Source organism: Calliphora vicina, chromosome 3, assembly GCF_958450345.1.
Source record: "Calliphora vicina chromosome 3, idCalVici1.1, whole genome shotgun sequence".
In the NCBI taxonomy this organism is placed as follows: domain Eukaryota; kingdom Metazoa; phylum Arthropoda; class Insecta; order Diptera; family Calliphoridae; genus Calliphora; species Calliphora vicina.
Window position 1 is genome coordinate 56,087,010 of NC_088782.1, and position 72,089 is coordinate 56,159,098.

The following is a 72,089-nucleotide window of genomic DNA, read 5'->3' on the forward strand; positions in this document are numbered from 1 at the left end:
TAAAAATCGTATTTTTTACAATTTTGCCCATAGGGTCCACATTTCCTTCAGGGCTGGCAAAATACTTTGGGGATAAATAGGGAACATATCAAGGTTTCCATAGCTGCTTTTAGTCAAATTCCGATGGGCGTAGGGGCGACATATTCGAAAAATAGGACATGTTTTTTATAGCAAAATGTTCTCCGTAAAAATGAATTGCAGAAAAACATAAAATTGTTATATGTCCTTAAAGAAATTTTGTTTTTAATAAAAAAAGAGTTAAGTCAACTTTTCGCGTAAAAAAATTCGAAAAAGTACATTTTGTTCTCAAATCTTTTTTTATATTTTTGGTAATTTAGTTGTCTAATTTACCAAAATAAATCTAGTACAGTCTGTCCAAAAGTACGACCTATCATTTTAAAAAAGCAGAACAAGGTATGACAAAATGTTTAAATTTCAATTTTCACACCTAGACCGAGCGCTTTCAAAAATTATAAAAATCTTTGAGATCTGATAGGAAAAAAATTGTTGTCGAAGGTACTCAACTTTGAGCCTGCATTTGGAGCATTTGTGGGTCCCATTTTAAGAAGTTATGCTCAAATACTCCTTGGCTACGGCCATGTTAAATTTTATCTGAGAAAAGAGAAAATAATTATTAATTTTTACAATAGTGTATTTTTACTTATTCTAACTTTTTGTATTAAAATTAAAATATTCATAAAAATTGGACTTAGCACGTTTGCACACTAAGCTAACGATTTTATATTAAATATCTGTGGATAAATGAAACACGGAAACATTTTTTAATTGGATTTTTTATACCCTACACCACCATAGAGGGGAGGATATTATGCGTTCGTGCTGATGTTTGTACCGATGGACCTAGAATCACTTTGTAAGTAGAGTCAACGAAGTCCGTTCGTCCGTCCTTCTGTCCGTCTGGCTGGCTAGTTGTCCATATAAACTTGTGAGCAAAGTACAGGCCGTAATTTCAAAGGTATTTCGATAAAATTAAGCACATGTTGTATCTTCGGCCCAAGAACGAAGCCAATTGAAAATGATAAAAATCTATCCATTATTTTATCTATCCCCCATACAAATGTCCTCTCAAAATAGACTTTATTGGCTATAAATGCTTGATTTATATAGATATCCACACAAATTGTTCCACAAATAAGATTTATACACAAATAAAGTATACCTACAAATTTTGAACGGATCGATTTCTAATTGTCCATAGCTTCTATGTAAGTCTCACTTCCGCAAATTACTTTATCGGGAATACAACTCTTGAAAATATTGGTAGCCAGAAAGAATTCGATATAAGTTTACTATAGAAAGAAATCACGCGACTCTCGAATCACGGCGATCGGTCCATAATTGGTCATAGCTCCCATACAGGGACACCTCCCGAAAATCACTATAACGAGCCTAAATCTCATTAAAATGTTGGCATCTAAATAAAATTTAACAGAAAGAAGTTTCATATAGAAAGAAATCGAGCGACTTAATTTCATTGGTAATAGCTCGAAAATCACTCACGAAAATAAATTATTGAAATTTAAAGAGAAAAGGGTTTTTGCTACTCAGAGTAGGGTATCATATGGTCGGCCTTGACGGAATACTGTCGCAATTGTGTAAATTTTTATATAACGTGAGAAGGGTATATATAAGTTTGTCATTCCGTTTGTAATTTAAACAATATAATTTTCGGATCCTATAAAGTATATATATTCTGGATCCTTATAGATAGCGGAGTCGTTTAAGCCATGTCCGTCTGTCTGTCTGTCTGTTGAAATCAATTTTCTGAAGACCCCAGATATTTTCGGGATCCAAATCTTCAATAATTCTGTCAGACATGCTTTCGAGAAGTTTCCTATTTAAAATCAGCAAAATCGGTCCACAAATGGCTGAGATATGAGGAAGCCATGTCCGTCTGTCTGTATGTCCGTCTGTCTGTTGAAATAAATTTTCTGAAGACCCCAGATATCTTCGTGATCCAAATCTTCAATAATTCTGTCAGACATGCTTTCGAGAAGTTTCCTAATTAAAAACAGCAAAGTCGGTCCACAAATCGCTGAAAAAATTCGGGATAACCTTGATTTTTGACCTATTTTTTTACCTATATCTGGATTACTAAGTCATTAATATAGACAATATGGATATCTAATGATAGATATTTCAAAGACCATTGCAACGACGTATAAGATAATAGTAAGTTGGACCTACAATGGGTCAAAATCGGAAAAAAATATTTTTTAAACCGAATTTTTTTTTTCACCAAAAATTTAAAAAACAAAAATATTTTTTTTAAAATTTAAAAATATATAATTCGAAAAATTTTGTTTTTCCAAAAAATTAAAAAAACTTCGATAAAAAATATTTAAAATTTGTATTTTAAAGTATAATTTGGTGAACGGTATTAAGATTCGACACAGCCGAATATAGCTCTCTTACTTGTTTAAATTACACTTGATCTAAAACTCGAAACTTCAAAAAAATATGCAATCTCTAATCATTATTCGTTTTTGCACCAATTTTTAGCTTTTGGTTTCTAAGTGGCGTAGAACAATTTTAGACCTTTAGAGCTACGAAAATTTAAAAATTCCAATACATGAGCCACCCTAATCCATATCTATATTTAACTGAGACTTTAAGAAAATCTATAAAAAGTTTAGCCAAAAAAATTTATTGCGAATTTTATCCAATTTTCATTATACAAACCTTATGCAGCATTATTTAAAACAGAATTTTGAAAAAATAAATATTCCCAAACAATATTTACCTAAATAAATACATACAAACGTATAAATAAATAAATTTAATGCCAGCCATCAAAATAACAGTCATCTATCTTAATGCACTTATTGTTAGACACTTTAAGTAAATTTTATTTTGTGATTTTACAAATTTGTTGTAATTATTGTTAAATTTTCTTCCTTTCTTGCTTGTTTTTTTTTTTGTCCAAAAACCAACAAAATATAAATCTTCAAAATTGTTATTTAGACATGACATGTGTTAAAGGGGAAAAACAAATTATAATTGGTGTTAACAAAAATAATATTTACTTAAAGTACCAAGTAAGAGGGTACCAGCAGATGATTATTAGTGGTGGTACGGGTAGTTATTGTGATTGCAATAGTGATTACTATAATAGTGGTAGTAGTATCTAATAGTAGTAGTAATAGTGTTTGTCTGCGCTGCATTACCCCCTTATAGTGGCAAGAAAATGTGTGGTCGATAAATCTCTTGTTTGTTGATTCATTCCATCGCATTTCATTTGCTGGTCAATTACCATTGGAGAAAAGTTTCATTATAATAAGTCATGTCTGTTTATTTTTACAATGATTTAACTATTTTAATATTTTTATTGCATAATTACAATTTGTGGTACATACTCGTTTTGTTTTTTCTTCTATTTTTTGAAAGCAAACAAACAAAGATAATAATAATAAAAAAAATCACTGAAAGAAAGACCGACAGACAGGCTGGCAAAGATGCAGTAATCATAAGTTCAATAAGTGAAAGAATTAAATATGTATTTGAATAAAAGAAAATATAATTTGTGGAGTTGAATTTAACTACAGAGATACTCTACATTAATAACTTGATGTTAATACTTTCTTTATTAGAGAATAAATTCATTTTTTTACAAAAACCAGAGCCACATTATTAACCTTTGTTTAATAAGTCAGCTTATATGTCTAAATGAAATCCAACAACTTTAGATGTAATCTATGTATTAATTTATTGTATGAATGCTCAAAATTTATTCCACATACGTACAGTGTGTCAAAAAAAATATAATTTTTCAATTTATATTTAAAAACATCTCTAGACATTTGGACTTTATTCTTCATTCTTTTAGAACAAAAATTTTAAATTTGAAAAATCAAAATTCAAAATTCAAATGGGCCGATCTTCACAAAAGTTTGTAGAATTATTTAGTTTCATATATCTTATATATAAAAAGGCCACACGTTTTTTTGTGGTACACTATGTAATATGTTATTGTCCACCAATATTGATGAAACATATATGGTTTAAAAGGTTATTTTCTCTAGATATGCACAATATAAAAAGTTGTTTGAAAATTCTGTCCATAAAAGTGGTAAAAAGCGTTTTAAAAGTGGTTATTATAATTACACTGTCAGAACAGAATAGCGACCCTATAATTCTAAAAGGACATGGTGAGAAGATCATTTTTGAATAAACTTATAGTCCAGCTGGTCTTAGTTTATTTTAAAGTGTTTCAAAGTTTTAATTTTTTTTTTAATGACAAAAATGTTGTAAGTTAATATCTGAGAGAATTCTTATTGTCAGAGTTATATTGTGGTATGTTATGGGGATCAATTTTGTTCCTCACTTTATGGGTCAATTTCAGCCTTTAAGAACATTTAAGGACATTTAAGAATTTTACTGCAGAAATATAACTGATATTATAAAAATAAATGTCGACCATTCGTAGGCCCGACATGTCTAAAAAACAAAAAAAAATCGTGCAAAATAGAGAAAAATATATGTATAAATAAACATTGAAGCAAAAAATATAGCTTGCATATTTATGGATGTTTTTGTAGATCTTCGTATGGACTATTTCCAGTTTAAATATCAACATATTCTGATCATATATGGATTTTTGGCGATTTTTTTTTAAAATGGGAAATTTTCCAGCTAAAATTTTTGTAGAATATATTAGTCCTTTTTGAAAGGATTTCTTTGCTTTTCGCCTAAAAAGAGGAGCTACAGGGTCCCCATAAAATTACACAATATAACTCTGACAATAAGAATTCTCTCAGACATTAAATTACAACATTTAAAAAAAAAAAACTTTGACGCATTGTAAAGAAAACTCAGACCAGCTGGACTATAAGTTTATTCTACAAAAATTATCTACTCAACATGCCCTTTCAGGTCGCTATTCTGTTCCAATCAAAAAGTCTCAATTTGTTGGACAGTGTTATTATAAGACAATTATGAATGTTCAAGTAATTTTCTGAGGAGAATCATGTGTGGGGACTTGGGACAAATGTTGCCCGATATTGCATATTGAAAAAAACAACAAAAACAAACAAACCTTCCCAACAGAGAATATTTGTGGACAATTTCAGCCACCTCCATTTGGGTACTACTGTGTTTTCAACACACAGAGGGACGGACGGACATAGCTAGATCGTCATAAGACCTTATTAGGACACTGGATATATACTTTTTGCTTCTACCAATATTTCGATATGTTATAAACGGAATGGCAAAATCAATATAATGCAATAAATATATTTGAATTTGAACTTGAATGATTCAATAAGAAATGAAATGGAAAACAATATAAATGAATTGAGATGAATTTATGCTTTAATGGAAGTACTTCCCAACATATTTTGTCTCATAGACAACATGTTCATTTCATTTTATTTACAGTTACTTGAGTGAAAACCATTCGAATCCTGTCAAAAACGCTTTACTACAGCGGACTTATGGTCATGGATAAGGACCCTAAACACAAGCTGAACATAAATTGGGGACGGCACGGTATGCGGTCTCAACACCCGTTGCATCATTCCGGTCTCAGTTGTGTCAAAACTTCGCTTGTTTTTCGCAACAGATTCTATTCTGTGTTTGCCGTGGTCGATAGTTAATTGTTAGGTGAAGGTGGTTGTCATAGTCAATATGTCTTGAGCTATTGTGATACCACATGATACTGCTGAAATATAAGTCAGATATTTTATGAAGATCATTCCTTTAAACCTTCTCTCCCTATTTTCTATTTTCGTAGCTTCTACAAAAATTATTATATTTACCATAAGTCCAGTTATCTTAGTAATGACCAAATTTGTTGACAATCGAAGGAAGAATACCAAAAAGAATTACGATTAAAATAACTGAATACTTGTTACTCCTACAAATTCGGTTATAATAACTATAGTTGTTATCTCTGTTTACTAGTCATCCAAAATAATGAGGTTATATGTTTTATATTTGGACATAATCGAATTTATGATACTTCAATTATTCCAGGCGACTTAACTCTATTTATCAACTACTCATTCCCAAACCGATTTCTATGTTTGCAAGGTATATTCAAATCTGATGGAACCAATATGGTACAGCTATGTCTGGTAAAGTTATTCCTCAATTTCCTTTGCCCCGGAACCCAAATGTTCCAAATATTCATCCATCTCATTAAGCAGTAGGCAAGATCTGTATTAGTACTCAGAAAAGAAAACTTCAGGGACACAACGAAATATTGAAAGTTAAAATAAACATTCACGGTAGTTGTGGAAACAACACTCGATCCCATTCCGCAACTTCCTACATAATTGTATAATAAGATTGAGATATTTGAAATTTTGATATATCAAAAGTACCAGTGACGCACAGTGCCAAATGAGATAATTAAAAAATTTAAAAGGAATTTGATAAAAAATAACCATAAAAAGATAAAAGACAAAAAAAACGACCCGTGTCTCCCAGTTTTGCATGCACTTCTTTATGGGACCCCAAAGATTTGAAACGTCGGTGTAATTTTTTGTAAAAAAGTGATCACTTTCTCAGGCTCATATCTTGCACACAGTTAGAAATTTTGATTTCAGATAGAAATGGATAGTTGGTAAATAATCTTTTCTTAATAAATTGATCTACCAATAGAATCAAAAAGAATGACAATCCGTTACCTAGTTTTCGAGATACTGTATCTGAAAGCGGACCAAATTACTTAAAATGATCTGTTTTTTTGAGCACTAAAAATCAGTCAACTTTGAAGGGCAATATCTTCAGAACCAAAAATGTGATTAAATAACACATTTGAAATCGAAAATTTCCTGTAAAATATGTTTATTCATTTTTTTTAAACGCTCCACTGTGCGCAATGGTGTCCAATGCTGTAATTTTCGTGAGCAATACGTCATATAATGGACTTACAACGTAGACGAATTTAAATTTAGTAAAAGAAGAAATAATATATCTATCATAGAGAAGGCTAACAAATTATAACCCTACACGAATGAATTGGATACAAATTTTCCGTAACCGATCTTTAGAGTCTGCCTTAGACTCTTGTCAACGGCTCTCTTGCTGGAGTAATGATCAACTGTCGCCTACTTCGACAGTAGCAATATGTTAATTGTTAATCTGTCAGAATAACAGAACTTGATTCCCTTTGTGATACCGTAAAAGGATCACGTTCCGGTGTCCAATCAGACATTTTCTTGTACATGTGTGGTTCGATGCACCAATGAACGAAGACAAACTCCTAATATCAAGCCTAGATAGATCCGTTTGGTTGACTGCAATGAACTATCCAATGTCGCAGTTCCGGATAGAGCAGGGTAAAGAACGTTGAGGTGTTCCACTATTTCTTCATATCTATCATAACATATATATATATTATAGGATTTACCACCGTTATTTAGATGCGAGATATTAAATTTATCGCATGCTTTTGAAAACAACTTTTGGTATTGGTGCAGTCAACAAAGTTGCACAGATATAATTTACTTGGTTCCTTGAATGTGGAAAATGTGTTTGCTACATAAAACTACAACTGGTTACCTACCAACCTGATCGATTGGCTTTTAAATAAAGCTCTCCACTTTTTTAGTACCATCAATATGAATCTGCTGTTGATTATACGATACCTGAATATGCTTTCGATCCAGGTTTTATAACAAATATGCCAGCTAGATCCGCTTATGACAGTGGCCTCTACATTCAGAAGAGTGTCATCCAAATAATCACTGATGGATCAAGATCACAAGACAAGGCCGGTTGTGGTTAAGGTTCGAACAATCGACTTTTTCCTGAAAAAAGTCGAAATCGACTTTTTGGTCGAAAAAAGTCGAACAATCGGTTATGTTATCTCAAAAGTCGAATAGTCGTTAAAAGTCGAAAATAGTCGATAAAATTCGAATAGTCAATAAAAGTCGACTTTTTAGATCGTTAAAAAAAAATATTTAATTGCATTATACTAAAATATTGCAAATTGTAATGTAAATAATAAATAAATGTTTATAAAATAATGCTTTTTTCTACACAAAATTCTTACTACATTCTTCTAACTATTATCGCCTTGATAAATTTCATTTTTATTACTAAACATTACAAAAGGCGCATCAATAAATGTAGAAACCATGTATTTTTTACAAGAAATGGTAAAAAGTTGAAAAAAGTCGAAAATAGTCGGAAAGTCGAAAATATTCGAAATATTGGGCCTGCTGAATTTGGGACTACCAGATTTAAGCATGAAATAATGCATATAAAAGTAGCCGCGGAAAGAATTCAGTATAAAAGGTTTATTAAAGGGTTATCTCACACAAACTTCATAAAATGCCAAGGAAAGATGGGAAAGAGAACTCACTTGCAAAGATAGCAGAAAAATCTGGGCCAATATGGATATGCAGAGAACACGTGTTGCCATAAATCTACATGATCTTATACAGAATTCATAATGACGAGGAAGAGAAGGATTCAACTGAAAATCTTTAATATAACTGTCCGGCATTTGGGAATTCTCAGACACTTCTCGACAAAATCTGTCTATCAAGAGGTGATTTAAGTAAAATCCACTCCTTCATTAAAGCAACAGATTGGCTGTATAGTAATATCGGCCATAAAACATAGGACGAATAGTGCAATAGACACAATTATAACAACGGAACCCCAAGTGTGCTTTGTTTCGGACGGCCTATTTAGGATAACCTTACCTACTAAACTAATACTACTCTAAACCACACTGTAGAGGAACTGCAAAAAAAATGATGATGGACAATGGCCGTTTAAGGAAATTTACTTAACCAAGGCAAGGTTGTTTTGAGCTGAACAAGAGAAAAGAGACATATGTGGACCATTCATTCAATGTGAATGGTGGACATTATTAATTTTTTCCTTAACCTTTTTTTAGTTGCGTTCATTTTTTTTTTGTTTCTTAATATTTATTGCGTCAGCATAATAACCACAATATTGGACAAGTACTTTGGTCATTTACTATAACAATAATAATAACAATAATAAAAAAAAAGTAAAAAAAAAAACAACAATAACTAGGAATAGTTTGGAGTAGAGACATTGTCCGGACATTATAGACACACGTTGTGGGGCAATAAGGCCAGTTTTTCCTTATACAATGTATGCATGTTTACATATGTACACATTTCTGTACAGGTATGAAAATGTTGATACAATGGTACTTTTTCGCGAACTATTTTAAGCTGAATAGTACGTTAGAGCTTTAATTGTATCAAATACTTTAGTTTTGTAACATATTTTTTATGTATCTAATGATGTTCTTTCAGCATATACATTTGCAAGGATTGCGAGTTTGAAATAGTAGAAACCTTCCTTAAAAGTATCCTTTTTGATCATAGTTTCAATTTTCACAACCTGAATATTCGTTTTCAGTCCGAGGCGTTGAATTGCCAATTACATTTTAATCGAGAACTTACCAAAGCCAATTTCGATTTAGAATTCTAATGGCTGGAAGGTTTAAGAAAATAAATTGTCATTTACTGATATCCAAAGATCACCAATACAAGACATATTTACAAATATCTTTGACATCTCTCAACAAGGCTGAATAAATTCCAATTTTCACTTCCGTTGGTACAATTTCCAACACGCATCCCTGATATTACAAGTATACGAATTTATTTGAATGTAAGAAATTTCAGCTCATACATATGTTCGCAATATGTATGTAAGTTTGAGCGTAAGTATGTTTATAGTTTTTCATTTTTTTTTTGAAGTTAATCTAAACCGCAAAAACACTTAAAAACGTTTGCCTTTTTTCTTCTACTACACATTCAGTTGTACAGACATACATATTTTTTTGTTTGTTTCTTTCATTTTGAAAACCAAAAAAAAAAGTGCATAGCAAAAAGAAAAACCGAAAAAAAGTATTATTGATAGATTGCAAGTTGTTGGCCGTTGATTTCCGTCGTGACCTGCGTTATGCAAAATGTGAAAATTCACCTTAAACAACAAACAAACAGAAACAGAAAAAATATATAAAGTTTTTCTTTTCAAAATAAATAAATGAAAAGTTAAATGGTTAAGTCACAAACTACCACACAGACCCAACAAATAAATACTTACTACGATCTATGCAAAATATAAAAAAACAAAAATTGAGAAAAAGAAAAATATTTTAAAATGCGGCATTATACTTTTATCTGGACACACAGAAATGAACACAATGAAAGAGACTAAAATAAAATCTGACAAAATTCTCAATGAATCAATTAATTTTGGATAATTGATCACCGCCCACGGTAAATATTTGAAATGAATGAACATTTAAGCAAACATTTCATTGTTGTGGCAACGTTTAACGTTTGAAGTCATGTATCATCATTAATGTTATTAAGAATAATTGAAAGTAGATTTTGCATAAGGGCTAAGTAAATCGAGATTTGGTGTTAGAATGTGAAACTCCTTTGAATAATATTCACATTTTTTATTTAATATATACCAAATCAGGGGTACCATTGCACGGTGGTAAATTCCGGCCAAAAATGTTTTTTTTTGTTTTTTTATTTTTTATAAAATTTGTATGTAAATTTTTCCTAACACTTCAGTGCCTTCATATCATTATTATTTTGGCGATAAAGTAACTATATGGTTATTTATAGTGCTGTAAAGTCAAAGGTTTTTTCTTGTCATTTTATTATTAGAAAAATGTGATTTTTTTACTTTTGAATCGATTTTTTGCAAATTAGCACATGTTTTTATAACACAGTTAGCAGTTAACCATTCCACGTAGTTATTACGGAGTTCTTGCGTGTTCTTTTTATATAAAAGTGAAGTGATTAGGAACTAGTTTTAAATCAATAGAAACTAAATTTAAAAAAAAAGTTTGAAAGGCCAGAACAAATTAAAAGGTGCTATTAGAGGTTAAGTGTAAATTACATCTAATACTGTAAAGTATCAAGAGTAAGTACTATAAATTTCAGCTGCAATTATCTGCCATTCCAATAACCAGAACAATTTCAGTGCCTTCATATTTTACACATTTTTTTTTTTGTATTTTTTTGGTCAATTTCAAAAATTATGTAAGTTTGAGAGTTATTTACGTCTATGCTGATTTGGCCATACCAAGTATTTGTATGTCGGAATTTTTTTTAATGTATCATTTATGTTATTTTTAATTATAAACCTAATTGAAGCCATTTACAAAAATTACATACTTTTTTCGATACTTTTATAACGTCAATGTTTATTTGGCCAAATCCTGTATGCAATTTCTAATATTTTTTGCGATGGATCAAGTGTGTTGTTCTTAAATGTATATCAAATTTCAGGCATTTACATGAATAACCTAATTTGTTCGATACCTTTAAAACGTCCACGATTGTTTGGCCAAACCCTATATATGTAATCCGAAATTTGAATTACAAAGATTCGAGAGACTAATATTGCTCTCCTCCTCAGTTCTCTTTTAGAATTACAATAAATTATAAATCAATGTAATTACGATCAAACTAAGAGTAAGATAAAGAGAATAGCGAAAATAGACAAAATAATATTGACTGCCTTAACTCATTCATTCAGCTTAATCCGATATATTTGTTTGTATCATTCTATAATTTCTCAGTTTTTACCATATAATAGTGGCAGATCGGATATCTAAACCCTCACGTCCAAGTTCAGTTCAGAAACTTGTTTCGCAAGTTCTTCGAAATGATTATATAGCATTCGTATTTGCCTTCTCAATGATTCCATCTCAGATGTATCTGTGAATACTACACAAACTTCAAACCGTCTATCGGATAATAATATTGTTTTTAAGCGAAACTATTGCGAACTTCAGAAGCTTCCAGTTAAGGAAATATCACATTTCTAACCTTAACTTAAAATACAGAGTCCGTCTTTAATGAATATATCCCTTGACGGGGTGAGTAGATATTTGAGTGTTTGACAGTATGAAGAATGATTCCTAGTGTTGAACAAATTCCCATACTTTCTCTTCTAGTGACAGAACCTCCAACGACAGCAATTCAAAAGCTGACACACCAAATGTTGATTCGCAACATTCGGATACCACATGGCATTAACTAGCAGAAAAATGCACTGTCCAAATCTCCACGAATGACAACGGCCTCTCAGATATTTAATGATCAATGCTGGATGCCCTGGAAGAGTGTGGACCACCGCCTCACGGAACATCTGCTTGTTTAAGCACTGTGTGATCTTAGTGACTGTGGAAATTAATACCGAAAAATCCACGCTGCTGCCAAGTAGCTGGTGGAGAGGAAAATGTCGGGATGACTCTACCCTTTTTCCCAACATAAGGTATAATCAGGCACCTTACTGATAGGTTAAATCCCATTGACAAGTATTTGTTGTTATTATTGTTGTAGTAGCACCAGTGATTGTTGAGTTGACAGCCCTTGGCCGAGTGAACTCGGTTCATTCCGGTGCGTAGAACCGGCTGTCATTGGAATGCCGTCCGGGTCAATCGTCTTGTATAGTTTTGCAGCGTTGATGGCCACTTCAACTTCAGTTGGCGTGTATAGCTGTGGTGTACCCGAGATTGTAAGGTTGTAAAATTTGCGAAGAACATTTCGGAGAACATTGGAGTTTAGAGACAACTACTCAAAAATTAGTAGATTTAAAGAAGGAGTACGTCAGAACGATAATTTTCTATGCGGTTGACTGCACCATATTGCCGACGGACCTCATTGTTGATTACCTATGCGATCTGATGAATGATTATCTCGGAGAAATACAAAATTTCTTCTCTACACGTAACCAGCATCTACCACCATCAAAGTCAATGGAAACACCTAGACGAAGGGCATAAAGCTTAATCTAGGCGTCGTAGTCGATGAGCTTCAAATTCCGATTGCAATTGCACCTAAAAATTTTGGTCTTTTTAGAAATAAGGTTCCCAAAATGCAGCATGGCTACGCCAGTGGAGAAAAATTCAAAAATGCTGCCTTAAAGAATGAGTCAGAACAGTTTCCGGTCAGGGACCTCTTTACAACCTCACATATTTAACTGTTTATCCAACTATTATCATACTGCAATGGATTTGTGAAAAACCCAATTCGACACCAATTCGTCACCTTTGGCCACCTCAGATCATGCCATTGTGATCACACTAAAATGCGAGTTAAAGTAAGTTAATAAAGCTAGACAGCAGCACTTGGGCATGAATAAAAAACGAAAGTACTACCGCTCATGGAATATCACGTCATTCAGATAAAACAGTTCTTCTGGGAAGTCAGCGAATGAATCATCACTCTGTTGAAGTCTCTCTCGAGTCATGTCAGCAAGGACTATCGTGTCTACAAGGAGGATCGCAGAATATCGCTCAATGCTAAAAGGACCTGCATAGGCCGTACCGTCCTCAATTAATGTCATTCTTGTGATCAGTTACCTCATAACACCCAACAGTCAACCATATTTCACATACATATTATTAATATTGACATAATTCCAATGGATTTATGGAATAACCCAGACAATTCCTTGGTTCTGGACTTGACTCTTTCCTGGTTTGCAACTGCATCTTGCAATTCTAAGTCCACTTTCCTTCACTTAACAATTGAAATACGGGTCTCTGCATTTTGTTTTACTTTTGACTGCCATTGGAGTATTGTCTTAGACAATTTCGATAAAGCAATTAGCTATTGAATTGGATACTGCTTGTCAATGCATAACAGTACTATGAATGAAAAGTTCAAAACCGCTCTAAACTACTCTTCGTACTATCGAATTTGATGCTGTTTATGTCAGTACTATGTAAATAAATTACGGTCAGTTACACCAGACTGGAACCCCCTGAAAGTACATATTATTTGAACTTATTTTCTCAAAATTATGTTTTAAATGTTTAGTAAATAAAGTCTGTGCTTCAGTATAAGAAAAACTAACATGTAATTCACAGAAATAGTGAGAAAATAAACAAACTATATAGAAATCCTTTACATTCAGATAGTTCTGCAAATAAATAAAGTTAATGTTTTACATTATAGCTTAATTAATAGTCTGCAATTATACATTTTATTTACTTCAGGATCAAGAAAAAATCAATTTCTTAAACAAGTTCAACTCTATAGAATTTAGTCCGGACTACTTAAATAAATAAATTCATATTTTGTGTATACATTAGGGTGGCCTCAAAAAAGTTGTGGATGTTCCCAACTAAAATAAAAATTTAATTCATTTTAAGATATCTGTTTAGCTGAAAGCCGGGTGAAGGGGGAAAACCCTGGATAAATTGGAAGGTTGTTCAAACTCTCTGAGCCGAAACAAAATCATTTAGATTTTGTACTCAGAATAATTTAACAAACAATATGAAAAGAAAAGGAATGAATAAAACCAAAGGATTAGGAATTTTATTTAATTATTTATTAAATTATTTGGAAGATTGATTCTTACCAATAAGGAACAATAGGAGTAATACAGCGAAGTGAACAGTTCAATGTTTGATTTGTATCTTTTCAAAAAGAAGTATTTATGACTCTTGACGTTTAATTTAGAAGTTAATGACAAGTGGAAGTATACTGCAACACATATCATTCTGCATTAGTATATATTGAGGAAAAATAGAAATTACTGGAAAATGAGGAAAATTGCTAAGTGTTGTTTTTGGCGTAAACATTACGCCTGCCTAAGTTTTCCAATATTTTCACTAATTGGTATTAAAGGATAGAAATATCCTTTTTTAAGGTTCTTATGATTTTTTTTCATATTTCTCTCAAAGAAAACAGGATAAAAATGTCCTTTTTTTAAAGATTTTATGAATTTTTCATATTTCATGTAAAAAATCTTTGAAGGGCTTTTTCAATGCCGTATCTGAATTCTCGTCTAAATCTAAAAATATTCAAAGATTTGATTGTTTGAGAAACATTTTCACAAATTAGTTTTAAGTACTCTGAAATTATACTGTAAAGTATGGGAAAATCGGACAACATTTGTCCCTTGTCGCCAAACAAGGTTCCCTTCAGAAAATTCCTTGAACATTCATAAATGACTTATAATAATTAAAATCGTGATGAAATCGGGCATACACAAGTTTTATATGTATCTAAATCTTTCTACCAAATTTTGTGAAATTTCGCTCCATAACTTATAGCCACATATTGATGGTGGGTATACAATATTCGACACCGCCGAATATAACACTCTTACTTGTTATCATTGGATCCACCACACCAAATACTGACGCCATGGCAGAATATTTGAGAAATGGTGTCTTCAAATAAACTAAGGTTTAAAACTCATGGGCCAGATGACTACATTATCTCGTCCATTAGCTAATCTTTTCAGCACTTCATACCGTGCCGAGTCTGGTAAACTACCAGCTGCATAAATATTTGGAGTTCAACATTTTACTTAACGGCTTTCGTATAGGAGACTTGCTAGCATTCCTGTCGGAAAATTCGTTCTATTCATCGTTTGGACGAAAGTAAAGTGGTAAACTACCATCTGGTTAAATATTTGAGTCCAACAATTTACCTAACAGCTTTATTAGAGGACGCTCTACGAGAGACTTGCTAGCCTTCCTGTCGGAAAAATTGTGTCGTTCTATTCATCGTTTGGACGAAAGTAAAATCGTTCGATAGAATGTGTCATGGTGCACTTTTATCAAAACTTTTTGATTTTGGTGTCGGTAATAAATTCTTTCGATTTATATTGAGCTTTCTCAGAGATCGCTCTATAGATGGGATCTCATCAAATGAGTTCAAGATAAATTCAGGGGTACCGCAAGGTTCCGTTCTAATCTATTCCTTATCTTTCTAAACAACCTTCTACATCAAACTTCCAATCATATATATTCTTTTGCAGATGACAGCAACATTTGCCATTCATATTCACTCCTTACTTCCTTGCTTGTCGAAGCTATTCGAAAAAATGTTCCAAAAGAAAATCATACCATTTTTAAATGAGAAAAATATAATCCCAGTTCATCAATTTGGTTTCCGGGAACGCCAAGGAACAATCGAACAAGTTAATCATATAACCGGAGAGATCAGAAAATCCTTTGAATTAAAGAAATATTGTTCAGCAATATTTTTGGATGTCGCTCAAGCCTTCGATAAAATAAAATGTTTGCTGCCACCATCTACTCATAAACTATTGGAATCTTATCTATCGGACCGTATATTTACAGTTATGTACAACGATTACGTGATAAGATAATATAGGTTTGGAGCAGGAGTACCACAAGGAAGTGTTCTTGGACCTACCCTCTATTTGATTTAAACCTCTGATTTTCCTACGAGCGATGAATTGACTATTTCTACAATTACTGATACCACCGCAAAATTATTATCTCGCATGAAAACCCATATTATAGCATCTAGTATAATAGATGGCTACTTAAAATGTGTGGAAACATGGTTAAACAAATGGAGAATATGTGTAAATGAGTTAAAAAGCAAACATGTTACGTTCACACTAAGGAGGGGATGCTGTCCACCTGTCACACTCAACAATGTTAATATACCTCAGTCCGATTATGTTACATACCATGGTATTCACTTAGATAGAAGACTTACTCGGCGCCGTCATATAGAAACCAAGAGACTTCACATGAAGTTAAAATTTAAAATTTTTTTTTTGTTTTTTTAAATTTTAAAATTTTCTTTTTGTGAAAAAAAAGACAGACAGACGAACATGGCTTAATCGACTCCGCTATCTATAAGGATCCAGAATATATATACTTTATAGGGTCGGAATGAAAAATGTAGAAATTACAAACGGAATGACAAACTTATATATACCCTTCTCACGAAGGTGAAGGGTATAAAAATATTCATTCAGTTATAGATCAAACCGGAGATTGAACATTGAGGCAAAACATAAATGAATCCCTTATGCAGGACCTTGTGACAATCTCTGAATGTCGTCCGTCTGGCTGTCCATATAAACTTTGTGCGCAGAGTACAGGTCGCAATTCTGAAGATATTGGACCATGGATAAGGACCATGTCTATTGAAACTTGCTGAAATCGGTCCATTATTTCACCTAGCCCCCATACAAATGTCCTCTCGAAATTGGACTTTATCGGTCATAAATGTTTAATTTATATATGTATCTACACAAATTTCGTTCCAAATAAGTTCTATATATACAAAATTCATGTCACCAAATTTTGTTACGATCGGTCCATAATTAGTCATAGCTCCCATAGAGACCCGCTTCCGAAAATCACTTTAACGTGAATAAATCGCTTAAAAATATTGGTTTATACACAAAATTCAACATAGTTAACTTTCATATAGACACAAATCACACGACCTAATTTCATGGTGATCGGTCCATAATTGGTCATAGCCCCCATATAAGGCCCACTTCCGAAAATATAAATTATTGAAATTTTAAAAGAAAAATGTTTTTGCTCTTTTGGTTAGTGTAGGGTATTATATGGTCGGGCTTGACCGACCATACTTTCTTACTTGTTTTCAATGTAGGAATGTTCGAATCGAATATCCACAAATAATACTCCCTCTTTCCTCCCTCCCATAACTTATTTTCCTAGTTTCAACACAAAGCTTTGCATGAGTAGGGGTCCAAGAAAAAAAATTTTAATTTCAGTTGGGAACATCGACAATCTTATTTTTCGCCATACAAACGGGCTACCCTAATATACATATGTATATGCATTTGTATCTGTGCAATATATTCACATACATACATAAATATCTTTGTTGTTTTTAACATTTCTAATCATTTCGCTTTCATCACACCATAAAACTCAGCCCTACAACAATCGTGTGCTGGTGTATGGCTGAATGTGGATCTGTATATGAATTGTACCTTATGTCCTGCAATACGTGACTTATAAAATTTTTCAATATGTAAACATAAATTTTTATATTTTCTATGGAAATTGTTTGTTTGTTTAATTTTTTTTTTTCTATATTTATTTTTGTTATTTTGTTTTCAAGAAAGAAATCGAATTTTGGGAGAAACGATGGAAAAAAACAAAACAAACCGAAACACCATAAACATGAAAAGTACAATCAAAAAGACTAAAACAACGAAATTGAAAACACACAAAACATTATATAGTTCGTGACAATTTTTGTGGCAAGAATCATTGTAACAACTGCAACAATTTTTGTTCGCTCTGTCACAAAAAAAGTAACACATTTCATGCAAAAATTGTCAAAGTAAATCATTTATTTATTTTTAAGGTTTTTTTTTTTGTCTTCTTTGTAGAAAACTACTGCGAAAAACAACAACAAAACATTTAGCAAGAAATAATAAAAACAAAGACCACTTAAAGGTAAACAACCGTAGGAACAAAACTTAACTAACCACCCCCTTGTACAATACACTCGAAGGAAAATGTTGGTAATTTCTTTGTTTTTTTGCAAATAAATAAAATTCTAATTGTAAACTTCCTGTTTTCATTTAACTACTTCGATATATTTGAAGAATTGTTTATTTTGGTCGCCTTGACATGCTTTAATTTGGATTTTAAATCACATTTCTATGAAAACAAGTTGGAGTACTATATTCGGCTATGCCGAATCATAAATATCCTCCACCTAAATATGATGAAAATTCTCTAATATCCACATTTAATGTTTGTTATTGAGACTCCGATTATGAGGATAATGAAACGACCGTCATTAAATATTTTAACGAAACTTCTATGTATTTGAGATTTATTTTGCTTGAATTTTATCTCAATAACGTTATTTAAAAGAGTTTTTGGGTATTAACGTGATTACCGGAAATGGACCTAATATGGGTGCTATGGTCAAATATGGACCGATATTCACATAATCCAGTAGTCTGACTTTTGGATGTAATTTATATTTAAAATATTATAGAGGATAATGTGTTTTTCGGAAGTGGTCTTTATATGGGAGCTATAATCAATTATGGGCCGATCTTCGCTACAGCGATTTTAATGTACATGGGAATTGCATGTCGAATTTCAACCCTATAGGGATATATATTTAGTGATTTAAGGAAATGAACTTTATATTATAATTATATATAATTTTTTTAGTAAGGGCCTGATTCAGAAACACGAAAGTAAAACAAATTTCAAATTTTTTCAAAAATTATTTAAAAACTGAGAGATTTTCATACAAAAAATTTAAAAAAATCTATTTTTAGTAAAAAATCAATTTTTGAGTAAAAAATCAATTTTTGAGTAAAAAATCTACTTTCGAGTAAAAAATTTATTTTTGAGTAAAAACAAGTAAGAGTACTATATTCGGCGGTGCCGAATCTTAAATACCCTCCACCTAAATATGATGGTATAAAAGCTGAAATAATATAACAATTGTTAGAAAGACTAGTTTACGCAGAAGATATTTAATTTCAAATGTACAAAAAATTGTATCTAATTCAGCAATTTATAACTGAAACAAATATATATATATATACAAATATATATATATACAAATATATTTAGACAAATTTCAAAATATTTGGTTGTGGGACTTATGTGTTAGCTATGACCTATTATCGTTCGATTGTTATAAAATATTTTAACGTGATTTTTATGTATTTATATGACAGCTGGTGCCAATTATGGGCCAATATTCACAAAATTCAGTATTATGATTTTTGAATACAAATTACTGATCTGTATACTATTTTTATTTAATATATGGATGCTATGACCTATTATGGTCCTAAGTATTTGAGGGCTATTTTTGTAGAATTTCATATAAACAACGCTATTAACAAGAATGGATCTTATGTGGGAGCTATGCCGAATTATGCACCAATATTTAAAAAATCTTGTAGTACGATTCTTGGATACAAATTACTCATCGGTGTAAAATTTTGGTTGAGTGTAGATTTTTATGGATATTTGTGCAGGGTAATGTGTTTTCCTGAAGTAGTTCTTATATGGAGGTTATGACCAATTATGGGCCTATCATCATAAAATTTGGTACATCGATTTTTGTATATATTGAATAAATTTGTTTTGAATTTCAACCTGATAACTATATTTGTAAGAAATTTATGAGGATATTAGTGATTTTCGGAAGTGGACCTTATATGGGAGCTATGGTTAAATATGGACCGATATTCATAAAATCCAGAAGTATGATTACTGGATTCAAATTACTGGATCTGTGAGTAATTTCATTTTGATATCGATATGTTTTTAATACTTTTTAAGGTTAATATCTTTTTTCGGAAATGGGCCTTATAGGGGAGCTATGACCAATTATCGGCCAATCTGCATAAAATTTGGTACAGTGATATCTATATATATGAGTATAATTTTTGTCGAATTTTAGCATGATAAATGTATTTATAAGAGATTTATGAGTACTTAACTGATTTTTGGAAGTGGACCTTATATGGGAGCTATGGTCAAATATGGACCAGTGTTCACAAAATCCAGTAGTATGATTTCTAAATATAAACTATGGATGTGTGTGAAATTTTGTTTTGATATTGATATTTTTTAGATATTTATGTAGGTTATTGTGTTTTTCGGAAGTGGTCCTTATATGGGAGCTATAACCAATTATCGGCCGATTTTCATAGAATTAGGTACAGCAATTTTGGTATATATGGGGATTATTCATGTCGAATTTCAACTTGATAGCGATATTTATAAGACATTTATGCTTATTTAAGAGATTTTCGGAAGTGTACTTTATATGGGGGCTATGGTCAAATATGGGCCGATCCACGAAAAATTTTGTAATATAATTTCTTTTACCACGAAACTTATTTTCGCTGAATTTCATATGGATATTCATATTCTGTAGGCATTTATAGACCATATAACCATATTTCGGGAAGAAATTTGTATGGGGGCTAGGAGAAATCTTGGACCGATTCTTATAATTTTAACCAGAGTTACTCCTTTTATCATAAAAGTAACGAGTGCAAAATTTTATGATATTAGCTGCAATATATTTACAAAAAATGTCCAAAAATATATGAAAATTATCAATTTTTTTTTGAGGTTGTCCCACATTTTCATTCATAACTTTGGTTCCACTGTACCGATTTCGCTGATTTTCAATACCAAACTGCTTAGGAGAACAATAAACATTTTTCTTGCAAGTTTAACCATTTTGTTTGTCTATTTTGGACGTGAGCGTGTTTTACACAGACAGACAGACAGACAGACAGACAGACGGACAGACAGACGGACATGGCTCAATCGACTTAAAATTTCATAAGGATCAATAATATATATACTTTGTTGGGTCGCAGATGAATATTTCTCAATGTTACACACGGAATGACAAACTTATATATACCCTCATTCACCACTTATGGTGGTGGAGGGTATAAAAATCTAAAAAAAACAATTCTTTAGTAAAAGAAATCTGTTTTTTAGTAAAAAATCAATTTTTTTAGTAAAAAAAATCATTGTTTTAGTAAAAAATCAATCTAAAAAAAACAATTTTTTAGTAAAAGAAATCTGTTTTTTAGTAAAAAATCAATTTTTTAGTAAAAAACTCAGTTTTTAGTAAAAAAATCAATTTTTTAGTAAAAATTTAAAAAAAAAAAATTTTCTTACAAAATGTCACATTTAGTTAACTGGAAGTTATTTAAGGATATTCCCTAATGAACATTGTTCAATTAAAATGAACTAATTCATTTAACGCTTGAAAGTCACTGGAAATTGCTGATGAGTTATCGACAGTTTAAAACAGGGACCGAAAATAATAATTATTCTTGAAATTTCTAAGGAAAAAAGCCATCACAGGATAATATCGGAGAGTCAAGTCAAGCATACCATTTTGATTGTTTTCAACTATAATTTCATAAAATAACATGCTTTTTAAATTCTTGATTTTTATTTTTTTTGTCAGAAATAATTGTTATTTTTGATTTTTATTTTTTTTGTCAGGAATATTTGTCGGACTTTGAGTTTTATTTTTTTTGTCAGGAATATTTGTCAAACTTTGAGTTTTATTTTTTTTGTCAGGAATATTTGTCAGACTTTGATTTTTATTTTTTTTGTCAGAAATAATTTTTATTTTTTGATTTTTATTTTTTTTGTCAGATATATTTGTCAGACTTTGATTTTTATTTTTATACCCTTCACTGTGAGTGGCATGGGTATAAGTTTGTCATTCCGTTTGTAATTTCTACATTTTTCATTTGCGACCCCACAAAGTATATATATTCTGGATCGTTATAGATAGCGAAGTCGATATCGCCATGTCCGTCTGTCCGTCTATTCGGCTGTATGTTGAAATCAACTTTCCGTAGCCCCCAAATAACTTACAAACATGATTGATACATCAATATATCGGGAATTCTTCCGGCTCGGTTGCCATTTAAAATCGGCCCACAAATGGCTGAGATAACGGGACAACCTCGATTTTTGGCCTATTTTTGATCTATATCTGGATAACTAAGTCATTAATATAGGCATTATGGATATCTAATGATAGATATTTCAAAGTCCATTGCAACGATGTATGTATATAAGGCTTTGACCTACAATGGGTCAAAATCGGGAAAAATATTTTTTAACCTGAATTTTTTTTTTACCAACAAATTTTTTTTGTCATAAATTTTTTTTTTAACAACAAATTTTTTTTGTCATAAATTTTTTTTTACCAAAAAAATTTGTTTGTCAAAAATTTTTTTTTACCAAAAAAATTTTTTGTCATAATGACTTAGTTTATTATAAACGGAATGACAAACTTATATATACCTTTGCCACTCGTGGTGAAGGGTATAAAAATAAAAATCAAAGTCTGACAAATATATCTGACAAAAAAAATAAAAATCAAAAAATAACAATTATTTCTGACAAAAAAAATAAAAATCAAAGTCTGACAAATATTCCTGACAAAAAAAATAAAACTCAAAGTTTGACAAATATTCCTGACAAAAAAAAATAAAAATCAAAAATAACAATTATTTCTGACAAAAAAAATAAAACTCAGAAAATAACAATTATGTTGTGATTTTTATTATAAATGTCATAATTGTTACGGTCCCTGGTTTAAAATATATCCAACATCTCTAAAAAATATTTATTTTATATTTAATTAATTTTCATCTAAAAATAATTAAGTAGCTTCAAAATATTAAATGTATTGAAAACTACATTTCATTACCTTTCCATTGATATATAAAACATTATATATAATTCATTATTATACTTTAAAATAATGCATGCAAATCACACACCTTGTAAAAAAATCTCTATTATGTTATTCATGTCAAAGGCAGCTTACTATGCGCTTCTCATTTTTTCATGTACCACATGTGCTTTGGTTTTTGTTGTTTTTTTCACTTGTACAAGCATGAATGTTTAAAGTGAGCTTAAGTAAACTTTTATGAACCAAACATTTACTAATTTGAATGACTTTGTGCGCGTTCATAAATTAGAAACAGTTGCGTTCACAGAGTCCATGATAGAGATTTTTCATGACAAAAATTTACTAAAAAATTGATTTTTTACTAAAAAAAGATTTTTTACTAAAAAAAGATTTTTTACTAAAAAATAGATTTTTTACTAAAAAAAGATTTTTTACTAAAAAATAGATTTTTTACTAAAAAAAGATTTTTTACTAAAAAATAGATTTTTTACTAAAAAAAGATTTTTTACTAAAAAATAGATTTTTCACTAAAAAATAGATTTTTTACTAAAAAAAGATTTTTTACTAAAAAATAGATTTTTTACTAAAAAAATATATTTTTTACTAAAAAATTGATTTTTTACTAAAAAAATATATTTTTTACTAAAAAATTGATTTTTTACTAAAAAAAGATTTTTTACTAAAAAAAGATTTTTTACTAAAAAATAGATTTTTTACTAAAAAAATATTTTTTACTAAAAAAAGTTATTTTACTAAAAAATTGATTTTTTTCAACTTTTTAGTAAAAAATCAACTTTTTAAATTTTTGAGTAAAAAATCAGTTTTTTAGTAAATTTTTGTCATGAAAAATCTCTATCATGTGAACGCAACAGTTTCTAATTTATGAACGCGCACAAAGTCATTCAAATTAGTGAATGTTTGGTTAATAAAAGTTTACTTAAGCTCACTTTAAACATTCATGCTTGTACAAGTGAAAAAAAACAACAAAAACCAAAGCACATGTGGTACATGAAAAAATGAGAAGCGCATAGTAAGCCATCTTTGATATGAATAACATAATAAAGATTTTTTACAAGGTGTGTGATTTGCATGCATTATTTTAAAGTATAATAATGAATTATATATAATGTTTAATATATCAATGGAAAGGTAATGAAATGTAGTTTTCAATACATTTAATATTTTGAAAGCTACTTAATTATTTTTATATGAAAATTAAAAAAATGTAAAATAAATATTTTTGAAAAATGTTGGAAATATTTTAAATGTTCGATAACTCATCAGCAACATCCAGTGACTTTCAAACGTTAAATGAATTAGTTTGTTTTAATTGAACAATGTTCATTAGTGAATAACCTTAAATAACTTCCAGTTTATTAAATGTAACATTTTGTAGGAAAAAAAACTATTTTTTGGAGAAACTTTAAATATGTAACAGATGAATATTTGTAAATGTTACACTGGAGGGTATAAAAACTTCTGAAACCTGAACACCTCATTTATTGATATTCCATCTTTTGTATAGTAGTTTTTTTGGTCATTAATTTTTCTACTTTTTACTAACATTTTCTATCAAGTCTAATTATATGTTTTGAAAAAAAAAAAACAAAAATGACAACAACAGTATGAGTCAGACTTAAATGTTGGATTGTTAACAAAAGTGTATGAATGTATGTTGTATGTCCCAAAACAATCAATTTGAATGGCTAGAAAAAATAGTAATTCAACATACAAATAATATACAGCAGTGTTGTCAACTATTGATGGAAAGATAATTGGAAAACTTAAATATAATCTAGTTTGTCAACAGCCTGGCGAACCTTGACGAAACAAATTATGATCATGACTATCCATAGAGCTTATACAAATCAGAAAGTAAAATTGTAATGAAAATGCAGAAGTCGGAGTGATTTAAAAGGTTTGTTGTTATAGTTTAATGGATTCATGTGGTATCTCGCAGCATGCAAGCAATCAAGGACCATTTGAATGAATTAGGTATATGAGATATCATCGACATTTTTTATTCGCTATATATGAAATATAACAACGTGCAAATGTCCGCGTCGTCGTCCCTGGTTGTTGCGTATGATTCTGACACATAAATCAGTCTGAATTTGACCGATGTCATGGGTAATGCTTTGAGGGCCGCTGTGGTTTGTGGCTTATTCGCATAGGCTTTAGAAAATCCCACAAGAAAAAGTCTAACCTCCATGTGAGTTTAACATGCCCTCAAATCGTATGTGCAGAATGCCCAATGTGGCATGAGCTGTGTGGCACGTTGCGCCGTCCTGTTGAAATCCATATCATCTAATTCATGCCAAAATAAGTTGGCAGTGACAGTGACTTTTTTCAGGATGCATTGGATGCTATTGCATCTAATGTGAATTGGTATCTTCCAAAACTCGACAATTTTGTTTGTTGACGTACCCAAAAGAGGCTCATAGCTTAAGATGATTTGTTGATGACAAATAGAGGAACGTTGCCCAAACAGAACACCCATTTTGATAAAACAATTTTATCATTTGCACATGTTGCACAGTGGGGGGAAATGAAAAAAAGTGGAAATAAATCTATAACTTCTCAACGGATATATACCAACGTGTAGGAAATTGTGTTTTCTTTTCAATAATGTATAAAATTTTTAAGAATTAAAAAATTGATAAAAGACTTTTTTAAAAAATATAGGAATTTTATACTTATATAGAAACCTTTGATCGAAATCCACAATTCCCAAAAAACTTTTCGAAAATTCCAAAAATGGTATTTTTTAGTTTTTTGACTTTGTTGACGGTACCGAGGTCCAGGCTATAAATTCCCTTTGCAAAATATTAAAGAACATATTGAGGCACAGAAAAGAGGTTTTAATTTTTCTTATTTTCTGTATAATTTAAAATTAATGTAAGTACTTTTTTTTAAAAAAAAGGGCGAACAAAAATACTTTTTCAGTTTCAGATTTATTTCCACTTTTTTTCAGTTCCCCCACTGTTCACAGTGGGAAGAATCAAAATTTTTTGGAAATAAATCTGCCATTTCTAAATGTCTGGTCCGATCGGGATAAAATTTGTAGTGGGCGTATTCGAGTTTAAGATATTAAAATGGGCAATACAAATAATAAATAAACGCTATGGAGGCTCAGAGTAGGGTACCTTCGACATATAAAATTTTTAAACACGTGCAATTTTTTTGTTTCCTATCCGATTTCAAAGATTTTTATATTTTTGGAAAGCGTTCGGTTAGGTCTTTTTCTCTTTTTTCTCTTTATAGGCATTTCAAAATTGAAATTTTAAAATTTTGCCATAGCTTGGTCTGCATTTTTAAAAATATGGTTCGTACTTTTGGACCCAATTTTTTTTATTACTCCATAACTAAATTACGAATAACATACAACATATTTCAGAGCAATATCGATTATGGATCCAAAATTTGAAATTTTCAATTTAAATTCAAAAAATAGTAGATTTTTGCTGTTTTTTGGGCGAAAAGGTGCTTAACTCTTTTTAAATTAAAAAAAAAACTTTATTTAAGAACATATAACAATTTTATGTTTATCTGAAAGATATCTTTACTGAGAACATTTTGATATAAAAAACATGTCCAATTCTTCGAATATGTCGCCCCTACGCCTTTCGGAATTTGACCTATATTTTAACAGAAATTCAAATTTGGGCCACATGTTATAAAATCCCAAAGCTGGGATCAGAAAACTAAAAGCTGCTTTGGAAACCTTGATGTGTTCCCTATTCATCGCCAAAGTATTTTCCCAGCCCCGAAGGAAATGTGGACCCAATAGGCAAAATTGTAAAAAATGCCATTTTTGGGATTTTTGCTCAAATTTTTAGGAATTGCGGGATTCCCTTTGATCTTTCGACAAGTTTTTTTTTTAAATGACAAACTTAAAAAGTCATTGAATTTCGTTAATAAATAAAGATTTTATTACATATTCATTGAGTTTCTAAAACTAAAATTTATATCAAAATTTTAATAGGATTGCAAATATTAGGAAGAATTTGATCCACATTTATTCCGAGCTATATTTTTTTGTTTAGATAAGTTAGTTTTTGGTCTTACAAAAAAAATTTCAAGTCAATATCTCAATTAGATTCAAAAATATGCCACTTTAAAACTCCGTCCTTCAAAAATATTGCACTTTTTCATACTAAATTTTTTTTATAAATTTTCTTAATATTTTATTCAGCACAAGTCATTGGTTCTGACTCAGACACATTAATGTGCTGTTTTTCTGTAGCGAATGAGCATTGTGAGTGGACGTTTTACATGTATTTTTTTTTTGTTACAATAACAAAACACATGTTAAATTTCCACTCAAAGTACTCGTTCGCTATAGAAAAACAGCACATAAGACACATTAAATAGTCACTCAGTGTTTTTATACAAGTTTATAAATACTCAGAAATACACACACTTTATAATGTAGAAGTATACACGCAGTCGATGTCTTTACTTAACAACTCTTCAAATAAAACTCATCCAAGACTACAACCTCCGCCACTATTTATGCACACGCCATCTTTCGTGAACCTTCTACAATGATCTTAACGGACAACTACTATGTTAAACATTCCGTGCTGCCATACTTTCAAACAATGCTAACAACCACATGCTATCAACATTGTTGATAAGTAGAAGCTTCTACTGATGGAAATGTTTATAAACACTATGAATGTTGCTGGCAGTTTCTACAGACCGTTAAATTCCAATCGCTAATGCAAATTCGTAACAATACTCTAAAAGCCTTTGATTAGTCAGATATGAAATATAGTGGCGTATGCTATTAAATGTCTTACAATTATTGTGTTTTACGCATTAGAAAATTCGCGTTTTAAAATCTCATCATATGTATGTATGACCGATTTCATTCAAATCGTTTATGATAGTTAAACAGTTCTGGTAATCGTTGCTGCAATATATCGATTGTTGCATGCGCGGTGTGGCAGGTGGCGCTGTCTTGCTTAATCCACATTTCGTCCAGATCCATGCCGTCCTGAGGCTGCAAGAACTCCGTTATCATGTTCATGTAACGAATGCCGTTCACAGTCAATGCAATTTCAGTCTCATCTTCAAAAAAGTAAGACTCAATCACGCCGTCTGACCAAAATCCGCACTATACAGTTTCTCGTCGTAAGCTGAATTTTGTACGCATGAAGGTTAGAGAGTCCCAAAAATTTTTTTTTTTTGGAATTTTGGAACGCATACCCTCTATTTATTTTATATATATAAAACTATAGTTAAATATGAAATTTTGTCTTTCTATCATGATTGCAACACGTGCCGACTTGCGATTTATTAAATTTTTCAGTTTTTGTAAAAATGTTGCCATTAAATAATTACTTTTGCAATTTAATTTAAAAGAATCGAAATGTGTACGTAATTGTCGTTCTAATGAGATCTAAAACACAAAAATTGGTGAAAAAATGTTAAAGTTATTAAAAAATCGCCAGGCCATTAACGTGTCTCAGGCCACTAGAACAAGAAATGTAGGAACAAAATTAACATATTTTGATAAATATTCAAATAAAAGCTCATTTTTACTTGAAATATATCCATATTTACTTGTACATGAGTTCTTGTCTTCGTAGGATACTGTTATCCTATTCCCACGTATGACCAAAAAAATTAAATTTTTTTAAAGGCAGTTTCAAAACTCCAATTTCAAATTTTTAAAAAAATTGTTAAACAAATTTCAGAATTTTTTGATCATCACACAGGAATTTATTCAGAACATAATAGGGAATAAAAATATGAAAAAAGTATGACAATATCTCCTACAGTTTTTCCGTACCTGCGATTTAAATTTTGCGATTTTCGAGAAAAACTATTTTTTTGGCCATATTTAAGCGATACCTGATATATGCTTTAATAGCGTAATTAATATTTTATTGAAAATTTTTTAATAATAAAATTGAATTTAACCCTTTAGTGAACTTTTGATCTATTAAATTTAAAAAACTAACATGAATGATTCAGTTTATTTAATTCTGAAAAACTTTAAAAATAGCACCATTCATATTGTATGTGTTTTTCGTGATTTTAATAGTTGAGGGTCATTTTAACCCCAAGTGATATTAAGGATTAATTTTAATTTTTCTGCCATTATTATAAATACTAGACTTCATGTTATATTTTTCTTAAATTTCATCAAAATCGGCCCAAAAATATATAACATTTCGCTATCTTTCCATGAGAAATTGCAAATATTGAAAAAAATGAACTTTGACCTTCACGATTTAAGGGTTAATGTAAAACATTCAAACTATATTTATAATTACCTGGGCTACAATATACTGAATAGCTTTTACTTAAAATTCATAACAGTATGAAAATTCGGCACATTCGCCAAAATATGGCCAAAAAATTAGTTTTTCTCGAAAATCGCAAAATTTAATACGCAGGTACGGAAAAACTATAGGAGGTATTTTCATACTTTTTTCATATTTTTATTCCCTATTATGTTCTCAATAAATCCCTGTGTGATGATCGAAAAATTCTGAAATTTGTTTAACAAAATTTTTAAAAAAATTAAATTGGAGTTTTGAAACTGCCGTTAAAAAAATTAATTTTTTTTGGTCATATGTGGGAATAGGAAAGCGGTATCCTACAAAGACAAAAACTCATGTATAAGTAAATATGGATATATTTTAAGTAAAAAAAGCTTTTATTTTAATATTTCTCAAAACATGTTAATTTTGTTCCTACATTTCTTGTTCTAGTGGCCTGAGACACGTTAATGGCCTGGTGATTTTTTAATAACTTTAACATTTTTTAACCAATTTTTGTGTTTTATATCTTATTAGAACGACAATTACGTACATATTTCGATTCTTTTAAATTAAATTGCAAAAGTAATTATTTAATGACAATATTTTTACAAAAACTGAACAAATTTCATTTTTTCCCCTTGTAAATGCACCTCAAAACTAAATCGCAAGTCGGCACGGGTTGCAAATCATAGAGGGTATGCGTTCCAAAATTCCCAAAAAAAAAATTTTTGGGACACTCTAATGAAGGTGGAGCAAAATTCGCTGTGTAGTGCTTCGTGAAATTTGAAGTTGTTGTGAATGATGTCGAATTAATATTTTCGGTTTTTCGGCGACACTTTCGTTTACAGCAGCAATGTTTTCAAGACACTGACCGGTACGTTTCTTAAAATTTTTTGATCACTATTCGAATGGTTGATAGGAGCACTTCCTCTACTGAAAATTTGTCGATGTTTGCGAACGGACTCAGCATAACTTACCAAATTTTAGTAATATCTTTTCACAATTAGAACGCGTTGTTCTTTCGTAAAGCGCTCCATTTTTAATAATCGGAATAAACATATGTTACAGTAATATTAAAAGATAGTCTTCATTCTAGGTGATTCCATTCATCTAAAATCTATTCGTTGGGATTTTACATATATGAGAACGAATCCAACATAAGTACATTTTAACTTACATTTTAAATAAAAAGTTGTTATCTACCAAATCAAAAATATGCCCCATAGGATATAAGTATTTACAAATCGCCAAAACAGCATCACTGCATACATGAAGAGTAGAAGATATAAATGAAGTTTAGATATTTGTACATGCCAACCAACATACAAGTACAATTCATTCCACATACAGGGATTATAACTACATACTCGTACTATAGCAATAACAAAATAAAAAAACTGCACAAATGTTTTCAGCACTGCATCATAAAACCCTTTTTTTAATGGGTTAGCAGCTCTCAAGTCCAAAATCCTATATAGTATCGCGTACATAAGTATTTGAGTATGTGATGTTGTAGTATGTTTTGTTGTTGTTGTTTTAAAGTCGGTTTTACTTTTTTCGATTTGTCGTTTTATTTGAATTGTAGTTGCTCTTGTTGTTGTTGCTATTATTGTAGTTTGTTGTTACTATTTTAACAACTTACGATAAAATCTTGTGACACGATCTTTTGGCCCAAACCAGGCGCCAGTAACCCACTTTAATAGATTTTATTTTGTTTATTTGTTTAAAACATTTAAAGTTTTTCTTCTCTATTGCATTAAAATTTTGAAGAAAAACAAACAAAAAGGGAGTTTCTCTTTTTTCTTTCATCTAAGACACAGTTGTTGCTGTTGTTTTTGTTATTGTTGCGCCTATTGCCAAATACAAGACAACAATGTTAGTTACTAATTTATTTTAATGTATTTTTAGTATTTTTTCTAATTTATTTTTAGTTTTTATTTTTTTGTTTGTTTCTTATTTTATTTTGTTAATCAACTGGCTCATTAACTGTAAAAGAATAAACGCTTGCATTGATAAATACTTGCAGTAATTTGCCAAAACAAAATAATTTATTTTCATTTAAAGTATATAAACAATTAAAAACAAAATATAAAATATTATAAATTTGATTTTAGGTAACATCCTCTAAAGTGTCTGAAACTACTATAAGCCTACGCTGCAGTTAATTGGCATTATTAATGAACCATTAGTTGTGTCCATCAGCAAAACTCCTCCCAAAACTAATACCAGCTTAATTACTTGTCTGAGAGCATGTTTACTCTCATAGCCTGGGGGAAAAATTTGCCATCATAGCATCAGGCGTGTTTTTATATAAATTTATTTTAAATATTAATTAAAATTTAATATTAGAATAAATAACAAAATAAAATGTCGATACTAGCAATTTTATTAATACTAGCATATCCCGGTGCACTTCGCTACCCCTATTCTAGTAAAATTAAGAAATATGAATGGATTTCTGATACAACCTAACTACGTACAATGATATGAAAATAACACATGAAAAATGTGGAGAATGTCTCAATTACAGTTTACTTGATATTCATACAATAACTAATTTGGTATGGGAGATACCACTGATCCCACCCATTTTATGTATTTTATGTAAAAAAATAACTCATATCAAAGTTTTAACACTTTTATAATTGTGATAATTCTCCAGATATTCAAAATTAAATATTTACTTTGTTAGGGTGTGCCACGCCCACTATTCCAATCCCGAAAATGTTCAGCGAAACTATGCAAAATGAGCCATTTATACAAAGTTTGAATAATTATAGCTCACAAAATATTTAAAAATAACTATTTACTTTGTATGGGAGGTGACTCGCCACCTATTCCGATCCGTCCCATTTTTGCTTAAACTTCATGCAGTGATAAGAAATTGATTCGTATAAAGTTTAAAGACCGTCACAATTATATTTCTGCGGATATTATAAAATAACTATTTACTTACTATTACATATTGAGAAAATAAAAAAAAACCTTCAAAATATTTCTTTCAAGCGACTTTAAATTATTAAAATCTTCTTCTTCATTGTTTTCTATAACAACTCTCACTTAAAACAGAGCGAAATCAATACTGTTTAATTGTTTCTCTTATTTATTTACAACAACAAATTGGACAAACACGCAATGCTTTGTTTACTTTTTAGCTTAAGGTTCACATGTACACGTTTTTGCATATGTGTTAGTAACATCTTTAAACGCTTATAGCTCCTAAAAAACTGAACCGATTTCAATAAAATATATATTCTGCACTTCTGTGAATAAATCCCTTTAAAATGGTATATTTCTTTCCCAAATTGAATGTATAATGTGAGCGTAAAAGGGGTCTAAAGAAATCGACTTGCCTATTAATATTATGATCGCACAGTGGTATAGAGAAAAAAGGGAATAAATCTGTATGAATGAAATTTCACATGCGCAAAGAGGAAATCGGTTTTGAAGTTTTGAATTTTGACCTCATGGGCGCAGCCAGGGGTCCCCAAAGTAGAACACCTCGGTTATGTTTCAATTTTAAAAGGATTATTTTTCTTCGTATTTGTTCCGATTTAAAAAAATACATATATGTATTAGGGTTCTATAAGTCGATTGTTCGGTTGTTCAAACAATCGACTATTTCCTGAAAAAAGTCGAAAAGTCGATATCGACTTTTTGATCGGAAAAAAGTCGAACAATCGATTATGTTATCTCAAAAGTCGAATAGTCGAAAATAGTCGATAAAAGTCGAAAAAAGTCGAATAGTCGATAAAAGTCGACTTTTAGATTCACTTGCATTTTTTGTAGTGTATGCTAATATATGTAAATAATAAATAAATAAATGTTTATAAAATAAAGCTTTTTTCTACACAAAATTCTTACAACATTATTCTAACTATTATCGCCTTGATAAATTTCATTTTTATTGCTAAACATTACAAAAGTCGCATCAATAAATGTAGAAACCATGTATTTTTTACAAGAAATGGTAAAAAGTTGAAAAAAGTCGAAAATAGTCGGAAATAGTCGAAAAAAGTCAAAAAAAAAGTCGGTTAACTAAAAAGTCGAAAGTTCGAAAAGTCGACTTTTCATAAACTACCAAAAGTCGAAAGTTCGAAAAGTCGACTTTTTAAAAAACAGAAAAAGTCGAAAGGTCGAAAAGTCGACTTTTTCTTTCAGCTATAGAACCCTAATATGTATATAGAATCTCCTCATCAAACTCTACAAAAAACCTACGTCGTCGTAGCTATCAAATATTCTATGGAGATATTCGCATGTATAAGAAATTTATACTTTTTAAAAAGCTAACATTACATTAAATATTTTAAATGAAAAAAAATTTAAATGTTTTATACCAGGTCCATCCAAATAACGCCTAATTTGTATGTAAAATTCAAATTTAGAGCAAAAATTCTCAAATCGCATAGTCGATATCAAAATATAGTAAACCGTTTTAGATGGCCCAATACGTTCTTAATAATTTTGTAAAGGCTTCTGATAACCTCGCCCCTGATATGGATTTTATAGCCAAAAAACTAAAAAATCTCATTTTTGGGATTTTCCAAAATTTTTTGGGAATTGGAAGATTCCTGATAATAAATTTCAAAATTTGTTTTTATTTTTGAATTTTCATTAAACAAGTAAAAAAGTATGGTCGGTCAAGCCCGACCATATAATATCCTACACTAAGTAAAGGAGCAAAAAAATTTTTCTTTTAAAATTTCAATAATTTATATTTTTGAGTGATTTTCGGAAGTGGGCCTTATATAGGGGCTATGGCCAATTATGGACCGATCACCATGAAATTATGTCGTGTGATTCATGTCTATATGAAAGTTTACTACGTTGAATTTTGTGAGTATACCAACATTTTTAAGCGATTTATGCACGTTAAAGTGATTTTCGGAAGCGGGTCTATATGGGAGCTATGACTAATTATGGACCGATCATAACAAAATTTGGTGACATGAATTTTGTATATATAAAACTTATTTGGAGCGCAATTTGTAGAGATACATTTATAAGTTAAACATTTATGACCGATAAAGTCCAATTTCGGTAGGACATTTGTATGGGGGCTAGGTGAAATAATGGACCGATTTCAGCCAGTTTCAATAGGCATGGTCCTTGTCCGTCTGGTTGGCTGGCTGGCTGGCTGTCCATATAAACCTTGTGCGCAGAGTACAGGTCGTAATTTTGAAGATATTTCGATCAAATTTGGTACAAATTTTTTTTCCGGACAAGGACCATGCCTATTGAAACTGGCTGAAATCGGTCCATTATTTCACCTAGCCCCCATACAAATGTCCTACCGAAATTGGACTTTATCGGTCATAAATGTTTAATTTATATATGTGTCTCCACAAATTCCGCTCCAAATAAGTTTTATATACACAAAATTCATGTCACCAAATTTTGTTATGATCGGTCCATAAGTAGTCATAGCTCCCATATAGACCCGCTTCCGAAAATCACTTTAACGTGCATAAATCGCTTAAAAATGTTGGTATACACACCAACTTAGTTAACTTTAATATAGACATAAATCACACGACCTAATTTCATGGTGATCGGTCCATAATTGGTCATAGCTCCCATATAAGGCCCACTTCCGAAAATCACTCAAAAATATAAATTATTGAAATTTTAAAAGAAAAATTTTTTTTGCTCCTTTACTTAGTGTAGGATATTATATGGTCGGGCTTGACCGACCATACTTTCTTACTTGTTTAAAGCTATTATTGTGGAGATACATTTCAAAGATATATAAAAGCATTTTAAGTTCCCAAAGAAACTTTGTTTCTAGGAAGCCATTAGTAATATCAATTTTCGACCAAAAAAATACTAAAAATCATTTCATATATCCATGTCTGTTCGTATGTTGAAATCAAATTTCCGAAGCCAGCTATTTAACTTATACATATATAGAATACATCAATATATACATCCCCTATAGTCAAACTTAGATTACTATTCAAAATCGGGAAAGTCGGTCCACAAATGGCTGAGATACAAGCAAAAAACACGATTTTTTCAACCATTTTTCACCAATTTTTTTTTTCACTAAAATTATTTTTTTTCGATTTTTTTTTTTCATAAATTTTTGTCACCCAAATTTTATTTTTTAACAAAACATTTCATTCCCATATTTAAGCACCTTAGTTTTTATTTCACCAAAATTTTTTCACCAAAAAATTGTTTCTTCAAATTTTTTTTTAAAAACATTTTTTACGATACAATTATTTTTTTTCCCAAATTTTTTCACTCCAATTTTTTGTTCATCACTTTTGACACTGAAATTTTTCACCAAATTTTTCTTAAAGTATAATTTGATAAATGAAATACATATAAGATTCGACACAGACAAATACAGCACCCTTACTTGTATAATATTCCTTTATAGTGTTTATTCCAATAAAAATTGTTTATGTCTTGTTATCTGGAAATATTTGTTAAACTTTCTCAACTGCTTAAAGATGTAGTTGCCGAAATATTTAATTAGTAATATAATAATAATAACTGCTTTTATTTGTCTTTTACATGAATATGATAGAGTATAATAAAATTAAATGGTTACTAAATTACATGCATAATTTAGGCTCTAACACATTTCTCACGCTTGGTAGTACGATCCACTTCACATTTCTCGAAAGGACCACATTTAACATTTCCACAATACACTGAACCGGAACCTAAAAAAAAGTACAAAATATTCCATAAAGAGGAGATCATATTAAAGTTGTATATATCATGTCATATTGTCATAATGTCCTAATATTTCACAATGGTTTGAAAATGTTGTTATTGCCTTTCGAACAAAAAGTGTCCTAAAATAATACTACTCTGTATGCTATGTTTATTTGGTCAATTCACAAGGTCTCTTATCATGTCATATTGTCATAATGTCCTAATATTTCACAATGTTTTTTATTGCTTTTAAATCAAAAAATGTCCTAAAATAATACAACTGTGTATGCTATGTTTATTGTGTTATCGTAATAAACCAGAAGACACCTGTGCCGAATACCTAAGAGTCGGTTAAGCCGAGCCTCCGAGTCGTGATATATTAGGACATTATGACAATATGACTGATAAGAGACCTTGTGAATTGACCAATTGTGTTATCGTAACCAATCAGCATATTACGAGTGTCGATTAAGTCGCGCCGCCGAATCGTAAAATATTAGGACATTACGACAATATGACATGATAAGAGACCCTGTGAATTGGTCAATTGTATATTTACCATATTTATCTGGTTTGGTGCCGTATTTATCACCACTATTTGTTAACAAGTGTGGAGCAGCACATGACTTTTGGTTGCACAAATTGGGACAACATTTTCCACCAATAGAAGCACAATCACTGTCTATATAACAGCGAGGAGTACAGACGTAATTTTTGGATGCTGTTGGGCAATCTGCATTGAAATAGAACACAAAATTTCCCAAAAAATTGAGTTTATAACGAAATTTTAATTAATAATTATTCCCTTACCTGCAGCTTGGGCGACCAATATGAAAGTCAATAACATCAACAAACCAGTCAAATTAATTAATAGAAATTTAGCTGTTATTAATAAAAAAAACACAGTTTTTTCATATTAACTAATATTTGTTTAATGCAACAAAACGAAACAATATAAATAATTATTTATTGAATAAAATCATACCCATTGTTGTCTATAATTAATTTCTTTATTTTTTTTATCTTCAAGTCTCAAAAGCAAGTGAATTTAACGTGTAATAATAATATTAAATGACAACAAAAACTCAATTCAATTGCAAAACAGCTGAACAAAATATTGTGTTTCAGTACGAACGAGAACTATAACTAGACTGAAGATACTAAATATTTGTTTACAGATACGTACCCCTCTTTATAAGTTGACAAGCTTTGTTTTGCTTGATATTTGCTGGTTTTTTTTATGGGAAGTTTTATTGTGTTTTTTTTTAAATATTTTTTTTTATATTTTCTTTCTTAGAAGCTTGGTACTTTTGCTTATGTTTTGTTTTTGAAATGAATACCCTAAAACCGGTTAGTGCACATCAAGTAGTGATAAGAAACCAGATACAAGAAAATCATATGTATTGCCAACTTTGATTGAAAACCAGGTTTTCTTTTTGCAGAGATTGTTGTGAATAAATTTTGCACCTCCGCATCATAGAGCATGAGATTGTTAATAATTAATATTCATAAAGTTGAGATATAAGTAACGGTTATTTTATGAAACCAGATCTTTGATTAAAACTGCATTAAATTTTTATATAAAGATAATATTTGTGTTGGTGTTTCTATGGTTTAAAATAAAGAGAGCGTAAATATATAAGACTCATGGAGATACAAAAATGCTCAAATCTACCCTGAATATAATAAAATACATAATTTTAGCACTTAAACAATGCTTAAAGCATGTTTAACTCTTCCGCTAGACTATCAGCTCAATTGTGTACCTAAAAAATGGTAGCTGCACGTTATCGTTACAAGTCCAAATGTCGTCAAAACCAAGAAATCGAATGTACTATTCATACTTCTTTTTATCCTATTTCTCAAACGTACAGCTAAAACAGTGAGGTTTTTTAGGCGGATGCAGTTATAAGACCTATTATAAGCAGGGACCGCCACGGTTATAAGTGATATCAAAGAAGTTATTTTATAACAGTTATTTTGTGACTTTAAAAATAAAAATCCATCTAAAAAAGTTATTTTTCAACGTAAAAATAAAAGTTCGAGTAAAACTCTTAAAAAGAGATTTTTATTTTCCCGGCATAAAATAAAACTCATTTGAGGAGTTTTATTTTCCCGTCATAAAATTAAACTGATTTGAGGAGTTTTATTTACCACGTCAGAAAATAAAACTCATTTGAGGAGTTTTATTTTTCCCGTCAGAAAATAAAACTCATTTTATGTGAATTGACAGTTGCTGCTGGTCAGATCATTACAATTTGTAAAGAACCTTGCATTGCAATTGTAAGAGAGCTATATTCAGCTTTGCAGAATCTTTTATACCCTTTACCACATTATACTTCAAAATAAAAATTTTAAATATTTTTAGGTAAAAAAAAATTATTTTTTTTTGGAGTTTTTTCATTTTTTGGAAAACAAAATTTTTCGAATTGTTTTTTATAAATTTAAAATTTTTTTTTTTTTTAAATTTAAAAAAATGTTTTTGTTGTTTTTTAAATTTTTGTTGGTGAAAAAATATTTTTTCCGATTTTGACTCAAAGGTCTTTCAAATATCTATCATTAGATATCCATATTGTCTATAGAAATGACTTAGAGCTAGTTTCTGGGATAGAGATAATCTACATTCTTCGCTTAAACCTAAATTAAACTAAAAATTGTGTTTCTCACTTATTGTTTATATGCTATATAATCTAGGTTTAACTGAGCATCATTGGTGAGTTAAACCTAAGTATAAAATGCCAAAGCACAAACAGATGGAAAATAAAATAAACAATTCAGCACAGCAGCTCTTTGTTTTTATTTGCTTTATTAACATCAATATAATTTTTAATATACATTTTATATACTTTTATGTCGCTTTTTCTTTTAGAAAGTTAAAATTTACAAAAATAGTTATGTAACGCGGTTGCTTTTTCTTATAAAATGTATAGTATTTATATGAAAAAATTTGAAGAATAAACATGTGATTTGACTGAAAAGTATGGCAATGCTAACAAAATTAATCCACTAGTGAGAAACACAATCATTGGTTAAATTCCGGCAAAATATGTTTCAGGATTAATATAACAGCGTGTTAAGCTGAGTTTAACTGACAAGTAAGAAACTAGCTCTTAGTAATCCTCATATCTCAGCCATTTGTGGACCGATTTTTCTGATTTTAAATAGCAAACTTCTCGAAAGAATGTCTGACAGAGTTATTGAAGATTTGGATGCCGAAGATATCAGGGGTCTTCAGAAAATTGATTTCAAGACACAGACAGACAGACTGACAGACAGACAGACGGACATGGCTTAATCGACTCGGCTATCTATAAGGATCCAGAATATATATACTTTATAGGGTCGAAAATGGAAAATGTAGAAATTACAAACGGAATGTCAAACTTATATATACCCTTCTCACGAAGGTGAAGGGTATAACAAGTGGGATTTTAATTAATTATTGTTTGATTCCTATTATTAAATTGTTGTTTTTTTTTCTTAAACAAATAAATTACTACACACATTATATCAGATAGGCTCAATAAAGAAAGATACTGAAAAAAATAAGAAAATAAACCAAAAGAGTTTCATTTTCTGACGGGAAAAATAAAACTCCTTAAATGAGTTTTATTTTATGACGGGTAAAATAATACTCCTCAAATGAATATTTTTATGACGGGAAATTTAAAACTCCTCAAATGAGTTTTTTATAACCATTAATTAAAACTCTCTTTCTAAGGAACTTATATTTTTTCGTTGAAAAATAACTGCTCAATGTGAAGCTGACATCTTTTTTTTTAATATTATCAAAGTGAATCTCGTATATGATAGTATAGAACTCCGTTGACTCTAAAGTCGAGTACTCTGTTCATATTTGCGAAAAATTATGGTTTTTTCATGCGAAAAATTCTATATGCTGTTTGACAGCTAGCTGTTAGTTTTAATTTCGTGCGAAAGAAGTGCTGCATATGTTATTTCGTGTGGAAAAATAAGGTTGCCAGATGTATTTCACATGTTTTCCACAATAAAAACAGAGTACTGCTTTTGCGAAATTATTTCCCATATATTTCACTCCAAATATTTTATATGTAGTTTGACAGCATTTCGCACGAAATTTTGAACAGAGTACCTAGCTTAACATGGAGTGTTTTTGTGTTTAAATTTTCTGGATAACCGTTATTTACGGTCCCTTATAAGACATATTGCTATTTTGTCTGATAGAGAGCAGTGAACATTAAAACACAGCTCTCTATTCTACACAAGAATACAGACTAGTCTGTCTTGTTATACTCTCTCCATGGGTTCCACTCCTCAGGCCATGCTGACGATGCTGAAAATACCTCCCCTCGATTCAAACATCAAATGCATTTCTGCCAAAGCACAGTGTCAGATTTCATTGTTTTAGCGGGATTTAATTAAAATAAGAAATTCCTTTTTTTTAAAACAATTATTGAATACAATAAACAACAAAACCGGTATTTACAAAAACAAGTTTTAAAAACAAAAAATGTAAACAACAACAATATAACAGTATCAGATAGTGAGATGTTTTATTGGGTACCGTGAAATAGCTCCCAAATGAAATAACTCCCAGTGAAATAACTCCCAATGAAATAATTCCCTTCAAAAATGAAATAATTCCCAAACTTGAAAAATGAAATAACTACCAAAGGGTAAAATGAAATTACTCCCAATAATCGGCGGTTTCATAATTTTAAAAATATTACTCCAAAAAAAGCGAAATAATTCCCAATGAAATAAATCCCAATATAAATGAAATAATTCCCAATGTGAAGCTATTTATTTATGCAATCTAAAAAAAAGGAACTACAAAAGTGAAATTATTCTTCGCCTACCAAACATTTTTTGCATTGCGGGCCTATAGCGTAGCGCATAGTTTTACTCCTCTGGGATGTGTCAAAAACTGGCTTCACTCAGAAAATTAGTTTTGCATTGTTTTGCAAAAGTTTTGTGCATTGCTGGCCTTCGGCCGTGAGCAAAGGTTTTCTCCTCCGGGGTGTATAAAAATCTGGCTTCGCTCAAAAAAGATTTCTTTCATTCCAGAATGGTTTTATAATATTTCAGAAAACCGATTTTCATTTCGCACCAGATTAAGTAATCGTTGCAACCTGACAAAGGCCGACGATGTATAAATAATCTTTTCTGAGTGAAGCCGGTTTTTGAAACACCCCAGAGGAGAAAACCTTCGCACCCGGCCGAAGGCCGGCAATGCAAAAAACTTTTCTGAGCGAAGCCAGCTTTTGATACACCCCAGAGGAGAAAACCTTAGCGCCCGGCCAAAGGCCGTCAATGCAAAAAACTTTTCTGAGTGAAGCCAGTTTTTTTATATTTATGGGTTCTGCTATTGCAAAGTAGAACCCAACAAAAATTAAATAACTCCCAATACAGTGAAATAACTCCTAATTCCCAAAATAAAATGAAATTGGGAGTTTTATCACTCGGTTAACCGGTTTTTAAAATTTGGGACTAAAATTGATAAATCTCACGTTTTTGTGCATTTCTAATATTCATTGTATGCACATTATTTGTCTGATTTGAAACCTAAACTGCTAATCTACAATACAAACCTCTTTAGATTAATATTTTTAAGAATTACAATGATTCTGAATAGTAGAGTACGATGAGTATATTTAAAAACTTTTTCAGAATAAATTTAAAAATTAAATTCCGCATAATTCTATAAGTTTAGGCTAAACCTTACTAATGATTCATTAAAAACTTAGTAATGATCTTACCAAACGTTCAATTGAATTCGATGTAAATACCTTTCTTCAATAAATTTGACTTCATTAGTGTGTTTTGTTCCTAAAATTTTAATTTATTAATCATTTCGTTAGCTTTTCAGAAATATTACAGGAGAGACGAAAAACGTTCTAAAATCCATTATTTAAAATATTTTTCAAATCTGATAATGGAGTTTTTCTTATAATGACAAATAATCACAGCTAAGAGGAAGTGGAATTATATCTTATAAGTCCTTTTTTGGGACTTGTAACAATTTCTGTTTCATATCAAAAGTAGAGTTGATAATAAATTTCAAATTATCAAATATTGAATTAAACAAGTGATTTACATTTTTTGGTTGAAATTTAATGAATAAACCAATAATTAAAACAAGTATTATATATTTAGTAACATAGTTATACTCAATTCTATTTTAGTGAGATAATAATTTTGAAATTTTTACAAAATAATTCGACTTAGCTCTTTTGTATATTTACAGTTATTTAATATTAACCATTCCTGACTACTAAAAATGACAAAATTTAAAGCTATATATACTTTATTGGGCATTTTATGTTTTCTACACATATTTGACGGTTAACCGGTTTAACCGGTTTTTTCGATGTCGGTTAACCGAAAAACCGGTTTTTTAAAAAAGGCCAATTTTCGGTTAACCGACAAACCGGTTTTTTATAAACACTAGTTTGAATGCGTTGAATTTTGTTGCCTTTTGATATTTTTTTAAAATTCTTTTTGAATATTAGACTACAATATTTTTACCAAAAAACAGTGTCATTGCATTTTAAAATAAAGCCAGCTAAATATGTTTGGCAGTGATATTCAAGACATCCATTTAAGATAAGATTTTTTTTTAATTTTAAGTTTTCAATAGAAAAAAAGTTACAGAGTTCCGTTGAGTTCAGCCTTTCCCATCCTTTCTATTTATAGAAACAAAAAAGAAAATCCACCCAATTCATCCCCGGACAATTTTGACCAATAAAAGCATTTGGCTTTCAAAAAAGCAAAAAGGACATGACCGTGTTTTTGATTTTATATGTGGAAATATAAGTACTGTAGACTTTTGTATACGAATTTTAGAAAGTCCATAAAGTCTGGGAGCCGTTGCTGTTGATTTTCGGAAGTGGGCCTAACATGGGAGCTATGACCAATTATGGACCGATCGTAATAAAATTTGGTGAAATGACTTTTGCATATATATAACTTATTTGTATTACATTTTATTGCAATACCAATATTTTTAAGATATTTATGCTAGTTAAAGTGATTTTAGGAAGTGGGCCTTATATGGGAGCTATGACTAATTATGGACCAATCGTCACAAAATTTGGTAGTGAGAGTTCGGCTTATACAAAACTTATAAGACTTCGGCTTATATAACTAAGATATTTATGAGAGTTTAACTATTTTCAGATAGGGATATTGTATGGGGTCTAGGAGAAATAATAAACCGATTCTAACTTAATTCAATAAGCTTTGTCCTTGGGGCAATATAAAAGCTTGTACCAAATTTTGTCGAATTATCTTTGAAATTGTAGAAATTGTAGTTTGATTACAAGGTTTACATGGATAGAGAGACGGACGAACGGACATCGCTAAATACACTCAGAAAGTGATACTGAGCAGATTGGTATACGCTGAGGTGGATGTTAGGACATTATTTTTGCACATTACAAACATTGGCAAAAATAACCCACTATACCTTCCCCAATATGGTGTTGTATGGTATACATATTAATCTAATCCAATCGTAGGAAAACTGTGTTTAAAAAATCATTGAATTATCTTTACCCGTTTTTAAAATTCAGTCTTTAGTCCCTCTAGATTACTGAAATCTGAAACTGTGCAAAGGTTGGAAATAATTATTTCCTAATTAAATTTTCGAAATCCAATTAAATTGTATCATTCCTTTAAAGAATTTATTACGAATTAATCCATAAACTAAATTTCTTACTTAACTTATAGTTCTACTGTCGGTTGAAATAATGTTTGTATGAAAACTGTCAGTTTAACTTTAGATTAAAGCATAACTATAAACTGTTATAATGGGGGTTAGTACTTCACACATATTGAATGTATTCCTTTGATAATTTATTCTTATTGTAAAGTTTTCTGTAATATAAATCCATTACAAAATAGCTTAATAAAATTTATTGAACTATTGAATATTGAATATTGGTATTATTGATAGCATCATTTAAAATTTTAATAGGACCGTAAATATTAGAATGTTTCATAGACAAAAGTCAGAAATATTTAATTTGTTGTAAATTTAAACGAAATACATATCTTTGGAAGGCAACAAAAAATTTTCGTTGAACACGAAAATACGATTGTAGATTGTTTTGAAAAGATAATTCGCAAAATCCAGGTTTTTTGATAAAATTATTTTCGGTTTTATTTTTGTAATATATAATTTACTCCATCGCATTAAAAAAAGCATTTCAAAACTTAAACAAATATCAAAGTTTGATGTATAATATTGTTTTAAAGAAAAAGGATATATGGCAGTATAAAATGTCTTTGATTTGATTTAAATTAAATTTAGCTCATAGCTTAGGACCATAATTCTAGGAATATCTTCAAATTTTTGAGACATTCTAGTTGATGATTGATGACTGGTCATTATAAGAGACGGAACTTTTGACTTTTTTTGCAAAATCAAAAACTTTGTTGACTTTTGTTCCAGTTTTTTTTTTTTTTTGCTCAAAAGAAAGCTTAGATAATTTCCTTGAAGAATATTTCGGGCGCTTAAGCTGGGTTTCCGCATACACCGTAATCGGCGCCGATAACGAAAACTGAAACTGAAAAACGTTGGTGTTCATCACCGTCTCGTTTCTGAATTGTTTTTGTTTCAGTTGGGTGCGTTGCGGCATAAACAGAAACGAAATTATTTTTTTAATTTTGTATGTCGCAAACTAAACATTATTTTTGACAAAATCTATTATTTTTTGCTCTACCAATAAAGAAAATTTACTTTTTTTATTCATTTTGATTTTCTTTAAATTTGAAAAAAAAATAATTAAAATAATTTCGTTCCTACAGCACCGAAAACAACCTACATGAATTTGTTTTCGTTCTGGCCCCAAATGACAGGTTTTTAGTTACTGATCGGTGCCGTTTCGTTCCCAATTTTCGTTGCCGATTTCTGAAACGAACTTTTTGTCGGTGCAAATGTATGGAATTTCGGTGCCGATTACGGTGTATGCGGAAACGTAGCTTTAGTGGGATGTGAGTGGGATATCTATCAAAATGAAAGATTGAAGAAATAGTTATCTAAACTATTTGGGACACATTTTGCTAAGAACAATAGGTAATAAGTTACATGGATGAGAAAAAAAAACCTGCTTGCCAGATCGATTTCAAAAAGAAATGGGTCGAGCATTCAATAGTTCAGGGTGCCGTGAAGCCAAAGCTAAAGACTTGATGCGAGGTTAAAGTGGTAGTTTTACCAAAGTCTGAACAGAGGTCTTACAGAATAATCAGTCTTGTTTTTCCTGAATGGAGAAACTATTAGATAGTGCAATTAGGAAATTGTACTTTTAGATGACTTCCAATAGCTTCTCTATTATAAGGTACTTGATACTGGCATCTAGAGTTATTAAATTGAACTAATTTGGTTCATCGAAGACCATATGGATTGTCGACAAGGTGGTGTATTATCGCCTCTACTGTGGAATCGGATTATCATTGATGTTCAGGAAAAACTTAATAATATCCCATACGACGACCAATAATATATGTGAGTGCATTTAATTTGTAGCGCAATGTTATATTAACTACATGTTATAATATATATGAATACATATAGTGACTGCTTTTAACGGAATCAATTATAGTTTACTATTAATATAAATCTTAAGTATCATAACCGTAGCAAAATCGAAAACGAATTTCAATACTTTTTCCAAAATATTTACTAATATGAAAATGCATTACCACCATTTGCAAATACAGCACTATTAATAAATATTTATAAATATTATGATAAAAAATTATAAATATATGAATGAACAAACATTATATTCTATATATAAATAAATAATCTTAGTACTAGTATTCATATTTTCTAAACCATTTTATTTACTTTTTCATCTATTTCACTACGCTTCTGATATTTAATACTATTTATTTATGAAAATAGTAGATACAGGCAATGCTCGATAAAAAGAATTATGTAATACTCGTATCTAACCACATTTAATCACGTATTTTAATAAAATTTAAGATTTCTAGTCAAATTTTATTGTCTTTTAAAACACTCAAAGAGTTGAAATCGGTTAATATTAAAAGAAGAACATTATATCGAAAGTAAAATATGTTCTTTATTCGTGGGTTTAGTTTGCTAATGCAAATATTTGTACATTTGTTATATCGTTATAATCGTTATACCGAGCTTAACCTGTAGTAGTATTTAAGTTCAAATCTTATGTATGTTTTTGTTTTATCAAGTGTTTTTTTAAATTAAAAACAAGTAAGAGAGCTATATTCGGCTGTGCCGAATTTTATATACCCTTCACCAAAATATACTTTAAAATAAAAATTTTAAATATTTTAAATAAAAATTTTAAATTTTAAAATTTTTTTTTTAAATTTAATAATTTTAAAAAATTTTTTTTTTAGTTTTTAAATTTATTTTTTTTAATATTTACTGAAAAAAAATTTTGGTGAAAAAAAAAAATTCGGGTTGAAAAATATTTTTTCCGATTTTGACCCATTGCAGGTCCAACTTACTATGGTCTTATATATGTACGTCGTTGCACAGGTCTTTGAAATATCTATCATTAGATATCCATATTATCTATATTAATGATTTAGTAATCCAGATATGGGTCAAAATTAGGTCAAAAATCGAGGTTGTCCTGGTTTTTTCCTTATATCTCAGCCATTTGTGGACCGATTTTAAATAGCAACCGAGCCGGAAGAATTTCGGAGATATTGATGTATCATTCGTGTATGTAAGTTATTTGGGGGCTTCAGAAAGTTGATTTCAACACACAGACAGACGGACAGACGGACATGGTTATATCGACTCCGCTATCTATAACGATTCAGAATATATATATACTTTGTGGGGTCGCAAATGAAAAATGTAGAAATTACAAACGGAATGACAAACTTATATATACCCTTGCCACTCATGGTGAAGGGTATAATAAAGTTATTTTTATTTGTAATCGTTTAAGATGATGTGAGTAAAATGAATCTTATTTTAAAATTGATTCTTAGTATTTCATGGATTTTACAATAGATTAAAAAAACTAAAAAAACATAACACGAGAATAATAAATAAATGTAATGCACAAACACAATTTATTTGTTATGAATTGAGCTATTTAAATAATAAAAATGTTTAAAATCATGGAATTATCGATGCCATTATGTATGGAATTTATCATCGTGCAAATGTCCCCACGGCTTCGCTGTAGCTTATTCGCATAGAAAACCCCCACAAGAAAAAGTCTAACGGGATCAAATCGCACAATCTCGGTGGCCAGTTCACATAACCTCCACGTGAGATGACCATGCCCTGAAATCGTTCTAGCAGAATGTATAATGTGGTATGAGCTTCAGACCAAAAGAATCAGGCCAAAATAAAAGTTTTAAATTAAAAATTGTATGTCTTGAGTTTTGATAAAAAAAAACGTCAACAAAGTTTTCGATTTTGCAAAAAAAAATCAAAAAGTGTATGTCTTGAGTTACAAAACATTTATTTTGTTACAAAACATTTATTTTCCCTTCACAGAAAATAAATTTTTCAAATTGAAATTAAATTTTTATTTATGTACATATGAATATTTTTTTAATACATATTAATCAGGAATCCCGCAATTCCCAAAAAAGTGTTGAAAAATCTCAAAAATGTATTTTTTGGTACCGTGAAATAACTCCCAAATGAAATAACTCCCCACGAAAAAATGAAATAACAGCCAACAAATTTTTCATACAACTTAGGGGTTATTTCATTATGAAACAACTCCTAACGCATAGGGAGTTATTTCATAATTTTTTGTTGGGAATTATTTCATAATGCAATAACTCCCAACGAAACAACTCCCAATGAAATTTTTGTTGGGTTTTATTTCATTTGATTTTGGGAATTAGGAGTTATTTCACTGTATTGGGAGTTATTTCATTTTTTTGGGTTCTACTTTGCAAAAGCAGAACCCATAAATATCAAAAACTGGCTTCAAAAGTCTTTTGCATTGCCAAACTTCGGCCGGGCTCAAAGATTTTCTCCTCTGGGGTGTATCAAAAACCGGCTTCGCTCAGCAATGCAAAAAACTTCTCTGAGTGAAGCCAGTTTTTGATATATATGGGTTCTGCTTTGTTCTGCTTTTGGGGAATTATTTCATTTCTATTGGAAGTTATTTCGCTTTTTTGGGAGTAATATTTTTAAAATTATGAAACCTCCGATTATTGGTAGTAATTTCATTTTACACTTTGGTAGTTATTTAATTTTTCAAGTTTGGTAATTATATCATTTTTGATGGGAATTATTTCATTGGGAGTTATTTCATTGGGAGTTATTTCATTTGGGAGCTATTTCACGGTACCGTATATTTTTAGTTGTTTGGCCATTTAAAATTGGTTACCATATTTTGATATCGAATTTTTTGATTTAGAATTTTTGCCATAAAATTGAATTTTACATAAAAAATAGGCGTTTTTTGGATTGACCTGGTCCCCTCGGTATCAACAATTTCAAATTTGTTTTCATTTCAAATATTAAGTGTAAAGTTAGCTTATCAAAAAGTATAAATTAAAAAGAAAAAAAAAATTTCCCAAAAACTAGCGAAAAATTGAATTTTTTTAAATTTTTTATTTCAAATGCATAATACTATGACATACATATACATTCGTTGTTATTCCAATAAAGGAAAAATGGAGAAAATCGGGAAATATTTGGACCCGCTGTTATCAACAAATTTCAGTAGGGTAGATAAAAATGATTAAAATTTAATTTTGAAATAATTGCTAGCTATGATGAGATTTTTTGTAGTGCACGAAGAGGAGATTCTCTATATATAATCTTTTTGTAATCGGAACGCAATTATGATCGTTTTAAAAATTGTACATAACCTAGTATTTTTAATTTTTTTTCATTTCAATGCAAAAAATTTTGATTTTTTATTTAAAGTTTCTCCAAAAAATAGTTGTTTTCTTACAAAATATTACATTTAGTAAACTGGAAGTTATTTACTAATGAGCATTGTTCATTTAACGTTTGAAAGTCACTGGAGGTTGCTGATGAGTTATCAAAAGTTTAAAATATTTCCAATATGGTTCAAAAATATTTATTTTACATTTTATTAATTTTCATCTAAAAATAATTAAGTAGTTTTTTAAATATTAACAGCCATATGCATAAACATTTACAAAAGGTTTATAAACCAATTATTGGAAAATTTTCATAAAGTTGTATTCATAAACGATTAATAGCTTAAAATACCTTTGATAAACAATTGTTAAATGTAAAAATTTTATAGTAGGTTCGACCCTACTTTAAACCTACTTTAAGGAATTCTTTTTGCTTTTTATCTTAAAAAAAGGATTTTAAAGATAAATTTGGAATAATGGATGATACTATTGCAATTGCTAAACACAATTTCCACTCCGCTGGCGATTAAGTTCCATTTTAATAGTATATGATTTTGTTTGATATTCCTCCGGCAGTGAACTATATGAGGTTCACAAGTGAGTTTGATTGGCATTTTTGTCATTTACTTTTAACCTGCAACGCCTTATAGTAATAAAATGTGTAAACATTGTGGAAGAAGGTCCGTCCACAGAATCTAATATACCCACTCCGGAATTAAAACTATGTGTTTCCACATAGAAATTCATTAAATTTTGTTAAAATTTAACAAAATGTCAATAAAAATAAATTAATAAAACAAATTATAAAATATACTTTAAATAATAATTGAAATAAACTATATAAAAAAGTTTGTACATTAATACATTTTAGCTTAATATAAATTTACTAGAATCAGATATACATTTTTTCTCTAAAAAGTAGTTGTTATCTTCAAAAATGTATTATTACTAAAAACAATTAATGAAAAAAATAAAATTAACGAATATTTTATCCTAATTGAAAGCAACACTAACAACAAAAAAGGGGAAATAAATGAGAAGCATTGCCAGCTTAGACAAAAATCAGTACATTAGTTATTGTACCTTTATCAAACTTTTATGAATACAATACTTTTATAAATGGTTTTTAAAGCTAAAGTGTTCGTTAACAAAATTGTGTTTTAAATCTACAATAAGGTTTTTTTATGCATATAGCCGTCAATGTTTTGAAAACTACATTTCATTACCTTTTCATTGATATATAAATCATTATATCTAATTCTTTATTATACTTTAAAATAATGCATGCAAATCACACAACTTGTAAAAACTCTCTATTATGTTATTCAAGTCAAAGATAGCTTACTATGCGCTTCTCATTTTTTCATGTACTTTGGTTTATTGTGATTTTTCGTTGCTTCTAGCATTTGCGAATGTTTAAAGTGAGCTTAAGTAAACTTTATTAACCAAACATTCAACTAATTTGAATGACTTTGTGCGCGTTCATAAACTATTGCGTTCAAAAAGTGAATTATAGAGATTTTTCATGACAAGAATTTATTTTTGTCATTTTTATATTTACTAAAAATAGATTTTTTACTCAAAAATTGATTTTTTACTCAAAAATAGATTTTTTGCTCAAAAATAGATTTTTTCTTAAAAAATAGATTTTTTATTCAAAAATAAATTTTTCTACTCAAAAATAAATTTTTCTACTCAAAAATAGATTTTTTACTCAAAAATAAATTTTCTACTCAAAAATAGATTTTTTGCTCAAAAATTGATTTTTTATTCAAAAATAAATTTTTCTACTCAAAAATAAATTTTTCTACTCAAAACTAGATTTTTTTACTCAAAAATAGATTTTTTACTCAAAAATAGATTTTTTATTCAAAAATTGATTTTTTCTTAAAAAATAGATTTTTTATTCGAAAATAAATTTTTCTACTCAAAAATAGATTTTTTACTCAAAAATAAATTTTTTATTCAAAAATAGATTTTTTACTCAAAAATAAAATTTTTAATCAAAAATAGATTTTTTACTCAAAAATTGATTTTTATACCCTTCACCATGAGTGGCAAGGGTATATATAAGTTTGTCATTCCGTTTGTAATTTCCACATTTTTCATTTATATATATTCTGGATCGTTATAGATAGCGGAATCGTCTGTGTGTTGAAATCAACTTTCCGAAGCCCTCAAATAACTTACATACACGATTCATACATCAATATCTCCGAAATTCTTCCGGCTCGGTCGCTATTTAAAATCGAGAAAATCGATCCACAAATGGCTAGATATAAGGAAAAAACTAGGACAACCTCGATTTTTGACCTATATCTGGATTACTAAGTCATTAATATAGACAATATGGATATCTAATGATAGATATTTCAAAGACCTTTGCAACTACGTATATAAGACCATAGTAAGTTGAACATACAATGGGTCAAAATCGGAAAAAAAATATTTTTTAACCCGAATGTATATTAAAAATTATATTGATTTTAATAAAGCAAAGTTGTGCTGAATTGTTTATTTTATTTTCCATCCATTTGTGCTTCGGCATTTTATATTTAGGTTTAACTCACCAATGATGCTCAGTTAAACCTAGATTATATAGTAAATAAACAATAAGTGAGAAACACATTTTTTAGTTTAATCTAGGTTTAAACGAGGAATGTAGATTATAGGTCAACTGCAAAAAAGGCTTCACTAACCACTATATAGATTTGATGCATCATGGTTACCCAAGTACAAAAATGGTAACATTTTTTAAAAAATTGAGAAACTTTTGAGATGTTTCACTACATAATTTATGATAACTATAAAAGATTTAGTCCGATATTATTGATACACAGAGAAAAGAGATTCGTTGTGGCAACCGAATTTTAAAGTAATAATTCGGCTGAAAGAACTGAAACTATCAGTACGTGTAACTGAAATATTATTTATCATACATATGTATATTTGTGGATCGCATTAAAAATAAATTTCATTTTATATTTCTCCTTAAATTTACAAAAATACATTATTAGACAGTAAAAATTTTAAATATTAAGATTCCAATTATTCCGTCTATTTCTTCTTGTGTGTATCTTCTTTATTCTCTTGTCATATTCCATGTTCCTAAAAAATTTATTAAATGCCATAATAGCGAAAAAGCCAAATGTTTTTTCACCGAAAGCGCTGCGAAATATAAAATACGCATTGGGAGTACCTATTCACGTTGAATGCTGTTAATAACGATGTCCAATTCGATTTAGAAGACACTTACTTGCACATTGTCAATGGATATGTAGTTCATGTTGGAAGAGATTCAAGATATTTCTTCTAAAATTATAGAAATCTTGTAAATATAGGCACGTATGCAATGATCTTTAACTTACTATTCCGTAATATTAGTAGTATAATGCAATAATCAGCTTTTTATCGAATTGTTTCCCTTTATTAAAAATTGTTGCAAAATATATGAGATTTTTAGTTTAATTAATTAATTTATGTACATATTTATTTTAAATGTCAACTGAAATTACCAATTTGTATTTTTTGTCGGTTGTGAACATCGAATTGAATTTTCATATCACAATCGAAGTTTTTACGGTTTTATAACTAACTAGCTGACCCGGTGCGCTTCGCCACCCCAATTAGAAGAAAGAAATAGTACTATCAAGTCTCACTTTGTGAATCTAATTGAAAATGTCTAATTTCATATTTCTGGGTCCATTATTATAGAAAATGCTAAATGTGTTCCTAATTTAAAATTTTTAGGTTTATTATTATAAAATATTCAAAAAGTACCATTGCAATAAGGAAATAGTACCATTGATTATCACATTATTATAGGAAATTCAAAAAAGTACCCATGAGAATAAAGAAAAAGTACCACGAAGTATGCCCTTGAATTTTCACTCACTTGGGACCATATACACCTAATTTCTATGTCCATTATTACAAAAAATTAAAAATGTACCATTAGAATATATAAAAAGTACCAAAAATCCCCCACTTGTGGTTTCCCACTCATATAAGCTTAATTTCATGGCTTTCATGGTCCATATAAGCTTAATTTCATGGCTTTAGGTTCATTGGTGAAGAAATTACAAAAAGGACCATTCGAATAAAGAAAAAGTACTAAAAAGTCTATTGTTATAGAAAATTCAAAAAAGTACCATTAGAAATAAAAAAAAAATACCAAAAAGTCTCCCCCTATAATTCTCCCTCACTTAGGACCATATACGCTTAATTTCATATTTTTATGTCCATTATTACAGAAAATTCAAAAAGTACCATTACAATATAGAAAAAGTACCAAAAAGCAGCCACTTGTGGATTTCCACTCACTCGGGTCCATATAAGCTTTATTGCATGTTTCTAGGTTCATTGCTGAAGAAATTACAAAAAGTACCATTAGAATAAAGAAAAAGTACCAAAAAGTCTCCCCCTAGAATTCTCACTCACCTAGGACCATATATGCTTAATTTCATGTTTCTAAGTCCATAGTTATAGAAAATTCAAAAAAGTACCATTAGAATATAGAAAAAGTACCAAAAAACCCACACTTGTGGTTTCCCACTCACTCGGTTTATATATAAGCTTTATTTCATGTTTCTATGTTCATTGGTGAAGAAATTATAAAAAGTACCATTCGAATAAAGAAAAAGTACCAAAAAGTCTCCCCTTAGAATTCTCACTCACTTAGGACCATATATGTTTAATTTCATGTTTCTAAGTCCATTGTTATAGAAATTTCAAAAAAGTACCATTAGAAGAACAAAAAAGTACCTATAGTTCAGTTCACAAATTTTTGTACCTAAATATTATCCCCTATTCCTAACACTAACTTCACTAAGATGCATATCAGCTAACTTTAATGTCGATAAGTGAAATAATTTAAAATATTAAAAAGGTACCATTAGGAGAAAAGTACCAATTTCTATTTTCTTCCTTGAACACCCCACAAGTTTTAAATTTAAATATATTCCATTTTTCCAAAATTGTTTATGCTACTGGCATGTCTCAAAATATTAAAATCTGTGTTTGTGTGCCCAAGAATAAATATGTTTTAAAAAAGTACCAAACTGTTTACCCGGATTTGGCCCAATATACACCTTTGTACTCGAGTTCCAAATAACAACCTGTTAGTTAATTTTTGTATGAATCCAGGAACCAACGTTAAAAAAATTATCAAAATTGGCTTAATAATTTCAAATATAATGTATTTTCCCGATTTTATCCCCTTTTTGGTACCTTTTTTATCCCCATTGACGTGGTAAAATTTTATTCAAATAAATTTCTGTAACGTGGTGGGAGCTCATAATAAAATATTCGTATGTCTATGTCAAATTATACAAAAACTTATTTTATGAAAAAGTACCAAAAATAAACACAATTTTTATCCCTTATGGGTTCGAATTTCCAAAAAGTACCAAACTTATATTTTTTATTTTTTGATAAGTAAAGAATGCGATTTAAAATTTGTTTATATGTGTATTGGTTTAAAAGATACATAGGGTGCCAAAAAAGTACCAAAATACAGTTTTTACCCGTTTTCTCCCCTAAAATGTTCGAATTCCGAAAAAGTACGAAACACCTGTCAGCTTATTTTTTAGATGAAGTAACATGCAATTTTAAGTTTTTTTGTATCTTTATTAGTTTTGAAGATATACGGTTACCGAATTTACCCGTTTTTACCCTTTTTTACCCCCTAAACGTTCGAATTTCCAAAAATCCCTTCTTATCGGATCGTTTTGGGGAGGGAGGAACCCACAGTTAAAATTTCATGATTCTATCTTCAGCCGTTTGATGAATCAGTCAGTCAGTCAGTCAGTCAGTAACGTTACTCTTTTATATATATAGATTATTGGTTACAATACCTGAAATTCTATGTTTAACTATAAATAGTTTAACATAAACAATTATTCGATTACAACCACTATTAATAGCAGCTGTGATGAACAAATGCTAAATTTAATTTCGTTTTCATTACCGAATTAAGCATACAGTTGTAGTGAAGGTATGAATTGGGTAAATGAAATAATTTTACAATTTCTGAAACCATAATTCGATTACGATAAAGGTTTTTTTAAATATGAATATAGAATATTGATTAATTTAATAGTTTTTCAATGATAATTATAAACATTCAGTTTACCATTTCGAATTTTTATAATGACAACCGATTTCCCATCGATCTGTTTTCTGTGTGTATAAACTCAGAAAAGTTCAAATTTACATAACCTTCAATCTGTTTATATATTGCATTTTAATCGGTTCAGTAGTTTCGGAGTTATAATAACAATTTTTTACGTGAAAATTGCTAATTTTTGTATTTTAAAAAAACTCATGAAAAATCGAAAACGGCAGAACATATTCAGGTTTATTAATTTCTCGCAAAGCCGCGTATAATAGCAACAAAATGATATATCGAAGATAAAAATCGATTGCTTCTTTTCGAATTTGCTCATTTTCACAAAATTTAACTTTTTTGTTTGATATACATAAAATTGAGTAGTTAATCTTCTTCTTTCGATTGATGGAATGTTGGAAACATTTTCCCCATGCTATGTCCAGATTTTCACAAATATATTGCTTTTTAATCGGCTCAGTAGTTTCGGAGTTATAATAACAAATATAAGCAAAAAATATAATTTTTATGTGAAAATATCAAACTTTTTTGTTTTAAAAAAATTATGAAAAATCGAAAACGCCAGAAATTGTTTATATTTGTTACTTTACCGCAAACCCAAATGTAATAGGAACAAAATGATATTGATCATCAAAATCGATGGATTATTTTCAATTTTATTCACAAAGTGAATTCGCTTACTTTCAGAAAATTGTATTTGCGTACAAGCGTGTTCTTTGAGTGTAAATTTTACATGTGTTTTGTTATTGTAACAAAAATTTAACAAAAACAAAATACATGTAAAAATACCCGATGCAATATTTAACTTGAATATAATGCTATATTTCCTAAACAAAATTAGTCTTAATAAATAAATTCCAAAACTATTAACAATGTTTGATGCTCAAATGATATTTTTTATTAAATAAATCACACTTATAACAATTCAAATGAAAAATATGATGGAAATTCTAAATACTACAAATACAAAAATAACAAATTCATTATATTATCGATTGATTGATCAGACAATTTAGAAACCCCAGTGAGTACCGAAGCCATCAAAACTCATGTGAGAGACCATCTCAGCTGGTGAGTAGTGAACAGTTTGGCTAGAACCATAAGCAGAAACACCAGGAGAATTGTGGGTATAAGTGGTGGCAGCTGGACCATGATTATAGGTTGTAGTGGCTGCGGATGGAGCTTCATGTTGGTGAGTGTAAACAGCAGCAGTGGGAGCAGGAGAAGCATAAACAGCATGGGCAGGTTGTTCGTGAGTGTAAACTGTGTGGGGAGCAGATGAAGCATAGACGGCATGGGCAGGTTGTTCGTGAGTGTAAACTGTGTGAGGAGCAGTTGTAGCGTAAACAGCATGGGCAGGTTGTTCGTGAGTATAAACTGTGTGTGGAGCAGATGAAGCATAGACAGCATGAGCTGGTTCCTGATGAGCATACACAGGAGCTGAGTGCGTGGTATAGACAGCAGAAGCGGTGGGAGCAGGAGCATAAGATACAGTCTTGGCAACAACAGGAGCAGCATAAGTAACAGTCTTGGCAACTGTAGGTGTATAAACATTATTATTTACACGTGTATCTTCCTTATGGACACTGGAGTAAGGAGTTTGAACTGATTTCGAGTACTGAGATACAGTGCCGTCAAAAGAGCGTACAACATTTTGATGTGTAGAAGCCACAGCATCAACAGCTGGATTAGCAACTTTAGCATATACAGCCGGGGCAGCTGCGTAATGGGTGGGAACAGGAGCCAAATAGCCGGCACTAGCAACAGCCAAAAGAGCCGATAAGACAACAAATTTAAAAGCCATTTTTAGAAAATTTATTTAAAGTATAAAAATTAAATTGTTATGCAAATGCTTAATACTGTAACTCTGTCAAGTAACTGATATCGAATTATTCGAATTCTACCAGTTTTATACAAATTTGAATTTTAATATTATTTAACAAAATCAAAATAATAACAATCAATTGATGTAAATCCAAAAAAAAACAATATTAATCCATTTCAATGTTACATTAAGATATTTCAGGCGATCAATAATTAACTCTTGTATCCATAGAAACAACATTATTTGTTGGTAAAGTAAAGTATCAAAATGTATCAATGAATGAAATTTCGTGCATGTCCCGCTCATGCGTACGCACCCCACCCATGACTCTTATTATTTCTATTGATTTACGGTTATTTTTAGACTGTTATCTATTTTGGTCCATATTTTTGTTTATGTCATTATTTAATTGTTTATTATTGTTGTTGTACAATATATAATTAATAAGTACATAAAAGTATGTTTTGGTTTTCGCTGGTAAAGTATAACTTTTGTTGTATTTTAATCAATCAGTAATGGTTGATTAAATAACGGTACCCTACATCAGACATTGTGATGTTATGGATTTAAACAATGTTTTTTTATACCCCTCACCAAAAGTGGCAAGGGTTTCAATATAGGCCATCCCACTAAGCGACCAAAAATATCTTAAAGGAATGAAGCTTTCTTTTGGGGAAAAATTTCTTTTAAAAAAAGGACCCATATTGGAAAAAAATTTCGAAATTATATTTCTTGAGTTATACTTTATACATTTCTGTGGAGACACTTTTTTACATTATTTTATTTAATCGAAGTTGTTTTTATACCCTTCAGCTTCGTGAGAAGGGTATATATAAGTTTGTCATTCCGTTTGTAATTTCTACATTTTTCATTTCCGACCCTATAAAGTATATATATTCTGGATCCTTATAGATAGCGGAGTCGATTAAGCCATGTCCGTCTGTCTGTCTGTCTGTCTGTCTGTCTGTCTGTCTGTCTGTCTGTCTGTCTGTCTGTCTGTCTGTCTGTCTGTCTGTCTGTCTGTCTGTCTGTCTGTCTGTCTGTCTGTCTGTCTGTCTGTCTGTCTGTCTGTCTGTCTGTCTGTCTGTCTGTCTGTCTGTCTGTCTGTCTGTCTGTCTGTCTGTCTGTCTGTCTGTCTGTCTGTCTGTCTGTCTGTCTGTCTGTCCGTCTGTCTGTCTGTCTGTTGAAATCTATTTTCTGAAGGCCCCAGATATCTCCGGGATCCAAATCTTCAACAATTCTGTCAGACATACTTTCGAGAATTTTGCTATTTAAAATCAGCAAAATCCGTCCATAAATAACGGAGATATGAGCAAAAATCCGAGACAACCTCTGAAAATTTCATCAAAAAACACAATGTATTGCATGCTTTGACAAAACAGCAACAAAACGTATGGTTGGATGTGCAAGTATTTTGTTTTTTTTTTGTGTTTTGTTTCTTTTGGCGTTGTTGTTGTTTTTTATACAACTAAACGTTTGTTTGGTTGTGTGTTGGTTTTTTTGACAAAAAATCAACAAATCGTATGTTTGAATGTGCATGCTTTGCGTATTTTGTTTTTCTTTTGTGTTTTGTTTCTTTTGGCGTTGTTGTTGTTTTTTATACAATTAAACGTATGTTTGGATGTGTGTTGGTTTCATTGCCTTGCGTATTTTGTTTTTTCTTTTGGTGTTCTGTTTCGTTTGGCGTTGTTGTTGTTGTTGGCGTTGTTGTTGTGTTCTTGATAAATTTAGGATGCTGTAAGCTGAAAGTGGGCAATGTACATACATAGCTATATACTAATTATAAAAAATAATAATGCATCCACAACAAAGGTGAAGGGTATATAAGATTCGGCATAGCCGAATATAGCACTCTTACTTGTTTATTTTAATTTAAAATTTGAAAATAAATAAAATTAATTTAGTTTTCTTATAAAATTCAAGAAAATATAACACGCATTTATTTTCCAAAACTGGTGACCCCAACAATAGCTGAACATGCAAAACAATAGACCAGTAACTCGAAGTGTTGCAAGAGCTCAAGCATCTCGTGCAGAAAATGAGAATAATGTTGACGACAATGAAGAATTTGTGGAAGCACCTCAATGCGTCAATTTCGAAAATCCTTCTCCTGGAATTCTTTCATACTCATCGAAAGTGCAACTACCAAAATTTCAAGAATATTCTTTAAACAACATTGAGTCATGGTTTATTCGTTTGGATGCGTTTTTTAAGTTGCACAATATCACTAACGATAGCGAACAATTCAGCATTACTATTATTCATTTGGATGAGCGTCTGTATGATGAAGCTTTCGATATTATAACCAATCCACCATCGATTAATAAATTTATCACTCTAAAAGTGATAAATTTTCACTCTAATACTAAAGTCGCCGATGTTCCAAAAAACAATAAAAATTATGTAACTTTCCTTCAATAAAAACCTTTGAATCTGAATTTGTAGATATCACACAAATAAATAAAATTGCTTCAACGTTGTCGTCCACTTGTGTTGAGCATGTTATTGAAACAAGTGGTCCACCTGTCACAGCCAGATCTCGACGCCTCTGCAATGAAAATCTTAAGGCAGCTAAAGATGAATTTTCTTTTTTAATGAAACTTGGAATTTGCAGACCTTCGAAGAGATTACAGGTCCTTAAATGCCCAAACTATTCCAGATTAGTACCCGCTCCCACACATTCAAGATCTCTCAAGTATTATGCACGATAAACGAGTTTTCAGCAAAATTGATCTTAACAGGACTTATAATCAAATTCCTATAAGGCAGTGCGATATTCCTAACACACCCTTCGGATTATTTGAATTTAAACATATGACCTTTGGTCTATGTAATGCGGCACAAACTTTTCAAAGATACCTGAATGAGGTTTTAAAAGATCTAGATTTCACTTTTTGTTATTTAGATGATATTTGTGTTGCATCCTCAACACCTGAGTCTCATCTTGAGCATCTGCGCATTGTATTTGAGCGACTTCGGAAATATCAGTTAACTATCAATCCTTCAAAGTGTGAATTTGGAAAGCAACAAATTACATTTTTGGGTCATGTTGTTTGTGAAAATGGCATAAGCCTAATCCAAAAAAAAGTCGAAGCTATACAAAATTACCCTCTTCCAAAACATGCTTTTGAATTAAAACGTTTCTTGAACATGATAAATTTCTACCGCAGATTTATCCGAAATCCAATTAAACACCAAGTTCCCCTAAAAAAACTTATTAATGGAAATAAGAAAAAGGATGGAACTTTAATTCAATGGGCATCGGAGACAATTCAACATTTTGAAGCATGCAAAGAAGCACTTATTAAATCAAGTTTATTGGCTCATCCAAACCCAAACGCTAACATAGTTCTATGCACGGATGCAAGCGATATTGCAGTAGGTGCAGTTCTTCATCAAATTATTGACCATAAACCTCAACCTCTTGGCTTTTTTTCAAAAAAATTTTCCGATGCCCAATCGAAATATATAGAAATATGATAGAGAATTGTTAGCAATATATCTAGCAATTAAACACTTTAGATATGCATTGGAGGGACGCGATTTCCAAATGTGGACAGATCATAAACCAATTACTTTTGCTTTTACGAAAAAGCATGATTCATCTTCACCACGTCAAATTCGCCAGTTGGACTTCATTGGTCAGTTTACTTCTCGAATATTGCATGTTCCAGGTGAAACCAATGTTACTGCAGATACCCTTTCGCGTATAAATATAAATGCTCTACAAACAAATGAGCAAAGTATTGATTATCAAATTATAGCAAATGAACAAAAAGATTGCCCTCAACTTAAGGAGTTTCTTGAATCACCAAATACATCTTTAAAACTTAGACCAGTTCCATTAACAAATTCTAATGAAATCCTTTTTTGTGATTTTTCAAGCACATCTGCTTGACCTTTTATTCCGAAATCTTGCAGACAAAATGTAATTAGCAAAATTCACAATATAGCTCATACAGGTATAAGAGCAACTTTAAATTCTATTCGAGAAAGATTTGTATGGCCTCATATGCAAAAGGATGTTGCAAAATTTGTGAAAAGTTGTATTTTATGCCAACGTTCTAAAATAAGCAAACATACAACATCACCGCTGAACAAATATTCTTTGCATTCGCAACGTTTCGAACATATCAACATTGATATTATAGGGCCTCTTCCAACATCTGAAGGATATCGTTATTGTTTAACCATAATAGATCGTTATACCAGATGGCCCGAAGCTATGCCTTTAAAAGATATTAACTCAGAAACAATTGCACGGGCTCTAATTAATGAATGGATATCTCGATTTGGTATACCAAATAGAATTTCCACCGATCAAGGCTCCCAATTTAAATCAACGCTATTTAGTGAATTATCAAGACTTCTTGGCATTGATCACTTAAAAACAACTGCTTACCATCCTCAGGCAAATGGTATTATAGAACGATGGCATAGAACTCTAAAAAGTTCTCTTATGTGTTATAATAGAGAAAATTGGACCACAGCACTACCATTAGTTCTACTGGGTTTACGAACAACATTTAAACCTGATATAAGTTCTTCACCTGCGGAAATAGTGTACGGCACTACTTTAAAATTACCAGGAGAATTTTTCATGGATTCCGACTTCATCCCACAAAATCATTTCGTCAAAATTCTTTCCAGTAACATGAATTCTATTCGTCCTGTAGATACTTTACATCATACAGTTAAAAAGCCTTTTATTCATCCTAAACTAAATGAATCTACTCATGTTTTTGTCAGAAATGATGGAATTAAACCATCTCTTACTCCACCATACAACGGCCCTTATTTGGTTTTGAGACGTGGTGATAAAAATTTTCAAATACACATCAATGGCAAAACTCGTAACATAACAACCTACCGTTTTTTACCGATCACTACCGACTAGCTGCGAGATTATCCTTGCTTGTCTGGAAGGGGAGTATATGTGGATACTAGGGTATTCATTCGACTAATGATCGTTCGATTAATCGAATAATTTCTTACGAATAATTATTCGAATAATTTAAAAATGGCCATTTTCGAATAACGAATAATTCGAACAATTTTATGTAGAATAATCGAATAAAACGAATAAATGTTCATACATATATATTTAAATTTATTAAATTGCTTAAAATTTTTCATAATTTCAAATTTAAATAAGTAAAAATGACTCACAAAAATTGTATTGTTTCTAAAATTCCACAAATAACAAAATTTTTTTTAGGACTTGAACCAATGAAAATAAAAGTAACGGAATAAAATATTTGCAGTCTTATTCATAATAAAAATTTAGCATGTAGTTAGCAAGTCGGTTATTCATAATAAAGTTAGTAAACGGTTGCCAAATAGTTGTTAAACTCTTGCTAACGAGTTTCTAAACTCATTCTAACTCATTGAAAACAGCTGTTTTGTGTCAAAAAAATAAATTAAAAATTAAAATTTTTGTTTATTAATGAAAATGGACACAATTGATAATTTGGACACCTTAAAATTTTTACAAAAACGTTATCGGGCTACAAAAGTTTATAAAAAAAGAAATGATCCATTTGTAGTGTATAGCAACGATGAATTTCGTATAAAATATCGATTTTCTAAAGAAAATGCAAAAAAAGTGATAAAATTAGTTGAAAGTGAACTTAAAAACAATGGCAAAGGGAGAGGTGGGTCTATTCCACCTCATATACAAGTTTTGGCAGCAATAAGATGTTGGGGCCGCAATTCGGTTCAAGATGATTGTGCAGATTTTCACGGTTTCAGCCAGTCTACAATGAGCAGAATATGCGAAAAAGTATCCAAGGCCTTAGCTAAAAAGGCTACAACAATTATTAAAATGGCTACATCAGTTGAAGAACAAATTTTAGTCATGGAGAAATTTAAACAAATAGCTGGTTTTGAAAATGTTATGGGTGCAATTGATTGTACACATATCCGAATCCAAGCTGAAAGTGGCGATGATGCACAATTGTATGTTAATAGGAAAGGGTACTTTTCATTAAACGTACAGGTATTATAATTATAAGTTCATTCGTTAATAAGAAATATTCATAACAATATTTTAATAAATTATTTTGAAGGCTGTTTGTGATGCGTCATTGAAAATTACTGACATTGTTGCCTGTTGGAAAGGAAGCGCTCATGACTCCAGAATTTTTAATGAGAGCAAAATAAAGGAGCGCTTTGAAAAGAACGAATTTTTGGGTCGCTTAATTGGAGACGGTGGATATAAATGCACAAATTATTTGTTTACACCTATACAAAATCCGAAAGACTCCAAAGAAGACATGTTTAATAAAGTCCATATCAAAACCAGAAACGTAGTTGAACGACTTTTTGGAGTGTGGAAAAGCAGATTTCGTATACTTTTAGAAAAAATGCGAATGTCTAGAAAAAATTGCAAAATTCTTATCGTTGCCCTTGCAGTCCTACATAATTTGTCGATTATGTACAAAGAACAAGACTTTTGTAAGATTTTTATTGATATGTTTACAAAACACATAAAAAACTTTTTCAAATGTTTATTTTATAGATGATACTGAAGAACCTTTTTATACTGAAAAAGAAAATCATCAAACTTATCAGAATGATGTTGAAAATGAAAACATTTCAAGAGCCCTTTATATTCAGCAGCATTTTTAAAATTACATGTACAAAGAAAATACAAATGATTTTTATTTGAAATTATCACATTTGGAACTGATTCTAAATAAGTGTTATAGATTCGATACTCTATATTAGGAACAGTTCTTAAATCTTTGATTTTGTTTCGAATTTTCCCACCCAGAACTAGTGCTAGGGAAGCTTTAGAGATGTTATGAACCTTCTTTAGAACTGTTCTAAAACTGGTTATACTTGCAGCCGTTACACAACTTCCTTTTTTAGAACAAATTCTTCCTTGGTTGTATTGAATTTTATAATAATATGGATATACAAAAATAATTTATTTTATTAATTTAATTTTATTAAAAACAAATAATTAAAACTAATTCAACAATTCATAAATTTGTACTTTGTGGAAAATAATATTTTCTAAAACGAAATATTTGTTTACGATTAATAAAAAATAATATAAATCCATGTTAAATATTCGAAAAGCGGAACACTACTCGTTAATTCGAATTTTCATTATAAAAAAATTACAAAGATCAATAAAATCTTAAAAAATCTTTATCCCAGAAACCAAAGTATACCTTTCCAAAGGATTGATTAAGCGGCTCTTAATCTTGACTCGGACTCTTTACAATATTTACATTTTTTATTTTTTTTGGCTTTATATTTTTCAAATTAATTTCTTCGCAATCCAAAATTTCGTTACTGAAATTGATTTCCACTTGTGGATTAGATTTGATTTCATCAATTTTCAAGGGTATTTCAACATTTATTGAATTGCTATCATATATGTTTTTGTCGATTTCAAAATGTTTAGGTAATCGACAAATTAGCTCTTCCTCGACGCTATTTAGAGGCTCAGGAGCTGGACCACCACCTGTCTTCTTTGTTTGCCGGAGATAGGCAGAATTTTTTGTTTTTGCTAGGGACTTTGTTTTCCTCCACTGGTTCTGAATCTGCTCAATAGATCTTTTGTTTTTTGAAACTTTATTAAATAAATTGTGTACAGTATTCCAAGCCTCTCTTTTTATTTTATTGGTGTTAGTATCGATCCTTGCATTTTCAATAACTTCCAACTTGTCCAATACAAGGTTAGATAGTAAATCCTAAAAATACACCGTGTAAAAACTAATGTGTGCTGGTATAATTTAAACCTACCTTTTCTTCTTGTTCCCAATTCACTGATCTTTTAGTAGTTTGTTTGTCCATTTTATTTCATTTAAAATTTTTTTTTTTAATTATTTTAAATATATTTTTGCAATATGGGGGGAAAACACAAATGTAAATGTCAAAATCAGAGTTGATTGTTTTTACATAATGTTGCCATTTCTTTAAGTTCAGTATGGCATCGCAAAATTTCAGAGTTGTAATATAACTACTTAGTTGACATTTTAAAATTTATTATGAATAAACTTCATGCTAACAATCTTCTAAGCCTAATCAATATTCTAGCAAGCAGCTCGTTGTTTGTGATGTATAAACTGCTGCCAACTTTTTATTATGAATAAGGCTGTTGTTATTTAGCTGGCGAAATATTAGAAGAATCACAATTAATAATCAAAATATTAACATAGATTAAAGTACAGTTGAATGTGATGGAGAATGTGATTTTGAAACGGTCGTGGAAAGTGATATTGATTTATAATGATTACATTGAAGCATAATTGATGTTATTAACCGCGTACGTAAGTGTTGCAAAATATTTAATAAATCGAATGATAAACACAAATATTGCAAACTAACGTTTTGTTGCAATAAAAGCATGGAGTTCGTCTTATACATGATTTTGAACATCGCTGAACGAACATCTTTGTCTAAAGCCTAGTACTCTGTTCATATTTGCGAAAAATTATGGTTTTTTCATGCGAAAAATTTTATATGCTGTTGGACAGTTTTAATTTCGTGCGAAAGAAGTGCTGCTTATGTTATTTCGTGTGGAAAAATAAGGTTGCCAGATGTATTTCACATGTTTCCACAATAAAAACAGAGTACTGCTTTTGCGAAATTATTTCGCATATATTTCATTCCAAATATTTTATATGTAGTTTGACAGCATTTCGCACGGAATTTTGAACAGAGTACCTAGCTTAACATGGTAATAAACTTTTTGCGTATTTGTAATACGACCACATTCACTGACTATGATATCAAACTTTGGACAGATTCCCTTTATTGCGTAATTAAACAAGACCACTTTATTAAGCAAAGATTCGGCAACATTGATAGAACTTGATGTATAATACAATTTGTTATAAATAATTTAGTAATAGTGAATAATTAATTTACTAACGAATTAATTACTCAATTTAAAACCCGAATTAATGAACGATATAAAAAAGTTCTTAATACGTTTATATATTGTATTTGAAATCAGAATTATGGCCAACTAGCTCAAATTTTTTAAAGCATAGATCCAAAACGGAAACTAAAGGGTTTTTTAGTTTGTTTTGTAGATTGTTCGGGAGTTAATCGGATCAGAATATTTCTGTTGAAAATTTAATGATGGACTTTGTTTTCGAATGTTTTTTAACATTATCAATACTTGAATTGTTAACTTTAACGTTATTTTTTATTTTTCTTTAACAATAAAATATTTAAAAACCGACATCAAACTTCATTCTTTACTTTTTAAAAAAAAATAAAATTATTCGAATAATTCGATTAATTTTAAACGTGTGATCGAATTATTCGAACAAGTTAAAATCTCTTAATCGAATTATTCATTTTATTCGAACAAAAAAAAAATCGAATAATTCGAATACCCTAGTGGATACACTTTGTTTTACATTATTTTATTTAATCGAAGTTGTTTTTTATTTTATTTTAAAATTTGAAAATAAATAAAATTAATTTAGTTTTGTTATAAAATTCAAGAAAATATAACACGCATTTATTTTCCAAATTTCTATAATCTTCCATATCAAAATAAGCAATGAAAAGCGACTAAAATCAAAAATGTTGATAAATTTTGTTTTTCTCTTAGATATTCGTAACAAAAGCAATACTTATAACTTACTAATATATCAAAAAGTGCACGTTTTAAAGCGTAATTAAATTTCTTTCCAAACCCGTTAACAAATTTATTGTCGGACAAAAACTGATTGAGCTACAGGCCGATAAGTTGACGAGCATCACTGAAAACGGTTTTTTTTAGAATAACTTCTGAATATGAGGGTGTTTCTGAAATTTTTAGACACAATTTGTAATGTACTCAGCAAGATCTATAACCCTGGGTCGTTTTCCAAGTTTTTTTTTTCCATCGTAGCACCGTGTAATTGAATGTGAATGACTAATATTTTATTCCAGTTATAAAAATTCTATAAATTCAACAGATTTTTCATATTTATGAAAAACAAAAATATATTTGATCACAAAATAACGTACATTTTTCGAAATTTATAGCCGATTTTAGTATTTTTGTCATAATTGATCCTTAAAGGGTTCATCATTCCGATGTTCATGAATAATTTGTTAGGATTTTAAGTAAGACATTTTAAGAAACAAAAGTATATTTTGGAAATCTCTAAAAGAAAAATGCACAATATAGTGTGTTATTAGATACTGCTTGGCTAACTAAAAATATTTTAATTTAACATTTAGTTTTTGAGGCGCCCTTGTTCAACAATGATCATTTTATGACCAAGTGTAAAATAAACACTTGTTTTGTATTTTGGAAACAATAGATGAATAGCGTTGAAAATCGTAGTTCCTTTGTTAAATAAACACCTGGAATATTCTCAATTATTATGATCGATTGTATCTACTATTCATATAATTTAGGGGCGGTGCTATTTTTTGGTTCAGCAACAATGTGAGTTTGTAATTCATCTGTAAATAATTTTAAATGAATTTATTCAAAATTAGAATTATATTTTATACATTAAAAATACGAAGGAGGATTTCCAATATAAAACTGTACTAATTTCCAAAATCGTTTACTTCAGATTGAAAATATTGATATTTTGATAGTTTTATATTTTAATCTCGTTTTATCTCAGTGAAGAATTGAAAACGAAATTTTAAAACTTTTTTTTTGGAATAAATCTCGCAAAATAATTTTAAAACTTCAAACATTTTCAATGCTAATTTACTAAATGTTATAAATACTTAGTAAAAATGTATTCTATAATAAGTATTCATATTTATTTGCATAAATTTCCCCATTAAAATATGCATAAAATTAAAATCCAATGAAATTTTTAGTGTCATTTTATTATATGAATTTAATTTAAATTTTATAGCAGTCAAATCACTTAGAGTAGTTTCCATTATTCACCTACAAATGATCTTAATGAACACCATTAGTTAACAATGAAATAAATTAAACTATAAATTTTACCTCCCAACAAGTAAAAGTATTTTTACTACGATTTTTTTTACATTGGAGACACAAAATATTTGTAGAGAAAAAGGAAGGAAAGATCATACTCTTAGCACAATATCACCGCCACCACCACCATCATCATCATCATCAGTATGCACGTAATCCAGTAAATTTATCTTCATTTGCATGTGTCACCATCAACACCTTCAAACTTATGGTCCAGTTGTTGGGCAATTTTGTTGTTGCTGCTGTTGTTGTTGTCTTGTTGCATGAATGTAACAAATAACAAACACATTAAGGCTTTAGACCAAATTACCCACATAATCAATCAGTTTCACCACTGGTTTAAATGATTAGATAATAGAGTATATAAGTAGTAACTATAGTTTTTACTTACTTACATATTTATATGAATCCGCTCCTTATAGTTTGAGCTTGTATATATGTATGTTGTTATGTATAGATGTACGAGTATGTTGTTAGGAACACTAACAACACAAAGAGTAAGTAATTGTTGCCACTGACAATGAGTTAAACTATTTATTATGTACCTGAATATTTTATGATACTTGCCACTCTATGCTGCACTATCAACTTTTGCTGCTGAAGTTTAGCTAAAAAATAAAGAGAAACAAGTAGAGGAATTTTGTATGCAGTCAAATAGGTTCCAAATATACCCTATATCTATCCAAAGTGAAGCGTATCCCAGAGAAAGTGTTCTGCATCGATCGAAACAAATAGTAGTCGAACGGGCACGTTCTGGACTATAAAACGGTTGTGGCAATACTTCCAACCACTTCATTCTAAATACTTTTTAACAGGTATTGCAATATGTGGCCGAGGATTATCATGATAGAATATTACGGTTTCATGTCTGACCGCGTTTTTCTGCCACTTATCGCTTCAAACGAATCTGTTGTATTCGTTACAGTTTCTCTGGGATAGTCTGGTCAGACTTCAGCAGTTCATAATATATAGGACCCTCTTGGTCCCACCAAATACAGAACATTTTATCTCATGGATATTTAGCTTTGTTTGGCCGGGCTTAACATACGATTTATTACGCTTCGGGTTATCGAAATGGATCCTTTTATCATCGCAAGTATTGAGTCGGTGCAAAAATTATTTTCTTTTATAGCATTTCAGACATACAAAATCGTATTTCAAGGTCTCTCAGCTTCAATTCGTATATTACCCAATTTCCGTGCTTTTGGATGAATTTGATTAATTAGCACCCAATTTTATAACAATCTTCTTTGAGTTGGCCTGGGCGATCTTTGTCCTCTGTGCCAAAATCACTACTTCTGAACCGCATTCTCTCGCACGTTGAAACCGATAGAACACATTCACCATAAACTTTGGTGAGCAATCGGTGTGCTTCATCGGCCCTTTTTTCAATTTAAAGAAGTAAAGCACCACTTCCCGAATATGACGATTCGTTGAGAGAGATTTCAACGAACGTCACATTGTATCTCGAATCTAGATCCGATTCCCCAAAATCCATATGATCCATATGGATACTCAGATTCCAGTGCGAAATTTCGATAGTGTAATAAAGGGTCTTCCAATAGGGACTTTCGAACTTTGACATTTGATAGCGGCCCATGTTGTTGAAGGAACATCTGTCGAATTGGCTGTCATTGATTGAGTTTGTGTTTCCAAATCAGCATGGTCGAATATTAACAATGCGTGCAAATGATAAACATGGGAGTTCTGTTCGAGCAACGTTCCTCGTGTTCGCTCATTTTATGGTGGGGCCCATTTCTACGTCAACAAACAATATTGTCGATACCAATCAACATTGGATCCAAGAGCGTCCAATGCATTACGAAAAAGTCATTATTTGGATCAGATTATGGACGTCCAACTTTGGGACACTTTTTCGAGTATTGCATGTGGTATGTCCCGAATAATAAGAACAATGTTGGCCTCCAAGGCGTCAATTGTTGCTGGTTTATCTGCATAAACCAATGACTTCAAGTGGCCCCACTGGAAATAATCGGGTGATATCAAATCGCACGACCTTGGAGGCCTACTGACATCCTATTAAAACGACATCTCGCCCAGATCAATGTGATCCCTCTTTTCAAACGAAACGTCATTGATCATGGTGCGGTAACGATCCCCATTGACCGTAACACCGGGTCCGACTTCATCTTTGAACAAATAAGATCTCCATGTCACTAGCGATTTAACGGTGCATTTTTCTGGGTGTAATGGAGTGTGTAGGGTCAGTAGTGATTTTGGTCTCACTTGGTCTCACTCCATATGCTGCAATTTTGTTTATTAATAAACCCGTTAACCCAAAAATTAGCCTCATCGCTGAACTCAATTTTGCGATATAACAGTCGCCTTTAAGTTGCGCGAATCGATGACTGATTTTCAAAATAAATTTGAATAATTTATTTTGCTAGAGTATACTAATCATAAATGTCAAAAAGTGATCGGAGTATGATAGTTTATTTGACAGTTAACCCTTTCGTAAGTTAAATTGGGCATAAAAAACTCGCTTTATACATATACAACCGACAATTAAATACAATACTAGGCGCTGTCTAGTTTGGAGCATCCTGCCTTTCCGAAATATCAAACCTGCTATATATTTTCATATGTGAATGGTTGAAAAGATTCTTCATAGGACCGCCCAACGATAAAGAACACTTTCTTAAAACAAGAACAAGGGAGTTATTCACTTAGATTTCTAATCGAACTAGGGTATTCATTCGACTAATGATCGTTCGATTCATCGAATAATTATTCGAACAATTTAAAAATGGCCATTTTCGAATAACGAATAATTCGAACAATTTTATGTAGAATAATCGAATAAAACGAACAATATTTAAATCAAGGCGTATTAACAAGGTGAGTGCATAAAATCAGCTGTTTCTTAATTCGCTGTGGTTTTATGTACACTATATGTCAAACTTTGTTTATGTTTACATTTGTTATTGTAAATAACATCGTAATATTTTAATTCGCCTTGATTTTGACATTTACCGTACATTTTAACAAAAACAAATTGCCTGTTGTTTTTGCATTGTTGTATTTGTTGCCGGGACGCACTCACCTTGATTTAAATGTATTAAATTGCTTAAAATTTTTCATAATTTCAAATTTAAATAAGTAAAAATGATTAAAAAAATTTTGTTGTTTCTGAAATTCGACAAATAACTAAAGACAAAGGGACTTTCGATCACTGTAGATGAGTGTTCCGATAGCTCCTTCTATAAATATATAAATATTACTGCAAGAAATTACAATTCTAAAAACAAATCTTTCAAAATTTTTAACTTAGGACTTGAACCAATGAAAATAAAAGGTACGGAATAAAATATTTGTTATTTAGCTGGCGAAATATTAGAAGAATCGCAATTAATAATCAAAATTTTTACTTACATTAAAGTGGAGGAGTTAAATGTGACGGAGAATGTGATTTTGAAATGGTCGTCGAAAGAGATATTGAGGATGACATTTATAATGATTACATTGAAATAGATGAAGGCCATTATCTTAAAATATATGTATATAAATGATGTTATTAACCGCGTACATAAGTGTTGCAAAATATTTAATAAATCTAATGATAAATACAAATATTGCAAACAAACGTTTTGTTGCGAGAGAAGCATGGAGTTAGTCTTATACATGATTTTGAATATCGTTGAACATCTTTGTCTAACATGATAATAAACTTTTTGCATATTTGTAAATGCGTTAATCATCCACTGCCTGACTTCAAATTAGCCACGTTCACTGACAATGATATCAAACTTTGGTCAGATTTGTGTAATTCCCTAAGACAACTTGATTAGGCAAAGATAGGTTATAAATAATTTAGAAATAGTGAATAATTCATTTACTAAAGAATCAATTTAAAAACCGAATTAATGAACGACATTAAAAAGTTCTTAATACGTTTATATTGTAGTAATTTGAATTCATGTCCAACTAGCTCAATTTTTTCAAAGCATAGCTCCAAAACGGAAACTAAAGGGTTTGCTAGTCAATTGTTTTGTAGATTGTTCGGGAGTTAATCTGATCAGAATATTTCTGTTGAAAATTTAATGGAGGCCTTTATTTTTGAATGTTTTTAACATTATCAAAACTTGAATTGTTAACTTTTACGTTATTTTTTATTTTTCTTTTACAATAAAATATTAAAAAACCGACATCAAAACTGCATTCTTTACTTTTAAAAAAAAATTAATTAATTGAATAATTCGATTAATTTTAAACGTGTGATCGAATTATTCGAACAAGTTAAAATCTCTTATTCGAATTATTCGTTTTATTCGAACAAGAGAAAAATCGAATAATTCGAATACCCAAAATAGTACCCTCTTTACTCTACATGTTCTGCGGAATGTGGTAGGCCTTACTTAAGAACAATCCGTTTTTCCTTAGAAGGAGTGAATAGAAGGAGTAAAAT

The 72,089-nt window shown here is 30.2% G+C and overlaps 3 protein-coding genes across 3 annotated transcripts; 1 reads left to right on the forward strand and 2 right to left on the reverse strand.

The window, feature by feature from the left end:
• Positions 1–35,741: 35,741 nt before the first annotated feature.
• On the reverse strand, positions 35,742–37,071 carry LOC135954579 (waprin-Thr1-like). The gene is made up of 4 exons (XM_065504770.1): positions 36,921–37,071; positions 36,746–36,817; positions 36,495–36,668; positions 35,742–35,940 (listed from the first exon to the last, which is right to left on the reverse strand). The coding sequence occupies exons 1-4, from the start codon at positions 36,922–36,924 to the stop codon at positions 35,843–35,845; spliced, it is 348 nt and encodes a 115-aa protein (XP_065360842.1). The 5' UTR covers positions 36,925–37,071; the 3' UTR covers positions 35,742–35,842.
• An 18,828-nt stretch (positions 37,072–55,899) lies between these two features.
• On the reverse strand, positions 55,900–56,712 carry LOC135955768 (pupal cuticle protein C1B-like). Its single transcript, XM_065506125.1, has one exon. The coding sequence runs from the start codon at positions 56,710–56,712 to the stop codon at positions 55,921–55,923; it is 792 nt and encodes a 263-aa protein (XP_065362197.1). The 3' UTR covers positions 55,900–55,920.
• Positions 56,713–62,185: 5,473 nt separating this feature from the next.
• Positions 62,186–67,819, forward strand: LOC135955471 (putative nuclease HARBI1). The gene is made up of 2 exons (XM_065505822.1): positions 62,186–62,691; positions 67,738–67,819. The coding sequence occupies exons 1-2, from the start codon at positions 62,186–62,188 to the stop codon at positions 67,817–67,819; spliced, it is 588 nt and encodes a 195-aa protein (XP_065361894.1).
• The last annotated feature ends 4,270 nt before the right edge of the window (positions 67,820–72,089 follow it).

Coding starts and splice junctions, on each gene's coding strand:
- LOC135954579 (XM_065504770.1), bottom strand. Junction 36,669..36,745: donor ATTGGTCGCCCAAGCTGCAG/GTAAGGGAATAA, acceptor ATTTCAATGCAG/ATTGCCCAACAGCATCCAAA. Junction 35,941..36,494: donor CACCAAACCAGATAAATATG/GTAAATATACAA, acceptor ACTTTTTTTTAG/GTTCCGGTTCAGTGTATTGT.
- LOC135955768 (XM_065506125.1), bottom strand. CDS start 56,712: ATGGCTTTTAAATTTGTTGTCTTATCGGCTCTTTTGGCTGTTGCTAGT.
- LOC135955471 (XM_065505822.1), top strand. CDS start 62,186: ATGGACACAATTGATAATTTGGACACCTTAAAATTTTTACAAAAACGT. Junction 62,692..67,737: donor AGTGGCGATGATGCACAATT/GTATGTTAATAG, acceptor AAATATTTGTAG/AGAAAAAGGAAGGAAAGATC.